The following is a 70689-nucleotide window of genomic DNA, read 5'->3' on the forward strand; positions in this document are numbered from 1 at the left end:
AGCCAGCACTGCTGCACTTGGAGGCCTCTCCTGCTAATTCTGTTGCGTGGGGGCCCTGAAGTCCTGCCCTGAGGGCACCACTAGTAGTAAGGCTGGAGCGCCCTCCTCCTCCTCCTCCTCCTCTGCTCTAGTTCGCGGTCTCCGTCCCTCCCTCCCCTTTCTTTGGCTTCCTTCCTCCCCGGTCTCATTCAGAGCCACCCAGGCAAGCGCACAGTCACATCATAGCCGCGCGGACCCTAGCCTTGCGCGCGTCTCGGACTGCACCATTTCGCCCGGGGGAGACGGTGGGGGGGAGGAATGCTGTGGAGCCGCCTGTGGAGACTCCTCGAAACGCGCGGGAGGAGCTGACTGCTTCAGAAGGGAAGGATCCCGCCAGCGCCCTTCTTCTCTGCGCCCTAGCCGGCTTTCAAGCTCCAAACGAGTGGCAGAGAATTCGGTCGTGTCCACGCCCCATTTCACTCCCCCCCCCCATGCCGCAGTAGCCGGGTCCTTCCTCCACCCGCTCAGTCAGTGTAACAGTGTCTCCTGGACTGAGGTAGAGTTTGCAGCGGGCTCGGCTTCCGAGGAGGCGAGGCGAAGGGGCCATGGCGGCCACCGAGATAGCGCGCCAGGTGGTGAGTGCGCGGCGACTGGTGTGGAGGGCGCACCGCGCTCTGGACTGGGGTGGGCCTCCCTGAGCATGGCTGACCGGCCGGCTAGCTGGCTAGCTTGCCTTCCCTGCGAAGCTGCCGCTAGAACTCCAGCTCTCGGGGACGGGCAAGGTTCGCGCGCGCTTCTTTGGCGAGGGAAGCCGCGGCTAGGTGGTGATGCCGACGATTGAGAGGGAAACGGGCCAGAGAGGAAAGAGGCAGCTTGGCTAATGAATGAATGCTGAGTGGATACCCGGATGGCCACTTCAGGAAAGCGGGCGCGAGCTGCATATACACTCCCCAGCCCGAGATATTCCCATGGTTCCGAATTAAGAACTGGGCGTTAACACAGTGGGATTCCGAAACCGTCTTTTCTTAAATGATCAGAGATGTGAATTCTTAAATCTCGGTCTTATTTTCACAAATCGCTGTTACTGTCGGCGCAGAGGGATGTGGAGCGGGCTGGTGATATAAGAGAAGCCGCTGGGGTGATGCTCTTGGCGGTGACTTTCCCGTTATAGGTTCGGGTGATGGCGAATGCGGGGAGGCTATGGACTGCTGCTGCTGCTTTTTGTCTTTTTTTGCAGGCTGGATTTTATACGCGTGTGTGCGGGGGCGGGTGGGAAGACAGGAGGACAAGAGGATGTTACTGGCTAAAGGTGATGGGTTTTGGGGGTGTTTTTTGAGGGAGAGCCTTTGTATTAAACAAAAGAGGGTTTGCTTGATTGTGTGTGATCTGACTGGCCGTGACGGGCCGGATTTATTGGGTAGCGTGTTGCATAGGACGAAGGAAGCAGTGCTTTGCAGATGACTGTCTTAAAGGCTTGGCCTGATGAAACTGGGGAGATGTGGGTTGAATGATGCGGTGGGTGTGACCTCTTCTTGCATTAGCGTGGGATAGTTGGGGGCAGATTTTAACTAGGTTTGGGTTGCTCAGTTGTGGAGCCTTCTTCATTTCTGGGCTACACTAAACTGGAGCTGTGGTGTGTGTGTGCATTTTGCAGACGAGGGGTTATTTATATTTATTTCTTTTGCAGGCTGTGGGGTTGTAACTGCCAGGGTTCACAGCAGGCACCTCCATAAATAAAGTGCTTTGGGTTTGATCGTAAATTGTTTCATCTTCAAGCAGCTTAATTTTAATTGTGATCATTTTCCATAAAGTGTTCATTTCTCTTTCTGGCTCCATTTAGATTCCTATATATTGGCTTTTTTCTTTTGGGTGCATCACTCACATCACAATGCCTGGCATCTCCCAATATGACAAAGAATTTATTATTATTTTTTAATTGGAAGGGTGGGAGATTTTTTCTCTGCACAAGCTCTATAATGTCCAGAGCTCACCTGCCCTTTTGTCTCTGCTGTGATGAAAGGGAGCACAGAGGCACTCCTGAGGCAGGAGATGGAGTCCTTTGCAAACCAAATTAATTGAACATCTTTTGGCTTGTAGATGGGTCTAATTTGTTTGCAATTCCCTGTTCATTTTAACTAGGGAAAGGACCATAGGAGCTCCTGGGATTTCTAACCTGCCAGGATGTTAGAAGAAGGAGCATGCAGTGTAGTACAGCAATTGGGGATGGGGATTCTCTGTCCCTCCAGATATTGGACTACATCTCCCATCATCCCTCACTATTGGCCATCTTGGCTGGGGATTATTGGAGTTGGAGTCCAACAATAGCTGGATGGCTAGAGGTTCCACACCCCATTTTAAATGGATCATCTTTGTGTGCTAAAAGAATGTGTTGTATGCATCATGTTCTAGGGCTGGAATGAATCCAGTTTCACCAGTTTCAAATATTTAAAGAGAAGGGACCATAACTCAGTTAGTGAACATTTGCCTTGTATGCAGAAGGTCCCAGATCTTAATCTCTGGCATCTCTAGTTAAAACAAATAATGGGGAGCAAGTGAATGGAAGACCCCTAGTTGAGGTTCTAGAGGACTGCTGCCAGTCAGAGCAAGCAGTTTAGGGCTAGATGGACAACTAGCTTGTATTAGATAGCTCCTTATAGCCCTACATTTCATAAATCTGACCTTCAGAGTGCAATATTTCAGTTTGTTCAGTTGGGTGGTATCCACAATTCGTTCCAAGTGTATATCACAGAGTGACATATATTTGGCTTGGCATGGTGAGAGTAGGGTCCAGATCCCTGCTCGGATCCATGAAGCTCACTGTGAGGCCTTTGCAGGTCACTTGTAATCTATTCCCCCTCAAAAGAGCTCTGAAGACAAAATGTGATGACCTCATTTATGCTGCCCTAATAAACATCTTGACTGAGGTTTGGAATGCCAGTGTGATAAAAGTTAAAAATAAATGTGCTACACTACGCTTTGCCAACCTGGTGGCTCCCAGTTGTTTTGGGCTACAGCTGGCAGTCAGCGCCAGCCAACCTAGTGAACATCACAGGAGGCTGCAGGATCAGGTCAATGGCCCATCTGTCTACTCCAGCATCCTGTCCTCATAGTGGATTCTTTAACAACAACCACAACCACAACCACAACAACAACAACAACCACAACCACAACAATGACATTTCTGCCCTACTATTCCTCCCAAAGAGCTCAAAGTAGTGGCATGTATGGTTCTCCTGTCCCTCTGTTTTACCTTCTCAATAACCCTGTGAGGTAGGTTAGGCTGAGAGATGGTGATTGGCCCAAGGTCACCAAGTGCGCTTTATGACTGAGTCGGGATTTGAACCCTGGTCTCCCAAGTTCTAGCCCAATACTCCAGCCACTATACCACATTGGCACAGGCGCAAGTGGGAAGCCCAAATATAGGACCTGGATGTACAAGATCACTCTCGTTCCTATGGTTTCCAGCAACTGAAAGGCAGCACTAGGCAACCAGTGAGCTGCATGTTGAGTCCTCTGAGGTAGACTAATAGGAATCATAGAATGGTAGAACTGGAAGGGACCGTGAGGATTATCTAGTCCTACCCCCTGCAATGCAAGAATCTCAACTAGAGCATCTGTGACAGATGGCCACCCAACCTCTGTTTAAAAACCTCCGAGGAACGAGAGCCCACCACCTTCTAAGGTGGGCCCTGGTTGTTCCGCTTGTACCTTATTTTATTTATTTGTTAAAATTTTGTCCTACCTTTCCACCAAATGCTCCCCAAGGCAATAATAAAAACGCAAAATAAAATAATAAGGAGCAATAAGATTCCAGGTGAAAACAGTATAAGAATAAGGCAGGTAAAACAGCAATAAAGTTAATAAAAACAACCATACAATATGTCAGTTTAGGTAGTTAGCAGCAGGCTAGCCAGACACCCCTTGGCAATGAGTTCTTGCACTCATGCCCTCTTACAAGGAAGTTGCCTTATATCAGGTCAGAACATTGTTCCAGAGATCTCCAGATTGTCTACTCTGACTGGTAGATGGTTTTCCAGGATTTCAGACCAGGGACATTCCCAGCTCTACCTGGAGATGTCAGGGATTGAACCTGAGACCTTCTGCAAGCGAAGCAGATGCTCTGCCACTGAGCTGTGGACCTTCCCTTCAAATGTGCGTCCGGTGTTGGCAGGACAGGAAGACGGGCTCTTCCCAAGGATCTGGAAAAGCTTGTATGAGAAAGTGCACTGTTTCAGACAACCTGTTCCATGCTGTGCAATGCTTTGTAGGTCAGAACCAGCAAAGAGAATGAAAACAGACTGATTGCCAGAGAAAATTGTTGTGACATTGTGTGTGTATGTGTGTGTGTGTGTGTGTGTGTGTGTGTGTGTAATGCTCCCTGTAAAGGCACTTAAGTGGAAGACCACAGTGAGAAGGCTTCTTGGGACTGCAGAATATGCTACTGCCAATCCACATGGCTAATGCCTGGCATCTGCCTGGCCTCAGTCAGAAGAGGTTGCTGGATTAGATGGGCCATTTGCCTGACCCAGCAGGAGTCTTCTTATGTTCTTAAGTTTAAGGCAGCTTCTTACCCAGGTTGCCTGATTTCCAAAGCACCACCAACTAATATTTGCTTTTAAGTTCATCTTTTTTAAAAAATAAAAATAAAAACAACAGCAATTCATCTGCTCAGCTGGTTTAATTTTAAAAGAAAGCTGCAGTTTCTTTTAAATTAACCTAGCTGCTAGCCTAGGGAAACGCAGCAATCCCCACGTACTCAAGCCGTTCTGTCCACAGCCATAACAAACGCAAGATCCCCAGTCACCCTTCTGCCACATGACATGCAAAGGGCTGGCTCAAGACATTTAGACACCCGTGGCAAACCACAAGATGGGTGAGTGAAGATCTACATCAGGAACAAGGGGAGGAAGCAAAGCAACCTTACCCAACAGCTGAAGTGGGGATCGGAGGCTGCCATGGAGGGAAAAGGGACCCACTCTGAATCAGGCCAGGTGGGTGCAGAGTCCAGGAAGCCCCCAGAGGGCAGTTTCTGCAATTACTTCCTTGGGGGTGGGAGGAAACCAGAATGCCTTCTGTTTGCCAAGAGACCATATACAGTATTCAGGAGTGGGGGTGGGAAATGCCAAGGTGGCGCCAGATCCAGCCTCCAAAGAGCACACCACAGCTATTGCTGTTACCATGGTGGTGGCAGCAGGCAATGCATCCTTTGGGTGCTGGATCTGCTGCCCAAGGCAGTTGCCTACCTGGCCTCATGTAGACTGAGAGGCAGTGCAAGAAGAGCCCTAAATCAGGGGTGGAGAATGTTTTGGCTCTTCCCAGCTTACATTATTCCTGATCACTGGCCATGTTGGCTAGGGATGATGGGTGTTGGAGCCCAACAACAACAACATCTGGAGGACCACATGTTCCCTGCCCCTATTCTAAATCCAACACTGATGCTCCAAAACATAACTGAAGGAAGATTATTGAGGTAGGAATAACCTGTTTTTCTTACAGCAAGACATGGGAATTATTTGTGGATGTTGCTCACTTGTACTCTAGAGTGTATGTGTGTGTCACTCTGCCTAAGGATAGAAGAGACTGGAGCCTAGTGTGGACACAGGATCATAGGAAACTACCTTATCCCAAGTCAGATCATTGGTCCATCTAGCTCAGTATTCCTGGCACTGACAGGTCTACCCCTCCCCTTCCATGTGTCCCAGTGGTGGGAGTGGTGCTCCTTGCCTCTAGAGTGGGTGTGGGAAGGGGTTTATTGGTTTGTTGATGATGATGATGATGATGATAATACTTTTATGATTTATACCCCGCCCATGATATAATTTTATAAACATCACGCGTTAAAAACCCCTCAATACAGGGCTGCCTTCAGATGTCTTCTAAAAGTTGTGTAGTTCTTTATCTCCTTGACGTTTAAGGGAGGGGTTTCACGGGGAGGGCACCACTACTGAGGAGGCCCTCTGCCTGTTTCCCTGAAACATCACTTCTCGCAGTGAGGCAACCACAGAAGACCCTCGGAGGAGGACCTCAGTCTCTGGGCTGAGCGATGGGGGTGGAGATGCTTCTTGAGGTATACTGAGCTAAGGGCATTTAGGGCTTTAAAGGTCAGCACCAACACTTTAAACTGTATTCAGAAACATACTGGGAGCCAGTGAAGATCCTTTAGGCAGCCACATGCAGTCACCAGTCTAGCTGTTTTTATTATGCATTTTGTATTTTATGTTGTGAACCACCCTGAGATCTACGGATGAAGAGTGATATACAAAATTTAATAATAACAATAACAATAATATTTAGGCATTCACTTCCATTGCCTTTCTGTGATGCATTCAGCCAGAATTCATCTTTTGTAGATCCCTCTATACAGGGGCTACTTCTTCCGCTGAGATCGGCCTGCACTTAGAGCACTGAGGAAGAAGCTGAACGTTTCAAGATTTGGGAAATGAATGCTGTGGCCTTGGTGCAGTGCAACTGAACATGAAGAAGGTTGGGGAGTGGGTTGCATCTGATGCAATCTACCATGTAGCGTGTATGTACACAGTTGTCTCATGGAGAAATAGCACCGGTTGTGCCTGAGCAAGAGTTTGGTGGTTTGATAGCCATTAAGAACCTAAGAAGAACCTGCTGAATCAGGCTAATGATCCATCTAGTCTTGCATCCTGTCCTCACATTGGCTGGGCAGATGACTAGAGGAAGCCTGAAAGCAGAACCTGAGTCCAACACCACTCTCCCCACCTGAAATTACCCAGCAGATGGCTTTCAGAGGCACATTACCTCTGACAGTGGAGATAGAACATAGCCATCCATCAGGGATAGTCGCCACTGACAGCCTTATCCTCCCTGAATTCATCTAATCCTTTTTCAAAGCCATCCAACTTGGTGGCAATCACTACTTCTGGGAATGAATTCAAGAGTTTAACTCTGCGCTGTGTGGCTAAGTACCTTCTTTTGTCTGGCTTGAATATTCTAGCATTCAGTTTAGTAGTCCCTAGTTCCCGTATTAAGAGAGAGGGAGATAAACTGTTCTCTTAATCTACTTTCATTCCATCACGCATAATTTTACACACCTGTCTCTTGTCTCCTCTTACTTGCATTTCCTCTAAACTAAACTGAATCTTAATTTATTGTCATTATTACACCCCTGAGGTCTCCTTTTTCCCTAACACAATGGAGAGTGCCTGGTAGAATACACTGGTGGGAGAGGTGAGGAAGGCTGTTCTGGTTTCCAGTCGAACAGCAAGCAAAATGAGCAGGGTTGTGACCCTCATGTTTCTTGGCAGTCTGTCTTCTGAGCAGATATATAAGGAAGGCCTTTCTAAAGAAACCTGAATGTTTAAAATCATAACTGCGTTTTCTGTGTTGAGCGTGCATAGGTCTATTTAACATGCATTGTCAACCTGCCATGGATGGTAACAAGGCTTGGCTGATGCTTCCAGGCAAATGAGAGTTAGTGGGTTGTCTTAATGTGTGTGGCTTTTTGACAAGCAAGAAATGAATTTACCACAAATGGCGAATGTCTTCATTTTAGTGCATGACTCACGCTGGCTGTCTTTTTTTTTAAAAAAAATAATATTTTTATTAAAGATTTTATTGGTTCACAAAAATGTGCATTGTCTTTTTTCATGTTGTAGAGTCCTTTTTTTACTTTTGATGCGAGACATTATACAGAATAAGGTGAGGGAAGAAGAAAGAGGAGAGGGAGAGAGGAGATTGGGGTGGTAATATTTAGTGTGTTTGTGTGGCTGTCCAGATTTGGATTGCTAGGGGTTCCAGGGCCAGGATGAATAGGAAGGGAGATAGTGGGCACTCTTGTTTAGAACCTCTTTGTATTGCTATGGTATTAGAGTCCATACCATTGATCCTACATTTTGCTTGGGAGTAAATTTGTTTAAGGATTTGTAGGAAGTTGGTTAATACTGCTAAGAGGTATTTCCATTGTAAACAATCAAAGGCTTTAAGGCAACCATAATGTGTGCCTCAACTCTTACCTTGACTAGTTTATGTTTCATGTGGTGGAAGCACCGCTAACCCAAACCCAAGACAGCCAGCGTCCATCAGGAAATTACTGAACCTGATCAAACACAGCAAAAAACCAAATTCCAACAGATTATTATGTCCCTAGACCACTGAAATGCCATACATCAGGTATGGCCAAACTTGGCCCTCCAGCTGTTTTGGGACTACAACTCCCATCATCCCTAGCTAACAGGACCAGTGGTCAGGGATGATGGGAATTGTAGTCCCAAAACAGCTGGAGGGCCAAGTTTGCTAGGCCTGGCCTAGGCCAATGGAGGGGAACTTAGCTGCTCTCTGCATGATGTTGGACTATGAATCACATCATTCCTGACCATCTGCCATTGTGGCTGGGGGTGATTGGAGTTGGAGTCCAACAATATCTGGAAGGCCTCAGGTACCCCCATTCCTTCCTCTTCTTTTCAGTTTTGGGGGAGATGACTTCTGCTTGACCTTAATGCATTATTTACTGAGCTGTGCAGAAATACTAGTTTCTATGCAGTGCAATAATTTCTTAACACCTTTCCTATTTGTGACATTATTTCTTGCAGTGCAAAGTAGGGGGGAAAGGTTGATATTGCTACCTTTTGCAGAATTATGGCCCTGATCCTGCAACAAACCTGATGGATCTTTCCCAAGAAACACACACACACCTGGGATGCGTGGGTGCACAAAGGAAATAGTTTCCTCTACAATCAAAAGTTTATATTTCAGATTATGGAAAATTGGGGATCTGGCCCTTTAATACACAATTTAAAAAGCAATAGGCTTTATTTATGTGGTCCGGACCATACAGAGTTTGCAATGTGGGGGAAACAATTTAGGAAGCTGTCTTAAGCCAAATCAGACCATTGGAGAAGAACTATCACTCAGTAGAAGCCATTTGCATTGTGTGCATTTGTTCAGACCCTGGCATCTTCAGGTGGGGCTGGAAGAGAACATTGTCTGAAACCCGGAGACCTGCTGCCAGTCAGTGTAGATAATTCTGAGCTATTTGGACCAGTGATCAACCTCTGCATAAGGCTGCTTCCTTTGTTCCTATTGGCCCATCTAGCTAAGTAAATACTAATTGGCAGCTGCTGTCCAGGTGTCCAGATGGGAGTTTTTACCCTGCCTTACTTAGGGTGGGGTGTATGGGGGGTGTTAGAGGAGGTACACTCCGTTGCTTCTCAAAACAGACAGATGCCAACACCAACAACTTAGAGATGCAAAGGATTGAACCTGGGACCTTATGCCTGCAAATTCCACTGAATTAAGGTTCTTTCATGGGATAGAGGTTGGCAAGAGAAATGGGTCAAGGTAGGGCTGCAGCTGTTGTTTATGAGAAGGGGTGATGTTATGCTAGTCCTGCCTGTTTAGAGATTGCAATTGCTGCTTGCTTCTGACATGATGGAATTGTGACATGCAAAGTCACCAGAGCAAGAGCGGCTGAAAAACAGTCTCCTGCCCATTCAGGAAGAACCCCACCCAGCTGTGCAATGGTTTACAGTCATGTCCTTCTGCTACGGGGGACTCTGGGGACTCTGTGCCATCCTAGCCTTTGCATGCTTCCCTGCCCTTCTCGTGAACTCCAGCTCCTCCTTGAAAGAGCTGGAAGGAAGTGCTTTCCTTTCCCCCATTTGTGTGAATTTCTGCCGAATTCTCCCTGTAATAACAAAGTAGTGGCTGGTATCTTTTTATCCTTCTCTTCCTGATTGACTCAGTGAAGAAAATTGAACTGCTAAAATATCCAGATAGTTTGTCGTTACTGTCGTTTCTAGTCAAAAAGCAGTCAGAAACTGTGAATTCAGGTTGGCCAAAGAGCTCAGTACATTTTGAAACTACACGTAATGTCTTCTGCCTTATACAGTCATACCTCAGGTTAAAGTTGCTTCAGGTTGAGTGTTTTCAGGTTGCGTTCCGTGGCGACCCAGAAGTAATGGAATGGATTACCTCTGGGTTTCGCCGCTTGCGCATGCACAGACGCTCAAAATGACACCACACGCATGCGCAGAAGTGGCGAATCGCAACCTGCGCACGCGCAGACGGGGGTTGCATTCTGCTCAGGATGCGAATGGGGCTCCAGAACGGATACTGTTCGCATCCAGAGGTACCACTGTACACAGTTTACTGGCTTTACTAACACCTGAGAGAGAGAGAGAGAGAGAGAGAGAGAGAGAGAAATTCAGAGCTCCTCCTCCTGCAAGTTTGCAATGTGTGTGCAATAGCAGCAAAGCAAAATGACACATGCATATTCCAACAAGGATCCCTGCCATTGCATAATTGGCATTTCCCCTTTCTGCAGATCAAGAGGCAGTCAAGAAATGTATTTGAAGACTGACCACATTCTGAACCAAGAGCAGAATCACATATACATGCCCATGGGAGGGGAGTTTTGCATTTGCTAATTTCCCAAGGCTCTTGCAGCTACCCATCTTGTAACATCTAGGCTGTTTCATTCCTGGAATTTGCAGCGCTCTGTTTTTGGAAGAGTCCCCATCAGTGCAAGCCTATTTCAAAAGAGAGAGAACAGCAGTTTAGTTCTACCAGGAAGTCTCACCCCTGAGAGCCTGTTTGAGGATGTTGGGGGCAGACAGCAGGGGTTGGGGGTTGCCTTCAGGCTTTTGTGGGCTTTCAGGAAGCAGCTGGCTGGCCACCTCTGGAAACAGGATGCTGTCCTAGAATGGGCTTTTGGTGTGATCCAGCAGGTCTCTTCCTATGTTCCTCCTCTAGTCCTAGAGGTAGAGCCAAGAGGAGGCTGGAGTGACGCACGGCATCCTGAACGTCTGGTTCTCAGCTGAAAGCTGCAGCTTGCATAGCAAGAGGAACACAGTGTTGATGGGGGAGCTGCCTTGTTCTGCCCTCAGAAATCTCTAGGGTAGAGTTTCGGAAACTTGAGTCTCTAGCTGTTTTGGACTGCAATTCACATCATCCTTGACCACTGGTCCTGCTAGCCATGGATGATGGGAGCTGTAGTTGAAAACAGTTGAAAGACCCAAGTTTGGGAAAACCTGCTTTAGGGAAGCTCTGCTGGCCAGATGTTGGTTACCATATACATGTTGGCATTTATTGGTCACCCTAAATCACCCCTGCTTTGTGCTTTAAACAAGTGACTCTTGAAGATGCTGCATTTCTGTATGGTGTGGCAAGGGCAAAGCCCAGGTTGCTGGTGCTGCTCTAAAGATCGAAAACACAATGAGGTTATTAGCTTCCTCAGCAGGAGCATCTATAATTGGACTGCTGTAATTGGATGTATTTTCCCGTAAGTGCATCTTGCAATGCACCTCCTGGAAAGGAACGGAAGCAACATGGACTCATTTTACCTATTTTTTCAGTTGTTTAAAATGCTAAGCATCCTGTTCTGCATTCAAGGAGCAAGAATGGCAAGGGATTAAGGGGTGGGTGTGCTTGCTTCCAAAGAAGATCCCCCACCTTAGTTACCTCTGCAGCACCCCCAAGGTGTGACAGTTTGCTGCTGCATCTTGCAGCAAGTATGCTGTGCAGTTCAGTACTTCTAAAGTCATCTGTTATTTTGAAAACTAACAGAAATTTCAATGTAGCAAGTTCAGTGTAGATGAAATGACAGCAAATGACTGTAGTGAAAAGAATGTCCTCTTGATAGATGGTTCAGTCAGACTTTTTTTTTTTAAGGGTTGCACCTGCATTGCTTTTATGTTTTGTGGATAAAGTACAGAGAGGAGCTGCAACAGGAGAATTAGACACCTGCTTACTCTTTTGCAACAAATGGCTTACAGCATAAACATTTCTGAAATGCTCATTTGACCCACTATTGAAAAATGTAATTGATGCGACTCCCTTCATGTTGCTATTTTTCTTGCTTTCTCTTTTCCTTACCCAATAAATGGGAAGATTGATCTGATTACCACACCTGACTGATTCTTCTCATTCCTTTTCTCAGTTCTGTTTGCTTAAGCCCCCCTCCCCCCAAAAAACTTTATATAGTTTGGTCTGCAGCTATTTGCTTTATATAAAGACATACTTTTTGAAGGATTGCAGCTTGGGGCAAGTAGCTTTGTAAGGCCTTGGGAGGAGAACCTTTGCATGAGCAGAAATGCATTTCTCTACGAAATATATGACTCTGTGGCAGGGCATTTTGGAATGTGTAATGATACCATACTTGGTGAGGATGTTGGCAAGAGAGAAGCTATCAAAATGCACGCAGTGGGGCAGATGGAGAAGCACATGTATTCAGCGCCTGAGACATAAAGGGCCCCTCCGGATTGGTGGTTTGTGTGTGGCTAGATTCTGCAACATGCCTTTGATGCAGTAATAGCTCGTTAGTGGTGGATTTATACTGGACTGTCTGCATGTCATTCCACTTTGTTGTTCTGTGATGCATCTCCAGCATTACTGCATTAATGCAGTCTAGAAGGGTGCTTTTGAACTGGACCGGAAAGTGGTTGGCAGCCAGAGCAGTTGGGCCAGGATTGGTTTTCAATGCTCAAGCCGTCTTGCCCCGGTGAGCTACCAAGCCACCAAATTCTGCACCAGAAGGATAGAAAATATTGGGCTGGATGGACTAATAGTATAATGAATAGCTTAAGAAATATACTACATACTATATTACTACTATAAGGAATCATCATGTATGTAGCTCAGGCAGAGCCAACATGGTGCCCTACATATGCAGCTAGGTTTCGATTCCCATCATCCCTGACCATTGGGCAGGCTAGCAATGGCAAATGGGAGTTGTTGTCTATAACTTCTGGAGGACACCAGTCTGGCTACCCAGTGTGGCTGAACACACAGCTTTTGTGTTGGTCTGTGCCTCTGGACTTGTCATCAGAATGTTGGGCTTTGCTCTTTGGCTTTGCCTAAGGGTCAGGATTTTTGTTTTTGTTTTTTGGGAGCTGGCAGCCCAACATTTAGGTACTGTTTCAAAGTGAGCATGCCTCTGGATAGAAGTTGCTAGTGTGTGGATTTGTGGATCTCATTGTAGACTTCCAAAGAGGTAGAATTCTGGACTAGATATTGTGTCTGATCAAGCAGAACTGTTTTAATGTTTCTTTTGTGCAGTAGGCAGTTCCCATTTAAAAGTGTTCCAAATGTTTGTTTTAAACTTCTGTCTGCACCTTTGCGCCTTTCCTGAATCTGAGGCAGTTTACCAGGATATGTGTACACAAACATACATACATACGTGCTTACATACATAGAGCCATCTTTGCGAATTCATCTCTGGGTCCTCAGCTGTAGTGATGTGGGGTGGAAGAAAGTATGTTTCATAAGTTAATTAGTAAGGATGAATGGATGCCAATTGTAGATACAATAGGAAGCAAGCTTGGCAGTTTCAAAGTTGCAGTTAATGTGGTTTTACCCACCCAAGATGATTGTCCCATGTGTGCTTTAATTTTTGGCTCAGATATTTCAGGTCAAATACTTGTGGTAAATTGCGACAGAAAATGTTGTTGCTGTTGTTGTTGTTGTTAATCATATATTTATATTTGTCAGTTACTTTATACAAAAGTCTCAAGGCAACGTACAGTGGTACCTTGGGTTACAGATGCTTCAGGTTACAGACTCCGCTAACCCAGAAATAGTACCTCGGGTTAAGAATTTTGCTTCAGGATGAGAACAGAAATCGCGCGGTGGTGGCGCAGCGGCAGTGGGAGGCCCCATTAGCTAAAGTGGTACCTCAGGTTAAGAGCTGTTGCAGGTTAAGAACGGACCTTGAGAACGAATTAAGTTCTTAACCCGAGGTACCACTGTAATAGACAACAAACAAAACCAGTTGAAAATGAACGTGGAGTACTTCCCCCTCCCCCACTTTCATTTACTAAATTCAAATAAGATAAACGTGCTGAGATGGATCACTTATGAGGGCAGAATCTCTGGCCCACAGTCCTAGTTTGGTCTAATTAGCCACTGGATTTAGCCAACGAGGCCATTTTGGACAAACTACAGCTGCCTGTGACTTTCAGTCACCTGACACCAGAGATCTCCAGCAAAGTGCTGAGGTCCCACAGCACTAAAGATCGTAGATATGCCCCTGCTTGCTCCTTGATAGTAAAAGGGAGCAGCAGAAGCTTATATCTGAACTTAGCCCTGTGGGATGTCACTGGAGTGCTAAGATCAGACATAAGTCTGTCTCTGTTATGTGGCTTGAGGTTTGATGTCAGATGATTTACAGGTGAGTGGCCCCAGCCACTTGTCAAAAATGGCCCACAGAAGATGGTCCAGTTCTGGATGTGGTTCCCACTTGATTCACTAGGGTATCAGAACGTTTTCAGATGAAAGCTGAATTGTTTCCAGTACTATTACCCTGTGAAGATTACCCTAAATTCCCATTCAAAATTTCCAGTTCAAAATTTTGCAGAAACCCCACATTACTGTACTACTTTGCTGTCCACTACAGCTTTGGCCAAGCCACTTAGGGAAATTCTGTCTTGCAGTGTTTTATGTCTTGGAGCCTTATTGTCCAAACTGATCAAATAGCCATATGAGCAGAGCTTCCAGATGTTGCTCCTTTTTGGCTAGGCTTTCAAATTGTGTCATAATGCAGTCACAGCTTCCATTTTTAACTATTTCTTCTGGACTCAGGATGACTTTTTAGTTTATTTTTTTCCTACTCCATCCTTCTTGCATTTTATAAGGAGAAAAAGTCCTTGGGTGTGCCTCTTCTTTTGAATTGCCTTGTGTTTTAAAATGCTAACAGTTATAAATGGTGTGTGCATTGCTTGTGCTGTTGGAAACCCAATTTTTATGAGGTTAGCAGTCAGGGATGCTAGCAGTCAAGAAAAAAAGATTTGGAAAAGTATGCAAAAAACCTGTTTTGAGATTTGGATGGCAAAACAAAGAAGTGGGGCTGTATCTAATGCTAGTCCTAGCAGACCCCCGAATTTAATGAACATGACTAACTTGGGTTTGTTAATTTCAGTGGGTGGCATTCAACCAAGTTTTCCTCAGAGCAGACTCATTGAAATGGATGGACCTTACTTAAGCCATAGCCATTCATTTCAATGGGCATTCTCCAAGTAATACTTCATTGAATGCCACCCAATGGCTCTACTCTTGGACTAGCATTGGATAGAACCCATGGTGTACTTTCTTTGGAAGGGAGAATTTTCAAAAGGCCACCAGGAATAGAATGTGGTGTTCTTTTAGATCTAATTTTAACATGTCTTTCTTTCAAACTTCCTTAGGGCGAAGGCTGCCGTACTGTCCCTCTTTCTGGCCATGTAGGATTTGACAGCCTTCCTGACCAGCTGGTTAATAAATCGGTTAGCCATGGTTTCTGTTTCAACATCTTGTGTGTGGGTGAGTACAACACTTCTTCCCCCCTTTCCATTTTTGGAAAATTCTGTTGCTGAAAGAAGGTAAACTTGCCTAACAAAGTAATCCTTTGACTTATCCAGAACACACATTATGTGTTGTCATCTGATCCAGTTTTTAACAACAGATAAACAAGGATCACTGCCTCTTTGGGTGGTCTGAAGATGATGAGGTGGGATGTGTTGTGTTTTGCTGGTACAAATGAGCAGAAGCACAGAGGTTTACACTGAAGGCATGTAGGATTTGTTGACTTGGGATGTGATGTTCTTCGATGGAAAATCAGATGGGTGGCTTGTTTTTAAGCCTGTTGTTGCTGGAAAGAGTAGACACACAGAAGTTCTTCCAAATGTAATGCTGTTGCTGTGAGTTTGCTAGCTCCAATGATGTATAGTGGTACCTCGCAAGACAAGTGACTCGCAAGACTAAAAACTCGCAAGACGAAAGAGTTTTTTGTTTTTTGAGTTGCTTCGCAAGACGAATTTCCCTATGGGCTTGCTTCGCAAGACGAAAAACGAAAACGTCTTGCAAGTTTGTTTCCTTTTTCTTAAAACCGTTAATACCCAGGGTGCATTGCTTGAAGAGGTGCAGTTGCGACTTGACTTCGAGGAGCAACTCATAGCACACGGTGTGGTAGCCTTTTTTGAGGTTTTTGAAGACTTTGGTGATTTTTGAAGCTTTTCCAAAACCGTGCTTCACAAGACGAAAAATTCGCAAGACGAAAAAACTCGCAGAACGAATTAATTTCGTCTTGCGAGGCACCACTGTACCTTCATTTAAGTTTGATTCGGGCATTCCCCCCCCTCACATGATTAGTTATCACATGGAAGAGTGAGAACAAGGCTGTGTTAGATGGTCTCCCTGTGTAACCAAATTTTGCATGACAGCTCCTGAGGAGCAGCTAGTCACCTGTGTTTTGGATACAATTGGGTGCTCTTTTATATCAAGGTGGCAGACTGAACCTTTCAGAGCCGTACCAATTTTAATCAAGTTTTGCAAGATGGTTCCGGAGATGAAGGAGAAGTTCTTTATCTATGTTGGGACACAATTGGACACCATTTTGAATCAAGCTGGCATTACGTTGTATTCAGACATGGATTAAAAAAAACACTCTGCTTTTTGATCTCTGGAACTGTGCATTGGATGAGTTCGTCTGCAGAGGGGAGCTTGCTCTGCATGTGTTACCTTCCTCTCTGATCAGGGTTCCACATCACAGCAGGAGCCTGAAGTTCACAGAGCAGGCTTTCTCTGCAGATATGCCACCTCTAGTTGAAACAGCAGATGAAGAGAGAGAGAACTGATTCTGGACTGCACAACATCAGTTATTGGATGGGAAGTTGCACACCTGAAAACCCTAGTTGAAATGGGTCTAAATGATCTGTTTCTGACTATGCACCTTCTTGAGCAGCTTGACAAAAAAAGGGGGATGTTGGCGACTGGGCTTTAGTCGTTTACCACTTCTGGGTTCAGGGAGGACCCCTTAAGCAGCTGGTAGATCGCAGCATCCTTGTGGCCATGGGGGAAACTCCCCTCTTTCTGCTCCTAATTAAATATCTCCCGCCTGCTTTTTTCCTGATCGAAACTGCCACCAACTGACAGCTGCTGTTAGCCCTGCTGAGGGAAATACTACAGATCCTTGTATTATGCCTATGTTCCTCCCTACAGAAGAGCTTTCAGCAGCTTTGAGGGATTCGGATTTACATTCGTAAAACAGCATTTTTTGGGGGAGGGTAGTTAAATACCTCCTTCTGCTCTGATGAAAACTGAAGCTGCTTTAAAGTAAAACAAGTTAGGAGAGCTGATAATGGATCTTCTGCACAGTGTTTGCTGTAACACATTTATTTTGTGTGTGTGTATTTCTGGGATGGGGTGTTGTGCATAAACCCTTCATGTTGAAAGGTTGAGCTCGACTTGCTGATTGCCTTTGTAGGAAGCTGCCGAGTTGCTATATGTAACTAGGTGACACGCTCTCTTGACGGTGCTCTAGTTTCAAGGTAATACTAATAGACAATGGCAGGTGTGCTAGAAGGAAAATTCCATAGTTCAGGAAGCAGTGCTGTTGTGGTACATTTTGAAGTTGGGGAGCAGCTCAAGACAGTCCCCCTCCACCAACCATGCCGCTACCCCAAGGAGAGTCCAAAAACACAGGCAGCTGTATTGATCCATACAAGACCAGTCCAATACATTTTGGCACTTGAGGCAAACCACAAAATGATGCCTCTCGCCAGGGAATAAGGGGTGAGTGAAGTTCTACAAGGGGGTGGGGACAGGAATAATGATCTAACATTGGGAACAAGGGTGGGAGGAGACCAGCAGTGCCTCCTATTCGCCAAGAGACATGGTGGAAGTCGCATGGGGGGCGGGCAGATCCAGCCTCCAAGGAGTATGTTGCAGCCACCAGTGGCATCACAGCAGCAGCAGCAGCAGCAGCAGCAGCAGCAGCAGCAGCAGCAGCAGGTGATGCATTCCTTGGAAGCCAAATCTACTGTCCCTGTGGATCCTGTTTAAAGCATTGCCCCCCCCGAACACCCTCTTTTCTGTTTTAAGGCTCCTCTCTCTTTTTTTTTTTAAAAAAGATTGCCCTTCTTTAAAATCAACAATAAGCTCAGTTAGAAAGAAAAATAATAATTGTAAGTACCCACTGTTAGGGAGTCAAACAATAAGTGGGTTTTTTTAATAGAAAGGAAGACATTCTAGAGAATAGATTCGAGCTGATTCCAGTACTCATTGGGTAACATGCCCTGCAGTGTTGGGGCCACAGCTAGAAAGGCCCCACTTCAGCCATTCAATTTGTCATGGCCTCTTCTGATAATATTAGTGGACATGAGGGCTGACATTGAGAGAAGCCTTCCCTTCCCTAAGGTATTAATGGACTCAGATGACGCAAGGCTTTCAAACTAGAAGCAGGACTTTGAGCTAGAAATCTGCCTGTGAACATGGCTTTTGTGGCTTCTCCTCTGCCAGGAAGTGAGCTGCTATTTCCGCACCAACTGTAGCTTCTGAACCACACAGAACACATTGCAGTAGATGGCCTTTGAGGATGCATGCTTGCAGGCACGGAGCCCTTTGATCTAGGAGAGGCTGCAGTTTCCAAACCAAATTGTTCAAATGCTTCTTGCTGCAGCTGCTGCCAGACCTTCTAGATCGGGGATGGTGAACCTTGGGGTGGGGAAGATGATAGATGCTGCTGGACACTAACTCCCATCAGCTCTAGCCAGCATGGCCAGTGGTCAGACACCTGATGCCATATGACATTAGGAGCAGAGATCTCCAATCAAAGCACTGAGGTCCCACAGCACTAAGATCAAAAAGATCTCCTTGATTGCTCCTTGAGAGTGAAAGGGAGCTTCAGATTTATACTCCCAACAATATCTGAAGGGCCACAGGTGCCCCTATCCCTGTTCTAAACTCAGCAGCTGGACGCCAGTAGCATGCCTAGATTTCAATCCCGATTAGCTAAGGGGCATGAATTGACACCATTAATGTTTTCAGGGAAGTCCTAGAACACCTACTTTACATGCAAGTCCCAGGTTCAGCCCCTTGCATGTTGAGATAGGACTGGGAAGGTCTCCTGCCTGAAACGTTGGAGAGACACCGCCTGTCAGTCAGGATGTATTGAGCTTGATAGACCAATTGCCTGACTTAGTATAGAGCACTTTCCTGGGCTCATTCCAGTTCTCTCTCTTGACTGCTGGAGAACAGTGCAGCACAGTCTCTGTCAGCTTTGGGAGTTGAGAGTTGCCTTGTGCTGAGTCAAACCACCCAGCTTGCTGTTGTCTGCACTGCCTGACAACCGGCTTTCTAAGGTTTCAGACAAGGTTTTCCCCAGCCCTACCTGAAGGTGTTGGGGATTAAGCTTGGGACCTTCTGCATTCAAAGCAGGTGCTCTACTACTGAGCTACTGCCCTTCACTGATACTTTTCAGATCCTTCTTCAGAACCTGTTATGGTCAAGCAGTTGTTGAAATTTAGTTGATTATTGATAGCTTCCACTATGAAAGCAAGCAATGTATAGTGAAGCTATTGAAAGCGGTACGAAAAAAGCATTTAAGCAAGCTTTATTTTTGGAAGCCGCAAGTCACCTTTGATGGAAATTGGAGAAACATAAATTCTTTCTCTTCTGCATTTCCCCCCTCCCTTCTGAACCCCATTGGATGCAAGCCTGCTCTTTTGATTACATTTTGTTCCAACTACATTACAAACAAAAGTCTTTGAAATCATATCAGAGAGCTTAAAGTAGCTGCTTTCTAGATTTCGTAGCAGAAAAATATTTCTGTACTTGATAGGAAATGCAGAAAATGTAGAGCTCGGCAGAAAGCAGAGTGTTCTCTGAGGCTCAGTGCATTAATAAAAAAAGGTTAGGCATTGCCTCTGAACACTTTACTTCTGTTTAGATATTGGTTGCCAACCTGGCTGTGATACTATGACTTGTAGAAGGTTTGCAAACTAAGATTGGGGGTTAAGTATTTCATCTGCACTGAACATACCCTGGTTAAATTGTTTGTTTGTTTATTAAACGTATTACTTGCTCTTTTTGCCATGGCAGCTCAAAGCAACTTATAGTATTTTAAGCAAAAAACAAACACATTCATACATTAAAACCATCATTTTAGAAAATCTAAAGTACAATTTTAAATAAATTTAAAAACAACTACATCCCACCCATGCAAAAAGTCTATAGGTAGTTAAAAGTCAAAGGCCTGATGGAAGAGGAATATTTTTGCCTGGTGCCTAAAGATATGTAATGATGGTGCCAGGTGAGCATACCTGGGGAGAGCATTCCACAAGAAGGATGCCAGTATTGATAGGGCTGGTTCTCTTGTTACCCTGCCTCTCCATCCTTTCTGTTTATAAGGTGACTGATCTTCCTGGTGTTTTTCTGTACACATCCTCCAGGGCAGGGCTTTGTTCAGTGAACTAAACCTCGGTTTCATTGTCCATTTGTGATCCTTACCAGGGTTAAAGCAACAAACTACGGTTAGCACTAACCAAGGTTCAGCATTCCAGGTCATATGGCACTGGTAATACAGTTTTGGTAAACGAGACTCGCTGCCTTCCTGTTGAGTGAATTATGCACATAAAAATTTGACTGCCTTGTGCAGTTTTTAACGTGCTGTCTGCCCTGTTTAGTTGGAAAGAAATCTGAAGGGAGTTGACAGCTGCGCTTCAGCTATTACCTTCGGTGGACAGGAGAGCAACCCACTTTCCCATTAGCCTGGAATTCTGTTACAGGCTAACAGTGGTGTCCCCCCAGGGGATTTAGTAAATACAAGGTTGTCCATTCTGATACTTCGTTTTAAAAACCAGTGAGGACCTGTCATGGCACTCAAAGCACTAACCTGATCTTACGAGTCGTTTATAAGCAGGAGGAAACCACATACCTCAGCATATTACTAATATGAATACCTTAGCATTTATTTGGCGCTAAAGTGTTGAAAAGCACTTTGCATAGTTAAGCCTTACTGCTGCAGCCCTGAAATGTTGGGCAATGTTTATTATACCTATATTGCAAAAGGGAGACTGGGTCAGGGAGAGCGATGGAGGGTGGCCTAAGGCCGTGTAATGACTCTTTTTGAAAGCTCTTGTGGTGTCGTAGTTAGAGTGCAAGGTTAAGACTGATCAGAGTTCAAATTCCAACTCTGCCATGAATATAACATTGGGACAGACCATCTCTCTCAGCCTAACCAATCTCTACAGACTTGTTGTACACCAAAGGGGGCAGCAATGAATGCCACTTTGAACTCTTACCATGGCTGCATTAGACTTTGTGTTCTTTAAAAACTGAATTTTTGTACAGGCCACTTTACCAAATTGCTTTTGTTTCAATGATATATATGATGATGTGTGACCTCAGTTAATGGATGTATTCAGTCTTTACCCAACTTGGCTACTCCAGATCATGCCAATGGGGTAGTTAGATGCTTTTTTTCTGTATAAAAATGTTTTAAGAATGCAGGAATTAGATGCTTTCTGCTTGATCATCAGGAACTCATGGTCTGATACACACATACAGAGCTTTGTCCCTCTTCTTTTAAAAGTTGGGTCTGGCAAAGACTTCCTAGCCTTGGCAAGCTGTGAAAGATTGCATGTTCAAAACTCGATGACCTCTCTGTCAGGAAGCGCTGCCTGGGCACAGCTCCAGGATGGAATCTCATTGAGAGTTGAGATTGGGCTGTAATGTCCCATTCCAGGAAACTCTTGAATTCAAAAGCAATAAATCCATACACTTTCCTCCCAGATATGTGATGCAGTTTGCACCTCCTTCTGATGAGGGCCCATTCTTTTGGGTTCTGTTCCAGGAAATCCGTAGCTCATTAAATATCCGTTACTGTTTCTTGGCAATAACCCTGGTAGGGCAGTAGCACCCAATATCTTTATTAGAGCTGGCTGAAAAAAAAGCAAAATATAGAGAATTGGTTTGTGAATTCCAGAAACTCTTCCTCATGCTCAGTTGTTAAAAAGAAAGAAAAGGAAGTGACAGGGTGGAGTTCTGGGTGGGAAGGCTGGTAGCAGATGAGATGGAAGCCCAGACCGCAGTCTATTTCAGTCTTAAAATGGCATTTAGTGAAGCTCTTTTCAGACAAATTAGCTCAGATTGTGCCCTACTGCTTTAGTTGCACCAAGGACAAAGAAGCATTGGTTCCTAGTAGTGTAGCAGTCTGGGGTTGCAGGGGGCCGAAGACTCGTTACTATTTCTGAAGCGGGGTCCCTGTGTACAGTGTCCTAGAGTCACCCAAACAGTGGAAAAGGGGAGCTTTTTAGCCACTGTATGGTCCAGGGCTAAGCATTTAAGAATACTGAAAATGCGAGGTGCTTTAGTTTCATGAGAATAGTGTGCAGGAAGACACAAGGTATTGGCGGCTTTCTCCTGCCTTCTGTACCATTTTCCTGCTGCTCTTTGCCCTGCAGGTATAATTCGCTGCAGTTGGCGCCATTTAAGTGTGGTTAGTTTTGGGGAGAGGAATTTCAGCATGAAAACGGCACAGGGGTGTAGTCAAATCCCACCCCACATACTACGGTTCCAGTCTGGGGCCAAGAAAAACAAACCATCAACTTTCTCCAACCTGGTGCCCTTTAGGATATTTTGGACCACATCTCCTTTCAGCCTAGCCAGCCCAGCCATATGGTCCTGAAGCTGATGGGAACTGTGGTCCAAACCATCCCAAAGAGCAGCAGGTTGAGAAGACTGATCTAGTCCAAGTGTCACACTGGATGGTGGGATATTGTCTCTTTCCATGTTTGCACAGATGTAGTGCTTCAATTCTTAGTGCTGTGATCATAACTTCAGGCACTTTATGGAATGTCCATTTATCTGTTTCGCTGAAATGTTTTATTTATTTATTTGAGGCTTTTCTATAGGGCACAATCATTAGCAATTCCAAGCAGTGCATAGGAATCATGTTTTGCTTCATTTCTTGTAGTTTAAATGTTTGCTGTTTATGCGTGTGTGTCCCCAACTCACACGATGCCAGTTTTAATTAAAACTGTTTTTAATGGCCTTTAGTGTTGACAGGGGTGGTTTTTTTAGCACAGCGTGGGGTGTTCTCTTAAACAATAAAAATACTTATTTATAGCTAGATAGATCCATGAATTAAATCTGGCCCAAAGAGACAAGGTTCAATATAGCTGGTGGGAAAGTATGTCTGAGCCAGCTGATACTTTTCTTTAAAAGGCAGAAAGAGATTCTAATTTAGGCTTGGCATAGTCAGGCACATGGTATCTCTCCTGAGACTGATGGCAGGCATCCATGCCATCTATGCCGCTGTTGTGTTCCCAGCACTGTAAAGAGGCCTGATATGGGGTTAACCCGGGGCTTTAGCCCCAAAGCATATGCAGTCACGAGAAGGATAGTGCCTTTGACCACATACAGAGTGCTCATTGGTGAGGGGGTGGAAACTACAGCTAGCATTTTCACAGACATTAGGAAGAACAGCTTCCTGGGGATGGTTTACACATCCATGTGCAATGCTTGATTACCGTTCATTGGATGGCTTTCAACTGAATATATGAACTGAAGGGGTGACGTTTGAACTGGGTCCAGTCTCTTAGCCACTTACACAGTACCAATGCTGGGTCAGTGGTCAGGTAAGCTGGTTATTTGCAAGCCTGGATTTATATCTGGAGGCCCTGCATGTGTTTTAGAAATTAAGTCTAGTCTTCCATTCCAGAAAGTACCTCCCATGTTGCTCCTCATTAAATGGTGGTACTTTGGTCTGGACTGATCATGTGCTGTGCGCCATGAAATATTTACCTCTGAAAGTAAACATATTTTGATATGGGGGGGGTAGGGGGCAGGCCTGTAAAGGTTTCCTTGACCCAGTGCATTTTAAATGCCCTGGCAGCACCCTTCTCCTTTTCTGCCATGACTACTTGGAGACTGCTTCAGCCTTGGTTGTAGTTAGATAATTATGCCTCCAAATGGACAATAATTGGCAGTCTCTGGTTCTTTAATGCAAGGTGCTTTTACAGGGGGGGGGGGAAATGCTTAGCTCAGAAAGGGAGCAGGAAAGCCACTTAAATTGCTGGGTCAATGTCCTGTCTCGCCCACAATTGTTATCGCTGACTGGGAAATACAGTGTCCTAGCATTTGGGCAGAAAGCTTTCCTATCCATGTTCACAGAGAAAGATGGTAGACATCTTCCATTGCATTTCATACAGCTACTACTCGCAAATGCTGTCTTTACAGCCACGTTGCCTCAACACTGGGAGCATGCAGTATATCTCAGAATACTGGATGCTGGACAGAATACTGAATACTGGACAAAGATGAGCTAGGGGTGGGACAGCCAAGTCTTTTATGGCAGACCTAAATTGAGAGGGCCCATAGGTAGTGCCCATTGGCTCCGCACTCTTGCTTTAGGTGGTAAGAGAGGAAAATTTCGGTTAGATGCTCACTTGCTTTGCCCTAGGAACTGCCAACGAGCTAGACTGTAGGGATCTTTTAACAGAGAATTATCAGTGCCCCTTATTGAAGGTATAATTCTCAGAATGTGTTGTGTGAAGCCATGGCCATCAAAAGTAGTACAAAAACAATGTAAGTTTTATAGTTTTGATATTGTCCTGAGAATCGTCCTCAACTACCAGAGGTAGTGGTGAGCCAGGTTCACCATGGTGAACTGAATGTGCCATCATGTGGTGAGCGCTGGTAATTATGTCAGGATGAGCTCCACTTTTCAGTGGGGTGGCTCTTGTGTGGTAAAGAACTTGGTCCCAGTTCGTACATGTGATCATGCTGCCATGGCAATCTATGGAAGCGCCATATTGTATGGGCCTTGCACAGGACACATTGCTGCTTTCCTCACCAGGACCATACCTCCTTTGGAGTAGCTCAGTGGACTAACTTGTGACTTGCATCAGTGGTGGAAACCTATGGCCTCAGGTCTACATGAGTCCCGCAGCCTAGTTTCAGGAGGGTGGGGGAAACGGGTGGAAGGAAGTGTCAAGAGAGAAAGTGGGGTGGCAGAAAGTGAGAAAAGTGGATGTCCTGTTTACTTTTAGTTCTGGCTCCAAGGCCTTCAGCCACACCACCCCCATCATCCAATTATCAGTGCCCCTTATTGAAGGTATAATTCTCAGAATGTGTTGCATGAAGCCATGGCCGTCAAAAGTGGTACCAACAATGCAGGTTTTATAGTTTCGATAATGTCCTGAGAATCGTCCTCAACTACCTGAAGTAATAGTGAGCCAGGTTCACCATTCTTCAGTCACACCACCCCCAGCATACAGCCCTCAACAGATTTCCCCCCTTTGAGGGAATGTGGCCTTTGACTGAAAAACAGTTCCTCATCCTGCCCTACCTGATACTATCTAGGTTACCACGGCAACATGACATTTGGCTCCAAGGTAGTGATTTCGAGGCAGTACTCACACTGCAGCGGTAACCCAGAACTAAAGGGGTTCACAACCATGGGCATCTGCAATAATTTTACCAAGGGGCAAGCAAAATAAATCACTGAAAGAAGGGGAGTGGGCTGGTTTATCACACACAAGCAAATGAGAAGAACAGGGTCTGAACGCTTTGCCTGTTATCTCAGGTTATACAAATGCTAAAAACGTATTGGTTTTTTTTTAAATGAAAGCTGGGAATCTGGGAATTCGCTCTCCTTTAAAAAAAAATATCTGCCTGCTAAAAGTGGATGGATTTTTTTTTAATGGACTAAAAGGCATTTTCTCTTGTAATGGCTTAGGTTTCCCTGCCTTCCCCCATCCCCTGAGGGCAAATGCTTTCCTGGTCTGTGATGCAGGAAATGTGTGTCAGTGCATTAATGTACTACTAAAAAGAAAGAAAGGCTGGAGACAGATCAGCAGTGAGTTGTAACATTGCTCTTGGTTGATGTTGCTAGATTTTGATGGAGAGCCTTATCCACACATTTAGATTGCTGCTACAAATGATGCTTAGATACACCTTTGCAAAATCCAAATGCTTTTTTTAAAAAAGCACCTGAAATGGAACTGCAGCTAGATAAAATAAAGGATGAGAAAATATACAGCAAGACTTTTTTTTTAAAAAAAAAACCCATACACTTGAAGTATCACCTTTAAATTATCAGCTTTTCAATTGGATTGTTGTACTGCTCTAACTCTGATCAGTTGGCCCTCTCTCCCTTTTATTACTAATGTTTTAATTAAATTTTGAATATCAAGAGAAATACTAAACAAGTTATAGCCATGTGAGATGAAATCGCTGTAAAGGAAGGCATAATGTTAAAAAAAAGAAGATATTTCACATGTGTAGGCAGTGTTAAACAATTACATGTTGAGGATAACTTACCTCAGTACAGAGAATGATGACTGTCTAAAAAGACAGATGAGCCGTTAGTGGGCGAATATCACACATTATATAAATGGGTGTCATATTACTTCAATTGAATCTTTCTTAGAGACAGTTGGCCCTTTCTCTTATGGGTTTTAACTGGGCTGTGAAAATATTCTTGTCCTTCCAGGCAGAGTTACCGTATTTTTTGCTCTATAAGACGCACCAGACCACAAGACGCACCTAGTTTTTGGAGGAGGAAAACAAGAAAAAAAATATTCTGAATCTCAGAAGCCAGAACAACAAGAGGGATCGCTGCGCAGTGAAAGCAGCAATCCCTCTTGCTGTTCTGGCTTCTGGGATAGCTGTGCAGCCTGCATTCGCTCCATAAGATGCACACACATTTCCCCTTATTTTTTAGGAGCGAAAAAGTGAGTCTTATAGAGCACAAAATACGGTATTCTGCCTGTAGGATGGATGGTCTTTGAGCCATAGATAAAACAACCAGTGATTTACGACTCTGAAGAAGGCTCACCTGAGCTGAAACGTGCTGGACTAACATAATCAAAAAAATCATTTTTTCCAGAATCTTTTAAAATTAATGTATACTGTCTTTTTATGGTACTTTATTTTTATCTTTGTATTTTTAGAAACAACCCTGAGCAAACTATTCTATTATCTCCTACCCCTAGTCTGAATTCTTTTGAAAAGTTTTGTGTTCTTCACTGTTTGAGATGTTGGGGATTTATGCTTTCTGCCGCTTTCCAGTGGATTTTATGGGTCTTTGATTTGTTTGATGATGATTTTTAATTGTTGTTTGTTATTTGCTTTGAATACAGACAATGGGAAAGTAGGGTTCTAAATACATAAGACAAAAATAAACAATTTTCATCGGCACTGTTCTGACTCTGTTGTGTAATGTTCAACTTGCTTAACTAACTACAGGCCCAAAATGAGGCATTGTGTATTTTTAATGTCTTGTAAAACATTTTGCTTCCCTCCCCCCTTCCCCAAAGGAGAAACAGGGCTTGGGAAATCAACGTTGATGGATACCCTTTTCAATACCAAGTTTGAAGGTGAGCCAGCCTCTCATTCGCAGCCAGGAGTTCAGCTGAAATCCAGTACTTACGATCTCCAGGAAAGCAATGTCCATCTGAAACTGACCATTGTTAGCACAGTTGGCTTTGGAGATCAGATTAACAAAGAGGACAGGTAAGCAAAAGTTTGTTCTTGATTAAATGGAAATCAGGTCGTCCTCCCCCCCCCCAATTTATTGCTTGTCTAACAGTCAATGATTGTCAGCTCTGAATATATGTTAGTAGCCAATTGGGGGAAAGATCTAGGAATCTGTGTTATATCAGACAAGTTGGCTAGATCAGGCTTCACCAACCTGGTTCTCTCCAGATGTTTTGGGACTACAGCTCCCATCAGCCCCAACCAGAATGGGCGCCAGGTTAGTGAACACTGGGCTAAATGAACCAGTCTGTGTGTTTGCATGATACAGCTTCATGTCTATGAACTGCCCCAAAGTCACCAACTTTTTCCAGCTTGCAAAATACACAGTTGCGATCTTCTTCCATTAGGTTTTTTTGTGGTTCTACATTGCTCAGATGGAGCAGACCTTTAAAAGAGCCCCCTGGATACAGAGTACACATGTTCCACGGGGTCTCCTTTAAAAGACTCACCCTGTAGTGGTAATAGTAGTATTATGAGCATGATAGTTTTTTTTTGTTTTGTTTCGCTTCACTTTGCAAGTTGACCACCATTGTATTGTCTGAATTGACTCTGTGGAGATGTGTTTGCTCATTGGAATGGCCCTGGTAGACTCAAGGATGGCTTTGAGGGGGAGACATTGCTTTTCATGAAAGGCTTTGTGGGAAGAAATTAGGAAGAAATTTTTGCTTCTTTAATGATTGAAGCATTGGACGATTTCACTTATCATAACATGTTCCATGTTTTCTCCCTCTTTCTTTCTTATAAAGCTATAAATCTATTGTGGAATTCATTGATGCCCAGTTCGAATCTTACCTGCAAGAGGAACTGAAGATCAAGCGGGTGCTACATAACTACCATGACTCCCGCATCCATGCCTGCTTGTATTTCATTGCCCCCACGGGCCACTCTTTGAAATCCCTGGATTTGGTAACAATGAAGAAGCTCGATAGCAAGGTAGGAGTCAGGTTGACACCCAGAGGGGAAATGTCATTGGTCGTTATTCTCGTCTCAGCTCAACTACAAATTGCTTCCTTCTCTTTCAAATCTACCACGTTGTTTCCTATACTTTGGGGATGGGCCAAAGCTCAGTGGCAGACCAGGTGCTCTGCATGCTGAAGGTGTCAGGTTCAATCCCTGCCATCACCAGTTAAGAAAGATCAGGCAGCAGGTAAAGCAAATATCGGCTCCCTACCTGAGACCATAGCTACTTATTTTCAGAGTGGACATTAATGGGCTAAGTGTAAGGTTGTTCAGTGCAAGGTTGTTTCATATGTTCAATGAGAAACTTAGGGCAACTTTAAACATTCAAAGCCCCCCTCCCTCTTTTTGTTTCTTGGTTTCTCCACAGGTAAATATCATTCCTATTATCGCCAAATCCGATGCCATTTCCAAAAGCGAGCTGACGAAATTCAAGATTAAGATCACAAGTGAGCTTGTCAGCAATGGGGTGCAGATCTATCAGTTCCCTACAGATGACGAGTCCGTGGCAGAGATAAACGGGACTATGAATGTAAGGCAATAATGCCAGCTGCTATAGTTTATTCTGGGCAAATTTCCTTCTGTCTCTTACGTTTGCAAAACAGGGGTAAAAATACCAGCCTGCCATTTTATAGGGCTGTTGTTATGATTTCCTTGATGATGTACTCTAAGCACTTTGAATGTTCAAAAGGCACAATATAAATTCTGCCGTTGTTATTTTTACATATAGAGTGTGGGGTGTATTTTATGAAAGTGCACCCATATTGTCTCAGCCAAGAGTGATGTGATAGTGAAAAACAAATCTTTCAACAGCTAAAATAACCTGGTGGGCAGAACATTTTTCTTGACTGCAGTGTGAGAGATTTGTTGGCTTTACTTTCATAGGCACCAGCTGTATTCTCATGCAACATTAAGCCCAAAATTTAAGTACATACCCTGGCATATTAAACCAGGATTTGGGGCATGTGTGAACATGGCCATTGCCTCACTCAGATGAACCTTGGTGGAATGAAGTGCAGGGAGTCCAGCGAAGTCCACAAGATACATTAGCTAAAAAGAACTTGCCCTGAAGCTGAGAGCATATCAGGGTTTTTTGCTAAGGTACTGCATGGAAGAAGTGCTCCTTGTTCATGGTTAAGCTTATCCAAAACCACTTTGGCACCCTTTAAGCCATAGGGACTAGCAGCTTGCTACCTTCTTACACAAAAAACCAAAACCACCCTGACAACACTAGAGGTCTGTATATCCTATTCCATAGATAGTATGTAGTCCACACATAAGTATAACCCTAGTGCAGCCTTACCTCAAACTTGGGTCTCCAGCTGTTTTTGGACTACAACTCCCACCATCTCTAGCTAGTAGGACGGATGATGGGAATTGTAGTCCAAAAAAAAGCTGGAAACCCAAGTTTCGGAAACCCTGATCTGGCGAGAGTAGTGTTTGAACTGTGGCCTGACACATCAACCACGAAACACGCTGAGTAGCACATTGATGACTTGGATATGCATGTCTGAAATAAGAATTACAAGTCAGGAACCTGTGAAAATTCACATTCTTTTGGAATTAGTGTGTCAGTTGGAAGCTGACACATTCTCTCCTGCATTTAGTTCTTCAAATTAGCCCATTTCACACTCCCCTCACAATGCTTTTGGTTGGCAAAGGGCAGGCCCCCCCCCCCCAATTTACTGCTGGAGTGGGTGAGAGCTGGTGCCTGCATGTCTCTCTCTGCTACCACTGATTTTAGGAGACTTGAGATTGCAGTTCTCATCTGCATACCAGTTGGAAGGGAGGGGCCTGAACCCAACTCTTGTGGGGGGGGGGGCGGAGTTGCTCTTACCCCACCTGAGCTGCCCAATTTAGCACCCTCCTATTCTGTGCACAAGGGACACGTGTGGCGCTGTGGGTTAAACCACAGAGCCTAGGACTTGCCGATCAGAAGGTCGGTGGTTTGAATCCCCGCGACAGGGTGAGCTCCCGTTGCTCGGTCCCTGCTCCTGCCAACCTAGCAGTTCGAAAGCACCTCAAAGTGCAAGTAGATAAATAGGTACCGCTCTGGTGGGAAGGTAAACGGCGTTTCCGTGCGCTGCTCTGGTTCGCCAGAAGCGGCTTAATCATGCTGGCCACATGACCCGGAAGCTGTACGCCGGCTCCCTCCGCCAATATAGCAAGATGAGCGCCACAACCCCAGAGTCGGCCACAACTGGACCTAATGGTCAGGGGGCCCTTTACCTTTATTCTGTGCACAGACTTCCCGCTTTATAAATTGATATACAGGGAGTAGGTTGAGGGGATGAATGAGAAAAGTATTAAGCGTTCTGCAGCCCTGCCCACATGCATTATGCTGAGTCTCACCAAAATAGCATAGAAACAATTTTTTATTATAATAGCTATGTGTAGCTGTAGTATTATTGTCACAGTTGCATTCAGCAAGTGTGTAGCTATGCACAAAACCCAGCCTTGTAGATATTTTCTCAAGGGATCACTTTTTCAGTCACTAACACAACCTTATATCCCCTACCACCCCTGCTGCTTTTCGAAATGTGTTTCTTTTTCTGGCAGCCATCCCTGGCTCTTGCTGTGCAGTGCTGCAAGTAATAGCATTTCCCATTCATTTCCTGTAGGGTGGAGGTGTGTGTTTCTCGTGGCTGGGGAGCCATGCTGTTCCTGTGCTTGGCGCCTTTTCCTTTTCCAAACCTAGAATTGTGATCTGCTTCTGTATAAATATCTATTGCGTGATCCGCTTGTGTGTAAGGATGATTTTGAAATGAAAGAACGCAAAGGTCGTCTATAACACATTCAGGGTTGTTTTTGTTTAATGCAAATCTTGCCATACATGGAAAGGTCCGTTGTTCCTGAGTGTGTCTGGGCTGACGTTGCCAGATTTCCTGTATCAAAACCTGCAGCTGGAGAAGACGCATGGCAGGATTTCTGCTATTTAACTGGTCAGGAATTTGAGTGCATAAGGTGCAATGCTGCTTTTCACCTGTCAGGTTCTTCTGGGAGAGAGGCACCTGCCCTAGTAAGAAGCAGCACTAAAAACGTAAAGGAACCCCTGACCATTAGGTCCAGTCGTGGCCGACTCTGGGGTTGCGGCGCTCATCTCGCTTTACTGACCAAGGGAGCTGGCATACAGCTTCCGGGTCACGTGGCCAACATGACTAAGCCGCTTCTGGCAAACCAGAGCAGCGCACGGAAACGCCATTTACCTTCCCACCAGAGCGATACCTATTTATCTACTTGCACTTTGAGGTGCTTTTGAACTGCTAGGTTGGCAGGAGCAGGGACCAAGCAACGGGGGCTCACCCCGTTGCGGGGATTCGAACCGCTGACCTTTTGATCAGCAAGTCCTAGGCTCTGTGGTTTAACCCACAGCGCCACCCACATCCCTAATAACAGCACTAACCAGAGCTATAAATCCAGTCCTACTGGATGAAGGGCTGGAGCTCAGGTCTAGAGCATCTGGAGAGATGCTGCCAGTCAGTGCAGGCAGTGCTGAACTAGATGGACGCAACTAGTAACTGACTCAGTATAAAGCAGCTTCCTATGAATGTTTCTTGCCTTTCTGTCCCATTGATAGCTTCAGAGTGTAAAATGATCATGTGTCTGTACTTTAAATGAAAGAACAAGGGGTAATCTAAAAACTCCTGTTTTCCGCTATGCTTTAGGCAGAACCCCTCCTCTCATAATCTGTGGTAACTGTGCCTAAGCACTTGTAACAGAATCAATCACATATTCTTCCCCTGCTGTCCACTTCCTTCCTTCTGTTGGTGCTGCCGTGGAGAATTTTAGATTGTAAGCTCCTTAGGGGAAGGGACCTAACACTCCTGTGCATTGTAAAAAGTACCTGCTGGCTAATAGCACCATATAAATAATAAACCATAAAACATTTTGGGTTGTGTGCGGTTTAGTAATTATCCAAATCCTTCATGAGAAAGACTGGGAAGGATCACAACAGGATCCTAGTGTGCTATCTCTGTCTTTTCAGGTTTATTGTCAAACACTTTGAGCATTCTGGAAAACGGCTGTAGATATGGGGGTGGTATTCAGCCAAGTCCTACTCAGAGCAAGCTCACTGAAATTAACAAACCTAAGCTAGTCATGCCCACTACATTCAGTGGGTCTACTCTGAGTAGGGCTAGCCTTGAATACCACCCATGTTATTTAACACATTTACCTGCAAGGAGAACAAGATTTAAAACAACCACCACCCAGAAGTTCAGGGGTGGGGTGGGGAAACCACAACAAAATCGTTTCAACAAACTCTAAAAGCAATGAAACCACCTTTACAAGTTCTAAAAGAAAAGGAAAAAGGAAAAAAGAAATAAAAAGGTATGCCATGTCCCTTATGATTATTGTTTGAATTGCTTCTGTTTTAGGCCCATTTACCTTTTGCCGTGATTGGCAGCACAGAAGAAATCAAGATAGGGAACAAAATGATGAAGGCCCGGCAGTATCCCTGGGGGACGGTGCAGGGTAAGTGATGGCTCTGGCTGTGGTGATGTTTTTACCCAGACCAGAGTTGCTATTGATGTGTGAAGAACAATGAACCTACGTAAAAGTAGCAGGAATTAGAGACATCTGGAAAAAAACAGGTCCAGCCAGAATTGTAGTTGGTGGGATGATATTCATGAGGCAGACAGGTAGCCCCTCCTGCCAGTAAAATTCTGTTTATTTTAAAATGAATATAGAAAACCCCAGAGCCCTTTGTTTGTAGTTCAGCCATTTTCTTGCTAGGTTCCCAGATTGCTTGCTCGCTGCACCTCAATACTCAAGTATGGAATAAATGGGAAAATCCTGATCAAGTGGATGTTTTAATTTTTTTTTCTGGGCCTCACTTCTGGATTCCGGCCTCACAAAAGTGATGCAATGTTTCTTGAACCTCTGGTGGGTAATTCCCCACAATACTACATACAGGCCTTATCCCCTGCTATGTTATCTAAGCCTATGTTATCTCCACAGAGATAGGAAAAGGTTCGAAATACGCAAATGGAAAAGATCGAAGTGTTTTTATGTGTACTGCGTAAATGCCTATATGAATAGATGACTGGCAGCCAACTGTACTTCCCCATAAAAAAATGAAAGCACCCACTGGCCCGCAATTCTGTGTGGGAACAAAATAGCATTGCTTTATCCCCATGACAACCCTGTGGGTGAAAATGGTTTATTCTTTGCATTGGAAGATGGTGTGGAAAACCAGTTCAGTATCAGATGGGAATAAAGTGTTGTAGCATGTCACTTCAACCTTTATTTCTGTGGCTAACCCTGGAAATACGGGGCCGGGCCTAGCATGTTAGAGTATGCCATTCCCTAACTAACAATGGTTTCCCTAAGCATGGCTACCACAGCCAGGCCCTACACATCTGGCAACGATGAGAAATTACTCCAGGCCAGAGCTTCAACATCTAGTAAACTACAAGGACTTATATATAGCATTTCCACACCATTAACTCCTGTGATTGGGTGGCAGCATGCTGGCCAAGCACAGTACAAAACTGGGAAACCAGAATTCTCTTTTTACATTTGGCTGAATAACAGAGCAGAGCGACTGCTGCACCAGTCTTAGCCAAGATGAAATCCTCTCCTGACGTGGTTCTGGTTCATCCTTGGTTTCCCAAATATTTGGGAGCCGTTGCTAGGTAGCAGTGGGAGCTGCTTTGCAGCCCTCAGTTTAAAGATAAATAGCTATAAGAAAGATGAGCAGGAGAGACCTTGAAGTTGCTCACCAGTAGTTAGCAGACACAGGTCACTAGGTTGCTGTGAGATGTATTTCTATTTGAATTATAGCAATTCTTTCTAAATTTGCACATAGAAATTATCGATACATACGTGCTCCCTCTTCTCATTTTCTGATGACGTGCTAGCAGCCACCTAGTCATTGCCAGTTGTACTTACCTTAAGCTAAATCCATCTAGCTGTCTTACAGGGTACTGATAATGTAGGTGATGTTATGGAGAACACCCATAGTGAATGCTGCTGAAAATAAGTGCCAGTAAGGGCTGAACTGAGAGAGAAAACTTTTCTGGGGTTTACTGTGGGTGGGTAGACTTTTCTGGAGTAATAATCTGTTTATGTCTAAGAATGTTTTGAAATATTACGGCTATTATATACCATTTCCTCCCTGTTCCTCTATCATCCAACTTTTGCCACCTTTCCATGTTTTCTCCAAGTTCCTGGTTTGGGGTTGTTGTTTTTTGGGGGGTTTTTTGGAGCACTGTATAGGCTTCACTGTACCAGTTCTTTTTCCCCTCAAGGGGAGGTTCAAACTTCTTATTTCCTTAACTATGGAGGACCCTGTGTAACACATGCTTAGAGCCGCCTGCATTCAAGTGGCCCTTCCTTTTTTTACCATGAACAGTGGAAAACGAAGCGCACTGTGACTTTGTGAAGCTAAGAGAGATGTTGATCCGTGTCAACATGGAGGATCTCCGTGAACAGACACACACGCGCCATTACGAGTTGTACCGGCGATGTAAACTGGAGGAAATGGGATTTAAGGACACTGATCCAGACAGCAAGCCATTCAGGTATACAGGCATCCCCCCACTTACGGCCATTCCACTCGTGGTGCGACCGCATTTACGCATGGCTGCGAAATAAATAAATAACTTGAACCAGAAAGTGGATCCAAAACAGTGTGAAAAGAGCAGGACAGAGCTGGAGAGTGTGGGGAGGGGGGACAGCTTGCATTGCTGCTCAGAGCGTCTCATTGCCCCCACTCATTCATCCTCCTTAACTTTCTTCTTCCTTGGCCTGCAGAGCCATCACTCTCTACTCGACCTGCCCATCCCTTTGCTTGTTCTCTTTTTCAGTTTTGTTCCTTGGGCAGGAGCTGAGAGACCCTCTGCCCTCTGGCCGCTGCTGCCCCCAAAGCAAGCAGCAACATTATTTCTTGGGTGGGGGATGGCGGAGAAATAAATGAAAACAAACTGTCTCCAGCAGCTTCCAAGACTTAACAGGGAGAGTGCTGAGAGGCCCTGCAGTGGCACTGGGCACTGGGAGCCACCCAGTCAATGGCCCATTGGACCCACTGACCTCTAGCTCAATCTTCCGGTCACTGGAGGCAGGCGGGTCACACACATGCATGTGCAAGGGCGCATCGCCACCCAGGGAAGGTGGGTGTGATGGATGGGATTTGCTGAGAGAGAGAGAGAGAGACTTCCCAGCCTCTCTCAACAGTGTCCTCCCCACTTTACACTATTTCACATATACGCACAGCATCTGGGAACGTAACCCCCGCGTAAGTGGGGGGACGCCTGTATTTCACCAGAATATTATTACTAGGCATTGGTGAGACATGTCTTGAAAGGAACACTTGTCCACTTAGAAAATATTAAATGAACAGTGCCAACGCTTTGTTAATTGGCCATGGAACACAGGGAGGAACACTAAATTTTGGGTTTAGTAGTGTGTGTCTGGAACACATGTCCTGTAACAAATTTTGACATTCAAAGAATCTCGTGTCATGTTTTTGAAAATTTAGTTTGTAGTCCTCATGGCTTTAGTGAAGTGTTTGGAAACATATATGGACAGTGTGTAGAAAAAAGCTTCAGTGTCATGTGCCATTCCTTGCATTCCATGGTTTCTGATCTCTCCACGTCCTTAAGATCTCTTCCATCTATGCTGTCTCGATCTTAAAAACACCTTAAAATAATTTGAAGCTGCAAACAATTGAAGAATAATAAATTGTGCACAGCAAATAGGCAAGAGAGTTACTTAACCTTCCTTTCTGAACACAGAATTTTAGATTCCCTCAGAGGGAATTTGATTATTGAAAGATTATTTCATTCTTGTCACAAGGAGGTTTGTTGCAGTGAGAAGAAACTTACCAGCCTCAGTTTACCAAAGGTTTTTAAAGTTCCCCCTTTTCAACCTTGAAGTCTAGAAACGTGCAGCATTTAATTTTAACAAAAACCTAAGACACGGCGTTTTGAGATTTGAGGTCCTGTTTCACACAGTTCAGCATTATCACAGCAATGCATATTTGTAGACTCTTGCGGCATTAGTAGGTTTCTGGTTGCGTGAGTGGGAAACAAAATTTGATCCTTTTGCTTTCCCTGTTCTGTATCTCTCTGAAATGTTTCTTTTATCTCCTCATCCTCCATCCTGTCACCTTAGTTTACAAGAAACCTACGAGGCCAAAAGGAATGAGTTCCTGGGAGAGCTGCAGAAAAAGGAGGAGGAAATGCGGCAAATGTTTGTGCAGAGAGTTAAGGAGAAAGAAGCGGAATTGAAAGAGGCTGAAAAAGAGGTTAACGTGATAACTTTTATTGATTGTGTTCTCTGATTTTTGGCTTAAACTGTGTGTGTTGTTAAGGTTAACTGTAACCAGGGAGGTTTATTTCTGCAGATTAATCAAGGCTAACTAGTGCTAAATTTTTCTTTTTATTCTAAAATATACAAATCAAACAAAATTAATATAAAATGTATTCTATATCAATCACATAATTTTTGTTATTGGTGTAATAAAACTAACACTATTTTATCATCTCACATTTGTTGGTTCACTTCCACACCATGGCACGCTTGTGTATTTTAAAGTTAACAACTGAAAACTTATCCATGTAACCAGTGTTTTAGGAGTCTCCCAGGCAAGGACCTAGCAGCAGACTCCTGGAAGACTATCCCTCACTATAAATATGTTGTGTCTTCAGTTATGTCTAATTTAGTTTGTGTGGGGGAGGGGGGCAGAGAGTAAGCAAAGGAAAAAATCAACACTATATCAGTGGCAGCAATAGGAAGAAATAGGTATTCAATAGGTTGAATAATTTCTGATTTTGAAAGCAGGGCTATTTGCTCACCCTCTCACATTCCTATAATACTACATGCATCTTCTCCTGATTTTCATCTCGATCTTGCTACAAAACCCTTTTCTCATTGTCTACCTGCTTTGCTTTTCCTGGCTTCTACTGGAAAGAAACATACCATGGTCTCTGGCATAGCATTTTGTTTGAACTTGTGATCATGTGGTACATGCTTTTGCTCCCAAGAAATCATAGTCTGTAATCTAAGAACAATCCTCAGCTACAGATTGTGCTTGGTTGGGGATGAAACAAACCATGATTCCTAGTTCAGATGTAACTGAGTTAGGGTTTGTGATTTGTTTCTTCTTGGTATGAGCTGAGAGCAGCAAAGCAGGCATGACTTCACTTGTGCACAGAAAGCAAGCCATGGCTGTGACAGAAGTGGGGAATCTCTGCCTTGTGGGCCAAATTTGGCCCACTATGGGTCACAGCTTGGTCCACGAAACCGTTTCTCCCAAACAACCCACCTAATACCGTATGTGACATCAGTTATGGAGCAGGTTGGAACATGTATGGATTGGCTGCCCAACAGAGTCTCAGTTGCGCAGCCTATCACAGTAAAGGTGTTCACACTGCTGAATTGGCTGCATGACAGAGTTCTCCTTGGAGAACTCAGCCATGAAGCCAATCCCTGCAGAAAACAGCTGTGCCAGCCCTCTGCTTGGTGCTTTGTTGAGCATAGGGTTGGCAAAGTCTCTTCTGCTGTGGTTTCCAAGCACCCAACAGTCATTTAGCATAGCAAAAGGGACTGACCGGTGGGCAGGACAATGCACCTGTCATGTGATTGGTGGGTTTGTCCTCTCGCCCACCTGCCTAAGTTGGCCTGCAGGGGTGGGACCAGATAATGATATGATCCACCAGGCCAAAAGATCCCACACCCCAGCTTATGGCTTACTGCAATGTGTGAACATAGGCATTGACTTGCTTCTCCAAACTCCTGCAAGCAGTGCATTGGCTTTGGGAGCATATTCTTGGGTGTACAGTCTCTTCATGAATAGCACTGGTTGCAGAATTACTAGGTCTTGTGGTTGCCTTGTGCAGAGTATACCCTCAGCACTCCATTGTAGCTTTGCATTCTGTAGGGAAAGCAGTAGCAGTGGGCAAGCTGTCTTTCAGGAACATCATCACTGATTTCCTTTTTGAGGATCCCCGTGGTAGGTTTATGAGGAACCTGAAGGCTCCCTGCAGCATAGCTTTGAAATCTCTTACGCATCTATCCCCCAGCTCCCTGTTTTTGCACTCATGCATATTTTTACCCTGGGCTTCCATTCCAGTTGCATGAGAAATTTGACCGCCTGAAGAAGCTGCACCAGGACGAAAAGAAGAAAGTGGAGGACAAGAAGAAATCCCTGGATGACGAAGTCAACGCATTTAAGCAGAGGAAGACGGCAGCCGAATTACTCCAGTCTCAGGCTCAGCAGGCGGGAGGCTCGCAAACTCTGAAAAGGGACAAGGAGAGGAAGAAGTAAGTTGGTTTTCAGTTGGGTGACATTTTGCCTCATCATTTTCTCCCACCACTGCCCTTGCCTTGGCTTTTGTAAGCCCTTTGCTCAGACCCTGGCCTGAGTACAGGCAAGGGTTTGGGACAGTATGGTGGGAGACTACAATGTTCTACCTCAAACAGTTGTCGCTAAAAGTGTTTCCCCTGCCCCACAAGTCTTTGGCCCACCTTGATTTCATGCTGGCAAAAGCTAGACAAGTGAAAGGCCTATCAGGAAAACCTATTCCTATAGCACAAGTCTAGGCCTGTGCTAGCATGCAGGAATCGCCTGACAACAAGTTGTTTTTTTATATGCTGACCGCTGTACAGAGGCCACATTTTAATTATTCCATGGGGCAGCAGTGTCTACATCTTAATCAGCTCACCCCATTGGCAGGGATCCTAACCTTTTTGGCATATCCTTTATTTTCACTTTTGTATCAAATTGAACTGGTTGCCGCTCGTCATCACCAATGGCAGGCATATAGGGCTTTCATCACAGACGTGGAGGGATACAGCAACACTTCATCATCTAGCCTTCAACTTCAGTACTTTAGGCTTAGGTATGTTGCTCCATTCCAGTGCTTGAATCACAGGGACAAAGGTAGGGAGCCTTTAAAAAAGAGGAGGGGAACCTGTGGCCCTCCAGATGTTGATGGATTACAGTACACATCATTCCTTTACCACTGGCCATGCTGACCAGGACTGCTGGAAGTTAAGAGTCCAGCAACATCTGGAGGGCCACAGAGTTTCCAACCTTGCCTGGTAAAATCTATCCCCTTAAGTCTTCTAAATGGTGCCAGAAGTTAAGAGGGATCATTCCTCCCCCTAATTTGAACATTGCTCGAGTTGTCATATCTTAAATTTGGAGCAGTTTACGCATGTAGATCATGAACAAGCCCTGCAAGTTGCTTTTATGTCAGGTTTTTTTCTTTTTAAAAAATACAGGGTGTAAAATCAAGATCTGATCACTACCACCCCACTTTCATTTTTGTTTTTGGTGCACTCAGTTGCCTTCATCTTCCTTAGTTGCCATTTGTATGCTATTTTTACAGTTAACCCTGCCGTTTGCTGCATGGTGCATGAGGGCACGTTGTGCTGGTAAGCTTGACTAAATGAAATAGCCATTGCAGTGGGATCCGAATGGGCACTTTGTGCAAACAGACACAATGTATTCTGAACCAGCAGTTTGGCCTCTAGTTGATCCAGCAATCCCAGCATATACACACTCTCCAGTTATGTGAACTGCCCTCAGATCTTCTGATGAAGGGCAATATACAAATAATAATAATAATAATAATAATAATAATAATAATAATGTGTCTGCCATTTTTTTCCAAGAAGCAAAGGGCTTTTTAATCCCCTCCTTTCCAGCATGAACTGGCCACAAAACCTGTCTTTTAAGTTCTTATGTACTCCTGTTACTTACACATTTTTTTTGTCTTTGCTTGACTTCTTCATAGCCTAAGGTGCAGTGGTGTGGTGACAGTGGGGATTTCAACATGTCTCTTTTTCACATAGGAAATGATTAATAAGCCTATTGCCCATATAACAATCCGTGGAACCAGCATTTCCTGCCTTTTCGCTCTTGCTCTACTTCAGAGTTGTGACCCCGTTAAAAAAACACAACTAGTTGCTGGGTAGAGGTCAACATTAGGGTCCCACAATAATTTACCCTCCTGCCAGCCAAGCTGCTAGCAAGGAAGCATGCACTCTTAACAGTGCTCGTGTTCAGTATGGCATCTTGTTGAATCTAAGCTGCCTTCTTGCTGCTATTTGTTTTGTTTCCCCTGTCTGGCCTGGTATGTAATTTGAATGGGAATTATTCTGGGTTAAATGTGCTTTCTCCTGAACAATAAGCATACAGAACAAAAGGGAGGGACGCAAGTGGTGAGATGGGAAAACAATGGTTTGGTCTTCAAGACTTGAAAAAATAAGCTCAAACAATAGGAGTGTTTTATATGGGGCCTGAGAACATATCTAGGGGCTGGAGAGTAGCAGGAGTAAACATTGTGTGTTCTTGTTAGCTCTGGATTGTTTTTGGCAGGCTGCCATATGCAAGACTGTGGCGTGCTGGTCAGTGGCTCAAATAGGCCTTCTTCTTTCTTTCTTTTGTTCCTAAGACAATTTGCAAACATGCCCTTTCTGAATGGGAGCATTTGTCCTTGCCAAGTGCAATAGCCAAAAATCCTGTTCAACGATTCACAAAACACTTTCCAGTATTGATTTGGCCTGAAAAGCCTTGCGTGGCTTCCTCATTTTTGCCAGAGCATAAACAATTTGCATCTAAGTGAACAACCCCGCTGCAATCGGCTGAAAACTCAAAGGCTGCATTCATGCTACTGTGTCTTCAAGCATGTTTAAGTAAAATTAAAAACCATATTAATGTGTGTGTTTTCCCCCTCCCTTCTGTAAATGAGGGACCGGGGTGGGCAGTGCACAGCCACAGGCTACATAAATGTGGGCACCCAGATTCTTTGGTATTGCATATATTTTGCTTGCATATTTGGAACCCCAGATTTAAACATCAGTTTTAAATATCTAGTCCACGTGACAATGTGATGTCAATATTTATGAGCTCAATGGCTCAGGAACCAGGCAGTTAAACACTGGCTCAAATTCATTCTTTTCTGTTGATCTCTGCCTGTTATTGAAGCTGTTTCTTTATTTCCAAAGACAATTATTTAACATACAAACAACCTTGTTTAGATTATTCATGTTCAGTTTCAGAACAGAAGTATCACAATTTATATAGCAATCATTGAAATTCACCATGTTGATGTAATAATGAGCAAATTGCATGTAATATCCATGCAAACGACCTCTATGTCTCATTTGTTTCCATTGTGGCCAAAGTACGGTATGTTGCCCACCCCTGTTACAACCATATATATTTTATTAACTTCCTTTTAATCCAGATAAACATTAATCCTTTTTCTTTTTTTTCATTTTCAGTTCAGGTTTCCTGTAGATCCTATTCTTTTGCTCCAGAAACGACCACCCCGCATTTTGAATTAACATGCAGTGCATTTCTGTACCCACCTGTCCATCTCCTCCCCACTGCACACACCCCCCTTTTTGCTTTTGTTTTGCTTTTTTCCTAAACACAAAAAAGAGGCTGTTTTGGTGAAGAACTCTTTGGCAGTCACTTCTGTGGAGCTGATAAGAAAGGCTCTGAGTACTTTTCTGTCTTAGTCAGGAGCTTGCAGGACCGATGTCCTAAGAATTTCTTTGTCGGCATCTCATTAATGCATTGATGCGTGCTTCTGCATGATAGGGCAGCATGTTGGCTTACTACTTGTTCTGCAATGCCTGAGCCCTGTTGCAGACTCTCTAAGAAAGGCAAAAAAAAAATTTGTGTGCAAAAGATTCCTTTTCCCACACCTCACCTTTTTAGCTGCAGAACTTGTCACAAAGGCCTGATGAAAAAAAGCCTCAGGGATGTGAGTCCCCATCTGCACTATACATTTTAATCAGTATCATATGACTTTAAACGGGTTGTCTGATGGGACCCAAAGAGTTCATCATCATCCTGGAAAAATGTGACCCGCGGGGTGCTTCAAGGTTCTGTCCTTGGGCCTGTTGTTCACATCGAGAACTAGGCCAGGTAAATAGACTGATCCTATAACATGTTTACTAAGAAGTCCTGCTGAATTCAGTGGAACTCAGCTTCTTAGTAAGCATGGTTTGGATAGAATTATTTTATCTGAACAGAATTCCCACAGCTTTCTTTCTAGGGACGTGGGAGGCCCTTTATACGAAGTCAGACCATATCCTAAACCTGTTCACTGGCAACCCTTTCATTTCAATAAAGCTTGCTTCAAATCTGGTATTGCAGGACTATCCCCTTAAATCTGATTAAATTTAAGTATTTCGCCTTAAACATCAACTATATTTTAGAAATGTGACTTCTTCTCATGCTTTATAATTAGTTTGGAAAATAGTAAGTATTTTTCCATCCCAAAAGTTGAAAAGAACCATATATTCAATTTAAAAAAAAATATCCTTCATTTTTACTAAAATTTATTGAAAGCTTTATTTTTATACTGGAAGGTTTTGTTTAGAAGTTTCACCCTTTGGAAAAAGGAAATCTGATTTGTTTTTTCAGAGCCTGCAGTTTTTTACATGTATTTCACTTTAATTTGGTGGGGAGAGTTACATTTTTAAAGTGAGAGTTCAAAGGGTTCAGATAATGGTGAAATACTAAAATCTGTCTAGTTTAAAGAAATATAATATGAGCTAATGAAGCAGAAAAACATAGCATAAGAATGCTGAGAAAAAATTATGGTCTGGCTTAATATTCATTCTCCCCCCCCCCCCCCAAAAAAAAAAATCCTGGAAACCATAGTTCTATATGGAATAGAGGTATTTGGAGGGGAAAGCCATTTTGGATTAGATGGTATGCAACTGATGTAAGTTGATAGTGTAGATGTGACCTCATATGTGTCACCTTCAACACCAAAAAGAGCAGGTTGTCTTCCTTAAATACACAAGTGAGGAAGCTTTCATGACAGCATTTCATCTCTGTTTTGGATTTGCAGCAACCCCAGCTGCCTGAGCACCTGTTTCTATTTGATGGCATCAGTTTCAGTTTCAGCAATGGAATCAGACTACTTGTGAGGGAGGGTGAGGTCCTTTAGCAGTAAAATACACTTGTGTCCCTTAGCTTTCTCCCTTAGGAATACCCCCCCACCTCAGGATGCAAAAGTTGGCTATCCCTGAGACAAACAGCTAAAAGAAGCTATAATCTGATTACAGTGTTTCTGTGTAGACTCCCCTTCTCCTGGAAACTTGCATGCACGACCCCATTATCCTTAATTGGATTTCTAGACAAACATGTACACTTAGAATCAGAGTATTAGTCTTGGATTACAAAGTACTTATTTAGAAGTGAAATCTTTGCACTGAAATCTTCAGGTCCCCTTAAATGTAACAAAATGTCTATCTTTGTGTTGCTTTGTTACAGTCTATATTTTTTATGGAAAACTTTTTTTAAAAGAATAAACTTCTTTCGTACAATAATTCTGGTTAATACTTTTTTTGTTTTTTTTGTTCTTTTGCCCTTCTTTTACAGTAACCCATGGCTGTGTACTGAGTAATTTCCCTTGAGTACATGGGGCTGGAATTGGACCTTCACTTATTTAATACGCTTCCGTTCAGCCATGGTCTTCTCATGATGCTTCCACCAATGTGTTAATCTAGATGCATATTCTACATTAATCAGTATCTGATTTATTTTAATTTTATTTTTGACTGTATAATGGTGTGTGTTTGTATACCATGTAAAGTAACACTATAGAGTTTGAAGACGCTGTGGAATTTTTAGGATACCAACCTTGCTGATAAGCCCCCACCCCAAAGGTACTAGCTTATTAAAAAACACATTTTTACTAGCATGTTGGAGGCTAGCTTCCATCCTCTGGCAGCTGGCTTGGCCTCTGTGCTGAGGGGAAAGTATTCTACCCTTCTTTGCCAGGCCATCCACTCATCTGATTGCAGTTTCTTATCACTTGTGGCTAGCAGGCTAGTGCTTAAATGCAAGGCTGTTCCAGGCTCAGTAATACAGCAGTGATGGATTCCCTATGCACAATTGTCCCCTAACTTGCTTGTGCTCATAGTCATGTAGGGCAGGATGGAGAACCTGGGCAGCCTCCAGATGTTGCTGGACTCCCATTCCCATCAGCCCAGCCATAATGGCCAATGGTTAGGAATGATGGGAGTTGCAGTTCAACAACTTCTGGCAGACCGCAGTTTTCACATCCCTAATGAAAAGAGAACTTGTAGGTAGGGACCACAAGGACTACCTACTCCCACTTGAACCCACCTGACTATTAAGATTATCTTCTGAAGCCCTTCTTTGGGCCCCACCATCAAAGGTTAGCCAAAGGATAGGGCCTTTCTGATTGTGGCTCCTTTCTCAACCCCAGTATTTGGAATCCTGTCTACAGGGAGGGTACACATGGTTCTGAATCTCAGTGCCTTTTCAGTACCAGGTTGTACCCTTCCTTTTTTGCTCAGGCTAGTAAGTCTGAGTCAGAGAAAGGCTGTGCTAATAACCTTCCAAGCTAGATATACTAGGAGCCGAACCTGGGACCTTTTTCATTAAAAGCCTGTGCTCTACCATGGAGCCTGTATGGTTTTTCCCTAACGTTACCCTGTTGTGCCCTTATGTGCCATTAGTGCAAGGCAGGAAAATTCATAGCAGTGTGATGTCAATACACAGGGCAACTTTTTTTGCTGCAAGAGATGAAAAACTCCAGCTACTGTCCCTTTTGGTAGTTTTTTCTCCTCATTACAAATAGATCCATTCTAGCGTATGCTGGGATTGAAGGAATGCCTCTGGCATTGCTGGGTCCAAGAAGTAGCACCAGTACTGTAGAATTACTGCAACCCCACAATTCTGTGAAGGGATTCCAGCATCTTCCCTGCAAAAGTATACTGTCCTTGATTCCACTGAAATTAGAAATTAGCTTAAGATCTCTGAAGTGAGGCTTTCCCCAAGCTTCCTCAAACATGAGCCCTGAAACTCCACATTCTGCACAAGTGTTTGTAAACAGACCTGCTGGAATGTGTCTTACTGTTTTTCCTGGCTGACCATGTCAGAAAACTGCCTTGAACACTCAGAAGACTCTTGAGTGTGCTTCTTTCCAAAGGTGAGGAAACCAAGTAATAGAAGCCATGCCCAAGGCAGCTTGGGGAATTGTGGAAATTGGAGTCTGAAGAAGATGGAAGGGACAATATCCTGCATCAGTCAGAAAATGGATTCTGTTTAAAGGCAGCATTGTCCATCAAACCAGGGGCCTTTGCATCCTGTGATCATCCAAGCTTTGACCTGCTAGTCTTGGCTCACCCCCAAAGTCTGCCAATGTGAACCTTGGTCGTCCTTGCCTTTGTATGCCTCGATCAAGGCCCTTGTTATGCCACACTATGCTTATTTAACTCATTACACCTCAGCTGGACCTTGTCCTGTTGTCAAGATGTTGCAAAGGCCCTGTTTGTAAATGTCTGAATCCAGCAGGTGACCCCCTATGTTCTTAACAAAAGTCCTTAGGATGTAGTACCTTCCAAATGTTTTTGACTCCAGCTTCCATCATCCCTGATCACTGGCTGTGCCAGCTGGAGCTGATGGGGGGTTGCGGTCCAAAGCATCTGGAAGGCACAAGGTTGGCTACCCCCATATTAGTCAAGTGTGTTGCCAGACCCCGTGCCCAGCCTTACTGTGGGACTTGAGCCCCAATTCATGCATTTGCCAGGGGCCAGCTCTGAACTAATGTGGTTATTGGGTGGCACCAGAGCTCCTCCATTGCACCAATGGAGGAGAGTGTTCCATGCAAATTGGAGCCAGTTGTGCAGACAGCCCTTAGGCCAATACCCTTTTTCTGGGGGTTAAGAAAAGCCCCATAAAGAGCACCTGTGATCAGCTGTACATGTGAATGTCGTGATTCACATGAGATGTCTTCTGAATGGTGGAGGAGCCTGTGCCATTTATTCAGCATGCTATTTCAGGGTCTGCTGTTGGTGAATGTGTAAAGAGGAAGGGGGAAAGAGAAGGGCCTGCTATATATATATATATATATATATATATATATATTTCCTTGGGCCTAAAGGGCCTGCTAAATAAATATATATATTTCCTTGAACCTTTCCATCTGGCAAACAAAATAGGAGTTCTTTGGTCTGTTGTTTTAATGACTTTTAATTTCTCCTAGCAAAAATACAGTGCTGGTTTTTGACTGGTGGGTTGTTTGTTTCAGGACAACATCACTAACTTTAGTTAAAGTTTGGAGTGGGGAGAACAGTTAAACATTGTTTATACAGTGGTACCTCGGGTTAAGTACTTAATTCGTTCCGGAGGTCCATTCTTAACCTGAAACTGTTCTCAAACTGAAGCACCACTTTAGCTAAGTGCCGCCACGCTGCCACTGTGTGATTTCTGTTCTCATCCTGAAGCAAAGTTCTTAACCCGAGGTAATATTTCTGGGTTAGCGGAGTCTGTAACCTGAAGTGTATGTAACCTGAGGTACCACTGTATACAGTAATGGTATCGTCGTTATATGTGTCAATATTTTTGGGGACATTTAGCTGGTCCCACCACTTGGAAAAACAGGTAAGGTAGAACCTGATGTGGTTAGCTTATTGAGATGTGATCCTCAACTGCTGTGTATTCAGAGACACAAGTGTGTTGATCACACACAGCTATATATTATGGAGCAGGCACCTAGCAAGATCAGAAGTTCCACAAGATTTTGAACAATAAGCATTTTAGAGAAGTTCTGTATGGATGTGCAGATGACCTCTTAGAATATCAATTAATATTTGAAAGAAGGTTCCTTTCTTCACTGGTCAATCACAGGAGTTGCAAAGTTACCATTACTACCCTTAAGCCAGTTGTCGAAATACGTTTGATATTCTTCAAATTTGTTAGGAGATTTAAATGCAACAGAAGGGTGCAACTCTTAACAAAAGACCCAGATTGTGACATGGTGAGGCCTCTTTCTGGTGGTTCAGATGGATGGAAGGGTTGAAATCAAGAGAGCACTCTTAACGGCGTCAGTTGTTCCCCTGGTTAGGTTAAACAAAACAAAAAATGAACCAGCTGCAAGTGGCTGTCTTGAGAAGTGATACAACCCCCACAGTCAGGGTCGAAGGTAGGCCGATCCTGATCCATGGGTCACAACCAAGGTTAGGGAAGATTCCAGATATTTATTGCTGAACTTCAACTTCTATTTCTATTTTTACTATTTGCCATGCCTGTACAGGCTGATAGTTGTAGTCCCACATAATCTTGAAAGCTACAGGTCCCTCTTCCCTGCTGTAGGAGGGTACTCTTTTGCTGCTCCACAAAAACAAGCAAGGGCTGTGTCCATTAATTTCTAATTACATATTGATCTCTTCTTCCAAAAAAGCTCAAAGCAACCTACTCATTTTACCCTTTTGGCAGCCTTGTGAGGTAGGTCAGGCAACCGCAGAAGCCAGGTATCCTTTCAGAATGGAGATGTCATGGTGTGGGAGCGGTTTACGATTTCTTCCTCCATGAATCCATGTTCAAGTGCGGGGTGCCAATGACAAAGAAACAGTGACAAAGAAACAGTGGAGCACTCTTGGCTTTATGCCGCTGCTTGTAGGCTTCACCTCAGAAGAATCTGGTTGGTGCATCTAGGGAAGAGAAAGTTGCATTAGATGCCTGAGCCAAGGGGACCACTGTTGTGCTGTTTCTTAACCATCCTATAAATGTTTGCACTGCACTGAAAAGCAAACCCTCTCTTTCCATATATACTTTATTCTGCTCCCATGCATTTTGTTAAAAGTGTGTTTACAGTCTAACTCTACTATAAGGTGTATCGTGCACTGTGTCCAAATATTTAACATGCTTGAACTCTTCTGATGCATCAATGCTGCTTTGTCTGGGGCCCCAATGGTAGCACGAGCATTGATCCATTCATCTGTCGTCTTGCTCTATCTCTCAATTTAATTGTGTGTGGGATCTGTTTTTTCTCTGCTTGTTCTTTGAATGCTTCTTCCACCCCTCCTTGCATTTAATTGATGATTTGTGTTTTTTTCTCTCCCCCCCCCCCCCCCCGCCTCTCTCTCTTGCTTTCTTTCTCTAGCTTTTTCTGATCTGTCTCCACCCGCTGCTCTATATCTGATGGAGAAGATTTCCACTTGAGGAAGAGTTTAGGAATTCCCATCCTGTTTGGGAGGGGGAGGAATGAATAAGTCTTTGGATATCTGGAAAGACTTGGTTTTGTTTTCCCGTTTTTTTCTGATGTGCATGGGGTGTGTTTAAAGCTGAGGTGTTTTGTGGTTTTCGCTGCAAGACAGGGAGAATATTGGAAAGGCAAACATCTGTGTATCAGTTAAAAGCTTTGAGGAGCAACCTAAGGGTGGCAGGCAAATTATTGATGTAGCCAAGTGACACTGAGACAGATTTTTTTTTTTTAAGCAAAGTATTTCCTTTCTATTTTGCCTCAATATAAATATGATGGGTGGTTTATAAGTATCTGTGAAAAAAAATGTGCTAATTCGTTGGTTTGCTTGGATTAAAAACTAAACAAATACTTTAAAAATACAAGTTTTATGCAATGAACAGCAAACAGAGAAACACGCGACTTTGCTACCTCTTGAGGAATATTTAATTTTAACACTGAAGCAAAGGACAGTGCGGGAGGGGTTGGGGGGGAAGTATATTTTTCATTGGGGTCATAGATAACCTCTGCCATTTCGGAAAAAATAATAATCAGGTTGATTGAGTAATATTTCTCATTTAACTTTTTTTTTTAATTAAAAAAAGGTCCACTAAAGTTTCCACAGACCCTAGCGGCTGAGGAAGGACTGTGAGCCAGAAAGCACACCATTTATACATTTTCACTACAAGGATAGCCTTAAGCAAACTACATATTCTTCCAGCCTCAGCTGTCCACCCTCCTCCAGTCTGAGAATAATCAAGCTTGCCCACCTTGCAGTCATGTTGTAAGGATTACCACGGTAAAATATGTGAAGTGTTTTCTGAACACTGGGGGAGGGGGAAGCATTTTAGTAAAGACTTAAGTATTATTAACCATGATTAATTTAATCCCCGTAGTTCAGCCCTTCCCAGACGTCTTCTGGGTTACAAACTGACTTTTCTATTGTCGATATCAAGGTTGTGGAGAAATTTGTCTGTAATTGGTCATCTGTTTCTTTAAAAGTTATCATGCAAGTCAAGTGTTAACTGCCCTTAATAATGCATTTTCCGAGCACTCTTGGAACTTTTCTGGAACGTTCACTGCATGGGGGTCTGTTTCCCAATACCTTGTTCTCTTGTCTTTTCTCTCTATTTTTTGTTTTTGGTCTCTCTACAAACAAGAATTGTGATTTGACAGCTGCACTCAGTATCTATTTACATGACCCACACGAAAGAACCAGCACTGTTGAGCTTGATACCTTTCTAATGTTGTCAATTTTCAATAAAAAGTAACCCTCCCAAAAAAACAAGAAACACTTTTTTCCCTGGTAATTATTTCTGGAATCCATTGAATGAATTGTGTTCACTGAGCTTAATTTTATATCATTATGCTGTAGTTTTTGATGCACACGTAGATTACATCACATGTGGGATCAGTCTACATTGTATTTGTATGTCAAATGTTATTGGGACTAAAACAGCAAAGACTTTGTTGTTTTAAAATACTTGCAAATGCATTATGGCTTGTTGTCAGAGATGGAGAAGCTGTGGCCCTTCAGATGTTGCTGGATGAAGACTGTTCACATCCCTCACCATTGGCTATGCCAAGCAGGGACTCATCTCAGTTGCAGTCCAACAGCATCTGAAGGGTGCTCCAGGTACCCCTGCTATAATGTTTTGTAAATTCTAGTTCATTTCAGCAGATTTAGTCCATGAAATCGTGTTCCATAATACAGTGGGACTTTGGTTTTCAAACGTAATCCATTCCAGAAGACCATTCGAGTTCTGAAACTTTCGAAAACCGAAATCTCAAAACAGAAGCCTCAAAACGGAAAACTCAGTACAGAAAACTCAATAGAGAAGCTGCGTGGCATGTTTGACTTGTTTGAAAGGCTTGTTTGAAAACTGAAGCTCTTACTTCCGGGTTTACGGTGTTTGAAATCCGAACTGTTCATCAACAGAGACGTTCAGAAACCGAGGTACTACTGTAAATTGGTTAGTTTTTTTAAGTGCTAAAAAACTCAATGGGTTGTTTGCTTCCCTGCTCCTCCACATGCAGCTGCTGGGTGACCTTGGGCTAGTCACACCTCTTTGAAGTCTCTCAGCCTTACTCACCTAACAGAGTGTTTGTTGTGGGGGAGCAAGGGAGCTTGTTAGCCGCTTTGAGACTCCTTAAGGGGAGTGAAAGGCAGGATATCAAGTCCAAACTCTTCTTCTTCTTTTCAGTGTCAGTCATATTTAGAGTAGACCTATTGAAATTAATGGGCATGAGTAACTTGAGGCCATTGATTTCAGCTGGTATACTCTATGTAAAACTTGATACAGCTGTTGTTTTGGCTGCCACAAGCATGATTACTGCTCTGGAAACTATTAGAGCTGCAATTTTTTATTTGTTTCATCAGTTAGATTACTTAATTTTTTAAAATTAAAACAACCCTTTTTAATTGACTAAAAATGCGTTCCACATTTTAAAAAACATATTTTAAAATGTTAGTTTTAATAGGCATGGTTATAGTAACAGCAGGTGATAGGCACCAACTTAGAGAGGCATTCCCTTCTCCTTCACTCATGCAGAAGGGAATGCCTCTTCTAAGATAATTGCGACATATACATACAGCATCTTAAAAAGAAGCATGCTTGTCATCTTCAGAACTCCTGTTTTCAAAACTGCAAATACTTTTTATTGAGTGATCAGCTTCAAAGTCTAATTGTCTTGCAGTACAATCCCTAAACATGCTAACTTAAGAGGGTATGATCTATTAAGTTCTATAAGACTTATCACTTAGTAAACATGCCTAAGGTTGTAGTGCAAGATATATTTAAGTTGAATGACATCATTATTCATCATAACAAACCATTTGACTTGCCTACAATTTATTCTGTAATTTTATACAGAAACTATACAACTGTTCCCCACCAACTCATTCACCTACCCACGCACTCAGAAGTATGGTTGACAGAAGTAATTAGGAATAACGTAAGCCCAAGGTGTCTTGGAGATAGTCTTCTTTGATCATGTGCCTTGTTATAATCTGAAATTCACCAAGAGCCACCTGCGATTAACACTATCTGTGATCATGTTCCAATATCAAAGGTGTGAAGAGAGCTGTTCTCAGTGGTTGCCTCCCAGTTTTGGTACTCCCTCTACAAACCCACCACCACACTTCAAGACAGACCATATTTCAGAAGTGTAGCAAGTTCTGCCAATCTAGGATGGGGGCAGATCAGGGTTTAGTTGGGAAGGGAGGTTGATACTTCGGTGGAATTTGACAAAAGCAGGGGGCAGTATGATTTTGTTACCTATCTCAAGCTTTCAGCATTTCCTATAAATCTAAGTCAGTTTGATGGATTGCAGATTTGAAATAAACACACTGAATAGCATCATGGGACTTGAAACTGATGTAGAAATACCTTTATTAAAGCTGTTGCAAGGTAGCATTTATCCATAACAAACAACACACTCCAACCCAGAGATTAAATAAACATACTGTACAAGCAAAGAGGGACGCGGGTGGCGCTGTGGGTTAAACCACAGAGCCTAGGACTTGCCGATCAGAAGGTCGGCGGTTTGAATTCCCACAACGGGCTGAGCTCCTGTTGCTCAGTCCCAGCTCCTGCCCACCTAGCAGTTTGAAAGCAGGTCAAAGTGCAAGTAGATAAATAGGTACCGCTCTGGCGGGAAGGTGAACGGTGTTTCCGTGCGCTGCTCTGGTTCGCCAGAAGCGGCTTAGTCATGCTGGCCACATGACCCGGAAGCTGTACGCTGGCTCCCTCGGCCAGTAAAGCGAGATGAGTGCCGCAACCCCAGAGTCGGTCACGACTGGACCTAATGGTCAGGGGTCCCTTTACCTTTACCTTTACAAGCAAAGAACTTGCTGTATCTGTGCTTACTGTGCTCATCTGTGTTTATGCTCCTCCCTCCTGCTAAAGAACTGCTGAAGCTAAGATTACTGAAAGCTTGTTTTGTGCTACTCCAGGGGTAAGAAACCTTGAAGCAGAGGATTCAAATTACCATAAAGGAGATTCTAACTCAACATTAGGAGGAACTTTCTGGTGTTAAGAGCTGTTCAACAGTGGAAGGAACTACATTGAATGGTAGTGGACTCCCCTTCAGGGGAGGTTTTTAAATGGGTTGGAAAGCCATCCACCAATGATTCTTTAACTCTGATTCTTGCATTGCAGGGGGTGGACTAGATGATCCTTGGAATCCCTCCCAACACTACAGTTGTGTGATTCTAGCTCAGAATAAAATCTGTGTCAACCATTGTCCTCATATGACTTGGGGGTAAACATATTCTTGATTCCAAATATGCGAAGGTTTTAGAGAAGGACCATAACATTAAACGCATTCACAGAACTTCCTCAGCAGCAAACATCTGTTGCCTTAATAGAATTGTAGAGTTGGAAGGGGTCACGAGGGTCACCCAGTCCAACCCCTTATAATTCAGGAAACTCTCACCCAACGTGGGACTCGAACCCCAGAGTCAAATAATGATTCCATCCTCCTCCCCTTGCCGGCCGAAGCGCTCTCGCTCGCTTGCCTGGACTCTTTTCCTCCCCACCTCCAGATGGCGCTGTGGGAGAAGCGGAGCGCGCTCCTTGCGGCCCTTACATGCCGCCCCCCCCTCACTCGCTCTCCCCTAGGCTCCCCCGCCTCCTCCGGAGATCTCGCGCGGCTCGAACGTTCCATCCCGCCCACGCGAGCAGCGTCTGACAAGCGGAAAAAGAAGAGATGGAAAGCAGCGGGCGGGACTGGGGGGAGGAGCTAGGAAGAAGCGCTCGCGCATGCTCACGAGAAGGAAAGAAGACAGAGGAGGGGTAAAGGGGAGCGCACTTGAAGGGAGAGAAGGAGCGGGGTCTCACGCACGTGTGAACGGACACGCTTGCTCTTCGCTCTCCTTTCCGCATCCGGATCGGGGTTAGACGGGATCGGTCCGTCGGGGAGCCCCGTCCTGAGTGCTGCCCCCCTTCCCGCTCGCCTCACGCCGGCGCCGGTTGGCCTTGGTGCCCGGACAAGGCCAGCCCATGGCCGGCGGAGGGTGGACGTTGCCCGGCGGGGATTTCTTGTCGCCGCGGCCGCCTTCCTCTGCCCAGCCGGTGCCTCCTCAGCCGCCGCAGCCTCCTGCCGAGGGGTCAGCCGCTACTCCCCCCGAGGAGCCCGACCTGGAGCCTTGGCGCGAGAAGCCGGAGAGCGACCGGCACTGGGCGCTGCGCAGGCAGTTCCTTCTCCGCAACTTGCCGGACTACCCTGGAGACGTCTCCTTCCAGAAGCTCCTGGCGCTCTCCCACGCCTGGGCCAACCATGTCTTCATGGGGTGCAGGTAAGGCGCGGGGCGCTTCTCTGCTTCTTTTCCTCACTTCAGCGATCGATCGCGCGCGCAATGACACGTGTTGGGGGGTGGTAAACTGGTGGTGTGTACAGCCCTGGTGACACGTTGGGTGCGTATCGCAGTTAACGGAGGAGGAGGGGGCTTGAGTTGTTAATAGAGGTCTGTTGAGCTGCTGGGATAAGTCAGCCGGTAGAGCATGAGACTGTTCATCTCAGGGTCGTGGGTTCGAGCCCTTGTGCTGGACAAAAGATTCCTTATTTGCAAGGGGTTGGGCTAGACAACCCTCAGGATCCTTTCCAACTCTACAACTCTGTGATCCCACCCACCCACGCACGCCTGGCCTTGAGCATACTTTCACTGATTCAGCCGTTAAGCTGTTTCCGGTTGTTTTGCTTAGGGACTCAGCGCAACTATTATATCGGTCCATGCAGCTCCATGCTGTCTTCTGTACTAACCGGCTGCGGCTGTCCAGGGTTTCAAGGAAAATAAACCAGGGAGATCTCCTGCCAACAAAGTAGCTGCTCTGCCACTGATTTGCAGCCCTTCCCTACAGTGGTTTTAGGTACAAAACGCTGCCTTGTCCAGCGCCAGCCACTGGTGTGCCTAGTTCAGAAGTTCACAAGAGGAAGATTTTCTTCTAATTCACAAGAGCAGTGGGGAATTTGTGCCTGCAACTTCCACCAGCTCCACTAAGCTTGGCCAGTGCTGTTATTATTAACCAGGGATGATGGGAGCTGGACTCCAACAAGGTCTAAAGGGCCACTGGCTCTCCATCCCTAGGTATTATTAATTAATTAATTAATTAATTAATTGTTAATAAATAGCTACGCCGCTGCCCACTCCCCATCCTGTACAATGACTGGCAGTGGCTCTCAAGAATATCTGGCAGGGATCTCTCCCAGCCCTGTCTGGAGATGTCAAGAAATAAACCTGTGACCTCCATGCCAAGCAGATGCATGTTCTACCACTCACCTTTGACCCTTCCCCTTTCTCTTCCCATTACTCTCTGTTCACAACTCATTTTCCTTTCCATGCAGTGATTATTAGTGTTTGGTATGTAATATTTTAGTCATGCTCTTCTAGCAATTAAATACAACGGACAGTTTGCAAACAGAAAACCAGTAGCAGTGCAATCAACAAGGGCATGCTGCACTAAAACCACCCATTTAAAAACATCAACTGCACAGTAAATAAAATATTTTGGGAAAACAGCAGTAGAACTAACCATGAAAAGACTTACTGAATAAAAACTCTTTCACATTTGGTTCAAAAGGCAACAGAGAGGAAACTGGACAAATCTCTGCAGGAAGAATATTCCAAAGTTTCTTTTTGCAAGGGCAATTTGCAAAGCCCCCCATTCGCCCTGTTCTCCGTATAAGGGTTCATCAGGAATAAGGAAGGGGTAGTACAACAATAGGTGGTGGTGCTAGCCTCCATCTCCCCAGCCCTCATGGGAGCACCTCATTGACATCTGTCTGATTGCCATTATAGAGCAGCAACAGAGGCTGAGAGCAATGCCAGTGGAAGGCAGAATATTAAAATTTCTGTTTATCTTCTTTATTGACTCACAAAACAATTGCAAGTTCCCAACACCCTTGAGACTGTACATGTCTTCTTCAAAAGAACATTGCTTATTGGCTTGGCATCACTGTCGTGGGTCAAAACCAGTCCTTGACAAATCTTCTATTTCATAAGCAATATTTCTCCAAATATTTTAAGGCCTTGTATATTTGTGGGGATCTTTAACAGTCTGCCATGTTCACTGTTGTACCCTGTTTGGGTTTGCTCTGGTAGGCAGCCCTCATTTCCTTAACTTTACTTCATTTTGAGCCAAATACCTTTATTTCTCCCCAGAATAACTATCACCCATTCTTCTCTCTTTCCCCCCCCAAAACAAGAAAGTTACAGGCAGATCAGAGGGCATGGAAGCCCTGTCTTTTTTACCACTGGGGCCACACTTGCACCATACATTGTGTCACTTTAAACAGCCATGGGTTCCCTCAAAGAATCCTGGGAACTGTAGTTTATTCAGGGTTCTGAGAGTTGATAGGAGGCCCCTATTTCCCTCTGAGAGCCAAAGTTTACATAGTTCTATGGGAAGAGGGATTGTTTGTAGCCCTCAAAGGGAAAAAGGATTCTCCTAACATCTCTCAGCCCCCTTAACAAATGACAATTCCCAGGATGCTTTGGGGAAGCCATGACTGTCTAAAGTGGTACAGTAGTGCTTTAAATGTATGGTGTGGGCTTTGCCATTATGACATAGCAGCCACTGAAAACAGACCTTCAAGTATTCAGTGCAGTATTCCCTGTTTTGGCTACCAGCCTTAAAAAAAGTGCTGGTGGGGAAGAGGTTGCATATGCTAAGAATCAAGCTGTCCTTGACCAGTGGCTGCCTTCTCCATTCACTTAACTGGGTCAGAAATCAACAAGGTTTAGGAACATAGGAAAGAGTCTTGTACCAGGCCAGACTATTAGTCCTTCTAACTCAGCGTTGTCTGTTCTGTTACAACAGTTGCCCTCACAATGTCTGGGTTCTTTTCTCATACCCTGCTGCTGGAAATGCCACGTGTCTCTCCATAGCACCCCTTGTGCCAAAGATCAACGCCAGCATATTCCTTTATCTTGTCCATTGTTTACATTTGAACTGGAGATAGTTGCCAGTTAGATATCATGATGGAAGGTTTTGCATCCACAGTTTTCTTTAGTATAGCTGTGAGTTTCCAGATAGTTTTCCTTTTGCCAAAAGCAGCTTACCCCAATCTGTGACCTCCAGATGTTACTGGACTCCCAGCTCTCATGAGCCCCAGCCGGGATACAACTTGGCAGGGATGATGGAGCTAGTGTCCAACAATATATGGAGGGAGCCACATGGACTACTCCAAGCATAAACAATACTGAGTTACCTGGATCTGTGGCCTGACTCTGAATAAAACAGCTTCCTGTGTTCCTGTATCTTGTATTATGTTTCGCTGGGCAAAAGTGTGAAAAGGTGTTGTAACCACACATCTCTTGGTCCAACAGGACACCCACTTAGGTAGTCCTCTGGTGGGCAGAGGTAGGAGTAGAGCTGCAAGGGGGGGGGGGTGTTGTAATGGCAATCTATAACTTAAAGCTTCCTTTGCTTAAATGCAGGTATAGCCCTGAAGTTATGGAGAAAGTCCTCCATATGGCCGAAGGGATTGACATTGGCGAGATGCCGTCATTTGAATTGGTGCCTGATGCCAAGGCAACTAAAAGGCCACGCTCCCTGCCGGACAATTCTCCATCTCGTAGTGAGTGTCTCCATTTCCCTCCATTCCATTCACAGCAGAATTGGCTCTTTAATGACGATAAATGAATCAGCAATGTCAGGCATGAAAAGACCAAGGGCTGTATCTAATATTCTTTGTCCACTAGCCCAAGGCCTCATGCACTAGTGGACGAGTGAGTTTTAAATGTTGTGCAGCTGAGAAATCCAGCGCTGCAACAGTTGCACCAGCACGGTGGTCTTCAGCCAATCTAGACCTGAGACCCACCTCTAAATCCCAACCAGCAACATGGGACCCACATTCAGATTTTCACTTTTGATTTATACTTAATTGTGCTGACATCTCAGCACACGTCACACACTATAAAAAAGCATGTGAGCCAATATTTAATATATCGTCGGTCAAATTTTGTACGCTTTTAGTAGATGTGTCCTCTTTTATATTTTATCTTTACTCCATGGTTAACACTGAGCAAGAGGGCAAGTCATATTTGTGTTATATTCCCCTCCGAAAGGCTTTCTGTCACTTTTTTAGCTTTCCATAACTTTTCTCTGTCAACTGCTGGTGCCTTTTTCTCTGCCTACCTTGCACTTTTGGACTCACACCACCCGTCTTGCCTCTGTTGTTCTCCTCTACACCTCCCTCCCACTCTTTGCCTCCTCCTTGCACCCTCTCAGTCCTTTATCTCTTGTCATTTACTTTTGTCTTACCTTCTTTCTCAATGTTTTCTATCACTAGGTCTCTGCCTGTTTCCTCTTTCTCTCAGCTCATGTCTTCTTCCACATTTTCTTTACCTTCTCAAAAATTTATTTCCTTTCTCTCTCACCTTCTTTTGCTTCCTTTTTATCTGCTGGTATTACCTTTCTATGTCTCCTTCACTTTCCTTTTTTTAACTCTGCTCACTTCATTTCACCTCCTCTGCCCCTTTAATTCACCTCTCTGTAACTCTTCCCCCTCCTACTGTCAACAGCAAAACAGGATTTCTGTGGAAGATTCATCACTGCCAGAACCTAATATAGGCAACAGCAGTTCTTTTTTGCCCCATTGTTGGATTATTAAATTGATCCTCAGATACACCTCCACACTGCAACATATAGTTGTAGTTCCCAAACCAAAAGTGCTTCCTCTTTCAAATTGCAAAGTCTTGCCACTTTACAATTCTCCCCGCCCCCAAAGAAACTAAATAAAACTGACTGACACTGGAATATTGAAGTTGCAGTCCTATGTATGCTTAATTGAGAATAAGTTCCATTAAATAAGTGGATCTTCCGCGGACTGTATGCGTTTTCAGCCATAGCTTTAATCACACAGCTATGGAATATAATATTTTGAAAATCTGCCTTCCACTTCTGCCCCCCGGCCCAAAGTTACAATTTCTCATGCCTGCAGAGAAAAGTTATATTTCACCCATGTTTCATTTTTCATTTTAAAAATCCTCTTTTAACTTCTTACATTGCATAGGTCTCGAACCTCCAAGGAAGCAGACTGCCAAATACCATGTCAGGCCTCGTTTTGAACCTATACACTTTGTAGCCAGCAATACTCCAGATGAAGGAAAAAAGCCTGCTTCAGAAAATGAAGCAGAGGAGGCCAGTGAGAACATAACCCAGCAAATCCAAAACTACGCTGATCGGGTTTTCAGCAGCTTCAGTACCCAGGATGAGGACACACAGTTTTCCAGAACAGTAGGTTTAGGTTATGGAAGTACCCAGGGAAACCAGATGGAAGCTGAAGTGGTTTCCAAAAACGAAGACTCTTCTACCAGTGGTGTTGCAGCAGATTTGTGGGGGCCTTCTCTTCTCCAGGCTGCCTCTGAAACATTTCCCAAATCGGTTATAGTAGCCAAGCAGTATTTCATTAACAGACTTGCAGTTGCAGTCCGCAATAATCTTGCTAGCCCTGAAGCTAGTTGCGAGCCAGACAAAATTAACTACACTTTTCTGTTGACACGATCCATACAGGCTTGCAGGACAAACCCTGAGTATATTTATTCCCACTTGAAATATTTTTCCCCTGAGGACCTTCCCGATAACAAGAAGCTCCTAAAAGATGGTTTTGCTTGTGAGGTGAGGTGTCAGGATATATATTTGGCCACAGGTTATGCCGGCAGCAAAAATGGATCGAGGGACCGAGCGACGGAACTGGCAATGATTCTGCTGCAAAAGCCTGTGGAGGTTAAGGTTGCCCAGCGAAAGTACAAGAACACCACCCTGGAGGATTTAGTGCTATGTCAGAAGGGCAAATCTCCTCCTGAATTCCCTCCAGTGCTCAAGCATTTGTATGACACTGTCACTTCCATGAAAGAATGGTCACCTGGGCAGCTGACCTTTAACCCCCAGCAGGGCTCCAGTTCAGCTAAACATTGGACTAACTTTGTCCTCACAGAAAACGCCAGTGATGCCATTGGAATTTTGAACAATTCAGCCTCCTTCAACAAAATGGCAATTGAATACAAATATGCCATGATGCCAAATAGATTGTGGCGCTGCTGTGTCTATTTGCAGGACCACTTTTTAGCCGAAGGGTATGGCACGAAAAAAACAAGCAAGCATGCTGCAGCAGACGAAGCGCTGAAAGTTCTCCAGAAGACCCAGTCCAGTACTGGGCCCACCAAAGCAGTCCAGGTTCGCAAATTTAGCGGGGCCACTCATATTCCCCCCAAGAAGAAGAGTCTGAAGGAACTTGTTGTGTATGAGAATTCCATGAACCCTGTGTGCACCCTGAACGACACTGCTCAGTTCAACAAGATGACAGTGGAGTACATCTTTGAAAGGGTGATGGGGATCCGGTGGAGGTGCAAGGTGATGCTGGAAAAGGAATTAATCGCTGAAGCAATTGGGGTCAAGAAGAGTGTCAAGCACATGGCGGCAGAAGAGGCTGTCAGAGTCCTGAAAAGAACCCAACCAACAGTCATCAACAACCTGAAAAAAGGCACCGTCGAAGACGTCATCTCAAGGAACGAGATCTGCGGGCGTTCAGCAGAAGAAGCATCGAAGCAGCAGATCAAGGAAGACAACATTGGGAATCAGATTCTAAGGAAAATGGGCTGGACAGGCGGTGGCTTGGGGAAAAGTGGGGAAGGGATCCGAGAACCGATTGCCGTGAAGGAACAGTTCAAAAGGGAAGGGCTTGGGATGGACAATGAAAGGGGGTCAAAAATTGCAAAGAAAGATGTTGAACAGATCATCCAGAATTATGCCTTCTCGGACAGCAAAGTTGATCTGACGTTCTCAACAGAACTGACCAACGATGAGCGCAAACAGATTCATCAGATAGCCCAACAATACGGGCTTAAGAGTAAATCCCATGGACAGGGCCGTGATAGATACTTAGTGGTTAGCCGAAAGAGGCGTAAAGAAGACTTGTTACACCAGCTAAAGCAAGATGGTCAGGTTGGCCATTATGAACTCATTATGCCACAGGATAAATAAGACTTGAGGGCCATCCATTTCTTCTGGGGATGTTCAGACTGAGGCTGAATTCTCCATTAAACCGAGCGAAAGTTGCACATGGATGTGGGAATGATTGAAACCTGTTTTACTTGTTCATTAATTTTCTAAAACTTTCTTAGGGAAAAAAATAAGAGCTTTATATAAGCAGTTTAACTGTTTTATGAAATCTCTTGGAAAAGGCTTGTTTCCTTCACATTTTCCTAGTTTTGTAATAGCAGGAACACTTTGTGTGACAGGGAAAGTTTGCACACCGCTTTAAAGCAAAAGGGTAGGATGATTTCCTTCTCTATTTTTTGACTTAAAAATAAAATAAAAAATGCAAAAATAAAGAAGGTGGCAATATGTAGAAAACTATGTAAAGTTGGTATTAATAATAAATAGATTTTTATTTCTGGACATGCAAAGAATTGCATGTTTTGTATTTAAAATGTTGGATTTTATTGTGGGAAGGATGGGGAACTTGCTTTTCAGTTTATTCAAAATGCAGCATCATTAGAGTAATTCGTGATTTGGTTTACCCAAGACTGCCTTCTTCATTTGTACCCTAAAAGCCAAGGATGAGGAAGCTGTGGCTCTCCAGATGCTGCAGAATTACAACTACCGCAATCCCTGGCCATTGGTAATGCTGGCTGGGGCTGAGGGGAATTAGGAGCCGGTCACCATCTGGAGGTCCACAGGTTCTCCATCCCTGATATAAACCCAGAATGGGAGATAGTCAGAAAAGCCTGAGTCTCAGATTTTTATTTAAAATCTATATTTATAAGCCAAAGTTCATAAGTGGGTGGGAGTTGTTTTAATTTTGTGTTGTTTTAATTTTAGTAGGAGCACTATGGCATAAAACTCCCACTGAAATCAGTGGGCCTTAAGTGTGTTCAACTGTGGCAAGTTGCATATGGTTTCTATGATAGCTTTCAGAGTTTGAGGCAATGCCTTCTGCTTCCTCTTGGGGAAGACGCCTGAGGAGCATGTCACAGCTCTGTATGTGTGGGATTATATAAACACACGCAAGCTTGTTCTAATTTTTGTTATTTCATAGAGCAGGGGATAGGGAACCCAGATGTTGTTAGACTTCAATTCCCAAGAGTCCTTGGGCGATGAGAATTGTTGCCTTGCAAAATCTGGTTCAAGGCCACAGGTTCCCCACCTCCGTCATAAGAGCCAGAATCTGTAATTCTTTGACATAAAATTGATTTATTCTGCATGCTGCAGAACATACAAGGCTCTGGGTTTTGCCTCAAGTGGCCATGCTTTTGTTTTCCAAATCTGATGATGTTAGTGAATAAATTAAAGCGTTTTCTATCACCTTAACAGAAAGATGAACTCTGGTGGAGTGGATTTCTCCTACAACTATTGTTCAGTGAAGTATTTTTAAAAAAATAAACACTCTTGGGTCAGGTCCACTTGTTTCTATGTGTGCTGCTTCCACTTTTCATTTCCTTCCACTGCATTTTTCGTGTACATGTGCTTGTATAAAATATGGAGAGAAACAAGTAAAAGGTTCTCTCTGTAGGGCATTTGATTAGTGTGTGCGTGATTCTCTTCCCCTTTTTTCTTACTCGAAAACTAAGCTTTTTTGAAGGCATACCTCCTTTCCAGTTCCAGGAGCCTTTAAAGAAAATGCAGCCTTGTTAAGGATGCAAAAATCAACCACCTTTTCAATCTACTTGTCTTTCTGGGAACCGTCATCCATAGCTAGAAACAATAAGTAGAGGATGCCATGAGTAAATCTGGTTGATTTACTAAGCCTGTGTAACTTTGTTTTATGCATAAAAACAAGTTTAGCTTATGCACACAGATCATTGCAGGTGCCATCCAAGAAGAGGCACCCACTCCTCTTTATGGATGAGGGAAGGTGGAATACCTCTTCTGAGACTTGTACCGAGAGCTTTAACCCATTGCCCAATTTAATCAGAAGCACCATTTCCATCAACAGGAAGGCTTTCAAAATTAATAAATTAGATATTACTGGGCTACCTGGGACCACCTTGAAGAATTAACTAATTATTTAATGGTCACTCTCTTGGACCTTTGCCACCTAGGAAAGGTACTGAAGCATGTAACAACCCATAGCTTCTCTTGCCAATCATGAGAACTAAAAAAAGAGAGGTAATACTGGAGATAGCTAGCTACTGTGTGCCAGCAAAATCTCTTTCCTAACTCAGAAGGGAACAGAAATACTACTGCTACTACTATAACTACTACTGCTACTACTACAAATAGTAGTTGATTTGATTGACATCCCATGTCCTTTTAAAAATTTGGGGGTTTTTTTGGGGTGGCTATTGGCTTGTTTTGATTTTATTCTGTGAACTGCCCTAAGACCTCCAGGTATAGGGCGGTATATACAATCAATCAATTAATCAATCAATCAATCAGTCAGTCATAAGAGCGGGGTGGGTGGGTAGCCCCCAACCCAGAGACCTGATCCAAACCCCCATATTTTTCAGGCTGTTCCAAGCCTCCCAATAATTTTGGTAGTAGTGGCAAAAAGGAAGTAGGCAGCAATAAGGGAGGCAGAAAAGTTAAAATGTCACTGTCCAGCCCGGCAACTGGATGGCTGTACAAATTACCAGCTTCCCCATACTGATGGTTGGTTTGATAAGCACAGATCAGCTGAGAGGGGAAGCTCAGTGCCTATATGTGTAAGATGTACACCCACCACTGGCAATGCTCCACCCCCATCTCCAAGGGTAAATGCACCCCTTCGACCAAAAATGGTAACTACTCCTGAAACACAGCATGAGCATCCAAGAAAGAAAACGTAAGATTTACTTGGTGGGGATAAACCCCTCCAGACAAGGCTAGCTTATATGAAAAGAATGTACCCATGACCTAAGTGAGGAAACCAAATTAAAGCAGTGATAGCAAAGCTAATTGAAAACAAAGGGCGGCTCTATAGAGTTGGTTTGGTGTGCTAGCTTACCAGCCTCCATTTAAGAGTAGTTTATTCCTACGCTGCAAGCTGTTTCCCAGCATGCAGGCATACCTGCTCTTGGTTTTCTGTTTTGCTTATCAGTCGCCAATACAAAAAGTAACTGTGGTGTTTACAAACAGGATGCTGGGAAATGCACAGCCCCCAAGCAGCTGCTGAAAATGGCACAGAATGCTCTCAGAAACCAATGTGAGTGTAAATGGAATGTGACAGCTGACAACTGGCCCCTCCAAGTTTCAGGGAAGGGTAGCAAGTTAAGTAGTGAGAAACACTTTGCCAGAAACCTTATACAGTCCATTGGGTTTTAAACTGCTTAACTTTATAAAATAGCATGTGGGGTACCACTTGTGGGAGAAGTGCTATGAGCTCTCCCTTCATGTAGACATTAACAAAGAGGGATGCCTTACGACAACTGTATATAATACTAATTTACCATCAAGATACCATGTAAGGCAAAAATCCCGCTGAACTCTTCCTTCCACCCCAGCCAGCAAGGTCAGAGAAAATGGGAGCTGTCGTATCTCAACACCCAGGAATATAGGCTCCCCACTGCTGATAGGAAGATGAGGTCAGTGTTCCAAGACTGTTTCTACAAGATGTAACCATCCACAGTCGATTAAGACAGCTTGATTGAGGAGGATCAACTACCACCAGAATAATTTGTCTTAATAAAAATAGTGATAAGTATCTTCCCTTCAAGAATTTATTTACAAGTAATTGAAAAATGTACAGTTTCTTACATGGGTTACTTGTGCAAAGTTGAACAGATCAATGTACACAGAAGACACTGGTAGAGCAGACAAGCACACTGACAGTCTCCTCCCACACTGCTGCCTAAGGTATCCAAAATGTTTGATTTGAGCTTTGCTTTACAAAAATGCTTTTGCAAAGGCAGAACTTGTAAAACTGCACAGGGGTGGGGAAAGAAAAAACGAAGCATACAGTAGTAGCACTTTTGACCTTGCTACTTTTTTCAACAACATAACAGTAGCTTCTTGATATCTTCTCAAGAGCATGTTTGGATGAAAATTATTTAAGGGAAATAAAAGTTTTTTTGAAGCACTTTGGTTTTTCCTCATTCTCTGCCCTCTTTTACCATTAGTAAAGTTATTGTCCGCCCCTGTCCCATAACCATGTTCAAAAGCTTCGAAAAACAACTAAGCAGAGCCCTACAGAAAGGATACCTAGCACTTAACCTTGAATATGTTACCACACACAATGATAGATCACTTTGCACATGACCCATAGAGCAGACTGCAACCCCCTTCTCTCCTCCCGCCCCGAGCTTGACATAATAGTCCATTTCTCAATTTCATCTCAATTCCAAATACTTTCATCACATTGCTAAATGGAAAAAAAAAAACCAGGGGGAAGATAAAGCAGCAGGGAAATCTAGTTCTTCACACAGTACTTACAGATGCACTGAAGCTGATAGCAGCAGTTAAAATGCTAGCACTTGAATCATACTTAAAAATGTATACTGTATATAAATATCCCTTTTTTTAAAATCAAGCTACACGTAAGCATCACTGTGTATAACACAATTACACTTAAAAGCTTAGTGTCCACTACAGAAATGCACAATGCTGCCCTAAGACTGGAGATGGTAGATCACAGACAGTGGAATTCAGCCTTAAGTAATTCTTTCACAAGTAACCCAAGTACGGTACATTTGACCTCAAGAGGGAGGGGAGGGGGTGCTTTCTGATGTCCAAGGAGAAAGAAGCTTCAGCAAGGGTGGGTGGCAACAGCACAACAGCTATTTTGCTTTTCAAAGTAAATGCAGTGATGCTAGGAGGAGGAGGAGGATGACTCAGACACTTCATACATATATTTTCCTCATCAGAGTGTTCATTTGCATCATCCAGGGTCAACAGTCACGCCAACTTTGTTCTACTATTGCAGAAACCCGTTTTTCATATTCCCGCTTATTCTCTTGGTATAGTTGAGCTGCCTGGCTGTTTGCTGGACTGTTTGGATTAGGCTCATCCAGTAAAGACTGTTTGGGGGGGGGGAGGGAGAGAAAAGAAAAGATGATTCAGGCTTCATAATGAGGTTTCACACAATGCAAGCAAAGTGATTAATTCAATGTAGCAAAAGATGCCATGAATATTAGGAAGATCTCTTGACTATTTCAAGCCCGCTGCTTAGCTTGACCCTTCCCATTGCTTTTAACACAACGACATGGACTCTGCACAGGTACTAGTTATACGATGAACAATTATCTTTGTTTTGACAGCAAAGCTTAATGTGTGCAGCAAGCCACTTCTTTAAGCCTATAGGACTAGACTCAGAATCAACTCCGATGGACTGTTCTTCCATCATTCTAATGGAGAATGGGGGGACAGGGCTTTTGGTCTGCCAGCAGTCATCTTGCATTGGCTTCAGGCAAGACTTTGATGGTGAATGACAGAAGTGTAAAAAGCAAGGGGAGAAGAAAGTACGCTCTGAACTGTAAGAATACAGCTCTGCTACACCAAATACACCTAAAAACACAATGGTACAAAAATAGACTAAATATAATCACCACCACTAGAAAAAGATGCAATACTTTTTAAATGTATAGCTGTTTCAGTTTGTGAAAACATTTTCTTGATCTTTTTAAGTACACTTGTGAATACAGTGGATAATAATCACTGAGAAATAAATACGCATTTCCATACTTTCACAAACCAATTTACAGAAATAAAAAGATGGGTCATAAATAATGATGATGGAATCCCATGGCAGATAGAGGTTTCCACCTTAGTTATTACACTGCTTCAAACTGTATTAGCAAGGTCATCAACAGCCCTGATGTTACCTGTATGGATGTTAAGATGGATGACACATCATAGGTAGGACTCCAACGGTTCTGAAGAATATCCAGACATATACTACCATCTGCATAGACTACAAAAGGAAATTAATGAGTTTCATAACAAGAATCAGTGCCTTCAAGTTTCTCTTGCTATGTTGTCACTCCCAGCTAATTATCAACATTTGCTGCATAACTATCTTAAGCTGCCCATAGAAAAAGCATCTGACAACTTGTGCCTCAAATACCTGATTTCAACAAGTTATGGAGCAGGCCCCTGGTGAAATGAATTTTTAAAGTTCACCTTGTTCCACCAACACATCCTCCTTTATAACCTCACAACTCTGATTATTAAAAAGTTCACAGCATGGCATATCAAGAAAAGATTTAAAGAGCAGTAATGTGTCTCCTTTCAAAGATCTATGCCAGTCACCCTAGTGACAGCATGTACCCCATTGCCTAATGTGAACTTTCCAATGTAGGATTTAAAATTCTTCATAAAGTGGGGAAGATATAAATGCAAGATGACAAAATCATGTTAAAAAAAGCCATTAAAAACTCATTTACAAAAGCATCAGCAGCTGTAGGAGTGCTAAAAATTTAAATTGGGTGCACTTGGTTAGTGACCACAAGAAAAGTTTCTTCATGCTTCCATCAGAAATCATATAGCTAAAACAGAATCAGCAGACGAGAACTAGGATTATAAGAAATCCTAAAACTGAGCAGGTATTGCTATGAAGTAGATATGGTTTTATTTAAATATGTTCCCCTTGCCTTTAAAAATTAAAGAACCCTACACCTTTGTGATCAAGGAAGTCACTGAGGGAAATAATCTGATTGCACTAGAAACTTGAGAGGCCAGGTAGGATTGAACTCAGCAACAATTAGCATATGGACACACACACACACAGAGAGAGAGAGAGAGAGAGAGAGAGAGAGAGAGAGAGAGAGAGAAGAGAGAGAGAGTCCAAAATTCCCTGCAACTATCAGTATCAGGTCCACCTCTGTGACCACTACTGCAGTTAAGGAACAAATCGCTTCATTTTAGGTGGTACATACCATTTGGATGAAACATTTTAGACACAAATCTAACAGTAGGTGGCTTGTTTGGATATTCTTCTGTGAATTCTATGGTAAGCTTGAAAGTTCCTGCAATGGGGAGAGGCAAGTTATAAGTATCTTGTTTACAAATGGAAACTCCCTGTTCCCATTGGTCTCAAGTGCAGAAGCACCAACCATTTCACAAAATTCTCTTGGTACATGAGATTCAAAGATTAGTCCACCTTTCCTCAGCCAAATGGCTTTAGGAAGCTCACAGCCAAAGCATTACTGTTTATGTAGTACTGCAAATGTGAACAGCACATTACAGAGTCCAATTAGAAAGGCTCCTGCCCCACGGCTTATATAATCTGACACGGAGAAAGCAGCAGCGCTAAAAAGAGGAAGATTTTGTTTATTTCAGTTACGTGTACACAGGCCTAGTTACAGTAAGACATGGGACCTAAGGAGTTGTGCCAAAGCCATCAAGGAAAAGGTGGGTTCTGAGGGATTTGAAGGAAGACAGGAGTTCTAGATGGCAGTTCTAAGCATAAGAGGCACCAAGGATAGAGTGGGTCAAAGGAAGCTACAGATCTTGAGATGGCTGAGAGCAGGGAGGTGGAGTAGTAAAGAGCAGGAATATGTTGGGGTGTTAAGAGAAGGCAAGGCCATGAAGGGTTCTGATGTGGAAGGTATGTTGGATCAAGGGAAGGGCAAGAAAACAATGTGCAAATTTAAGAAAGACCACCATGTGATCAGGATAACTAGGGATGTGAATGCTGCTGGTAGAAAAGTGCTAGAAAGAGGACTGAGAAGGCCACAATAGTCAAGGTGAGAGGGCATGATACAGTTTTCATCCAAGGGATATATTTGTAACATTCCCTATTTATGGAGACAGCCATCCTTCATGTACCCCAATACACGGGTTATGAAAGATATGATGGTTCTGAACATGTACCCCAAACAGACTTTGTTTATAGGAGTAGCTTCAAGAAAGTTCTTAAGTAAAGGGTACTATTTACACAGTAAGCCTAGTCACCACTTCAAAGCAAAGTGCTTAACTGCAGCTGTCTTATCTTCCAGCCAAAGTTTTTCTTCTCCCACACACCTATCCCCTTTCTAGAAAGGGTGGCTGATGGGGGGGGGGGAGGAGGACATGGCATCATTCTCTCTCTGAAACATTTAAATTATACTGAGAGGCCAGGGAAAGTTGACTCTCTGCTTCTGAGCTACACTGACCCATGAAATTCTGATGTGGAATCCTAAGACTGATTAACAATTTGATCACATCACCCTTCTGCCCATTGAAAATGTTTTGTTTTGTTTTAATACTTACCATCTTCAAATGGGGTTCCCTCAGGCCTGAAAGAGGAGAGAGCATGTCAGCATCTTACATTTGGCTTAGTGAAGTTAGTTCATTATTAAACTGGCACTCAGCCTTTACAAAATGACATGTAGTTTAATCCATGCCCAGAACAGAAACAGGAGTTAGAATGAGCAAGGCTTAAGGGCTTTAGAACAAGAAACAAAGTTTTAGCAGTTTCACAATTTCTACACCTGGGTAGTTTTACTTGTGTAAAGTAAAACTGACACCCATTCCCATGCTGCTGCCACCTCTAATTCTATTCTCAACCTAGAAACTATCCAGGACAAATTGTGGGGGTGCCATACCCAAAGTCTCCATAGCACTGTTTCATTTTAAAATGGCAGAGCTAAGGATGCTGCACGCTTGCCGCTGCTCACTGTCCCCAACTCCAGTTTTGCTGGTATTTTTAAATTCAATATAGCAGCAGTGCAAGGTTGGGCATGGCTCGGAGCTGATGGCAACCTATTTGCCACAGGTAACTAGACATATACTCAGAAAATATTTCCTCCCCTGAATAAAAGAACACAACGCTCAGTGGATTTTGGGTTTTTGCTCAATTTGCTGACCAACCTGAAGATTTCTAGCTAATGTTAATACGTATAACACATTACAGAGCAACATAAAAGAGAAAGATTCCTGCCCTGAGGAATGCAGCCTAAATTCTGTTGGGGAAGGCAGAGACAAATGAAACGGGAAGAATATGAACAAAACAGTCCCACACAGAATCACAGATTGTAGAGCTGGAAGGGACTATGGGGATCATCTAGTCCTACCCCCTGCTATACAGGAATATGCAGCTGTCCCTTGCGGGGATTGAACCTGCAACCCTCACAGTATCAGCACCATCCTCTAACCAACTGAGCTAAGCACTACTGAAGCACAGTTTCTGCAGGGAATAAAATGAAAGAACAATACTTCCAAAGGCATGAAAGATACTTCCTACCCCAATATAGTGTTTCCCTAGCCTTTAAGGCAAGGCAAGCTTAGTATCCCATGCAGAAAATAAGGATGTGTATTGGAGGGGGGAGGAAATCATTCAGCCAGCTCTTGACTACCCTCGATGGAGGTCACTCGAGGAGCTTTGGCACAGGCTCTACCTAAGTGGCTTTGTTACTTCAGAAGGCAGAAACAGCACCTACTCCTTGGACAATCTTACAGCATGTGGTGGTTGCTAAATAGTGAGCAAGGAAGTTCCCTGCATATGAGAAGAAAAGAATTCTTGCTGAAAATTTGGGGCAGGAATCAGCTCCACCACCACAAAAACAGGCTGAAGGGGGAGAGTTTCACTGCAGCTTTGCAAACTTGCATAATACGGTTGGATACAGAGGTGGCAGTGTTTTTCTATCTAGCAGAGGGAACAATTCCTCAGAAGCTTGTTGTGGAGTTTCTCAATTAAAAGATCAGTAATGACATAGAAACTGCGCTCAGAAGGTTTGCCCAGCACCACTGACTTTTCCCTGCAAAGTGCAGCCAAGGAAGCACATTCATTACACTCCTCAGTTTACTCTCAGTATATGGCAGGGGTCTGCAACCTTTAAGACAAAAAGAGCCACTTGGACCCGTTTCCGAAGAGAAAAAAAACTGGGAGCTGCAAAACTCATCATTATGAAAACAACTTTTTTGTCACTTTTTTAATTATTTCTTTGTTTGACCCCTCAGTATTACTCCTCCTCATAGAAATAAACGTTAAATTAACAAGTTACCTTTTTGTGTGTGTGTGTGTTCTTCACTCCCCTTCAAAACAGTGACCAGCGTACATGCCCCCTTTCAATGCAGTGACCAGCGTACATGCCCCTTACAATGTAGCGGGCGGGCGGGAAGGTGACGTCGGGACGGTGCGTGACTAACGCACGCACTGCCACCATGCGACGTCACAGCCAGTACAGCGCCCACCACAGTGGGGAGTGTTGGGACGCACAATGCGCCTCCTCCCCTCTCTAGTATCCACCCCGGAGCTGTGGCAAAGGTGTAAAAGAGCCACATGCGGCTCCGGAGCCGCAGGTTGCAGACCCCTGGTATATGGGAACAGTAAAGTTCAGTCAGTGCTTTATTGATTTGAGTCTCCAACCTAAAGCAAACTCTAGAATCCTCTACAGTGAACAGCAGTTCCTTAGCAGAAAAGTATCCCTCTGAATGCTGCTGGGGGCAAGGGCCTGAACTAGATGGTCAAATTGTTCCTCAGCCACAAAACTCACAGAGGATGTTTACTAATTTTATTTATTAAATTTCTATACCACCCTTCATCCGAGGATCACTGGGCGGTTTACAATATAAAATGCATACAAAGAAACAAACAAAAATAACAACCACCACCCCATATTTCTTAGGCCAGTTACAGCTACTCTCTCATCCTAACTTACAAAAGTTCACTACAAGCTAGC

The 70689-nt window shown here is 43.8% G+C and overlaps 3 protein-coding genes and 1 long non-coding RNA gene across 10 annotated transcripts in view; 3 read left to right on the top strand and 1 right to left on the bottom strand.

Annotated features, from left to right (window-relative positions):
• Positions 1–223: 223 nt before the first annotated feature.
• SEPTIN6 (septin 6) lies at positions 224–49459 on the top strand. Of its 6 annotated transcripts, none has more exons than XM_080991139.1 (11): positions 224–614; positions 15129–15243; positions 27024–27219; positions 27990–28176; positions 28571–28732; positions 32577–32673; positions 34556–34724; positions 36316–36448; positions 38276–38466; positions 38962–39044; positions 41437–42798. In XM_080991139.1, exons 1-11 carry the CDS (start codon positions 585–587, stop codon positions 41583–41585), a joined length of 1512 nt encoding a protein of 503 aa, XP_080847265.1. In that variant the 5' UTR covers positions 224–584; the 3' UTR covers positions 41586–42798. The 6 variants fall into 6 exon arrangements, with proteins under 6 accessions (XP_080847265.1, XP_080847261.1, XP_080847264.1 ...); XM_080991138.1 differs by lacking the exons at positions 224–614; positions 38962–39044 and adding exons at positions 4920–4970; positions 39537–39582 and having other exon boundaries at positions 41437–41530; XM_080991135.1 differs by lacking the exons at positions 38962–39044; positions 41437–42798 and adding an exon at positions 43556–43719 and having other exon boundaries at positions 229–614.
• LOC308468770 lies at positions 46152–47571 on the top strand. Its single transcript, XR_013981866.1, has 2 exons — positions 46152–46301; positions 46518–47571. It is a non-coding gene; the product is annotated as an uncharacterized lncRNA (long non-coding RNA).
• Positions 49460–52884: 3425 nt separating the features above from the next.
• Positions 52885–61573, top strand: NKRF (NFKB repressing factor). 2 transcript variants are annotated; one of them, XM_080991111.1, is made up of 3 exons: positions 52885–53466; positions 56608–56747; positions 58185–61573. In XM_080991111.1, the coding sequence occupies exons 1-3, from the start codon at positions 53171–53173 to the stop codon at positions 60152–60154; spliced, it is 2406 nt and encodes an 801-aa protein (XP_080847237.1). In that variant the 5' UTR covers positions 52885–53170; the 3' UTR covers positions 60155–61573. The 2 variants fall into 2 exon arrangements, with proteins under 2 accessions (XP_080847237.1, XP_080847238.1); XM_080991112.1 differs by lacking the exon at positions 52885–53466 and adding an exon at positions 55758–55889.
• A 2223-nt stretch (positions 61574–63796) lies between these two features.
• UBE2A (ubiquitin conjugating enzyme E2 A) overlaps positions 63797–70689 on the bottom strand; it is a 10124-nt gene continuing 3231 nt past the window's right edge. Inside the window, exons 3-6 of the mRNA XM_080991181.1 lie at positions 68279–68304; positions 66964–67053; positions 65911–65999; positions 63797–65106 (exon numbers count right to left, since the gene is read on the bottom strand). Coding sequence (XP_080847307.1) covers positions 64978–65106; positions 65911–65999; positions 66964–67053; positions 68279–68304 — 334 coding nt within the window. The 3' untranslated portion in view covers positions 63797–64977. The remainder of the gene's footprint in view (positions 65107–65910; positions 66000–66963; positions 67054–68278; positions 68305–70689) is intronic.

Source organism: Podarcis pityusensis, assembly GCF_964106645.2.
Source record: "Podarcis pityusensis genome assembly, chromosome: Z".
NCBI classification, from domain to species: domain Eukaryota; kingdom Metazoa; phylum Chordata; class Lepidosauria; order Squamata; family Lacertidae; genus Podarcis; species Podarcis pityusensis.

Bases quoted from the DNA above. Each gene is read 5' to 3' on its own strand.
- SEPTIN6 (XM_080991139.1), top strand. From the start codon at position 585: ATGGCGGCCACCGAGATAGCGCGCCAGGTG. The intron at 34,725-36,315 runs GTATACAGGCAT...CTGTCACCTTAG, and splicing joins CCAGACAGCAAGCCATTCAG to TTTACAAGAAACCTACGAGG. The intron at 38,467-38,961 runs GTAAGTTGGTTT...CACCAATGGCAG, and splicing joins AGGGACAAGGAGAGGAAGAA to GCATATAGGGCTTTCATCAC.
- NKRF (XM_080991111.1), top strand. From the start codon at position 53,171: ATGGCCGGCGGAGGGTGGACGTTGCCCGGCGGGGATTTCTTGTCGCCG. The intron at 53,467-56,607 runs GTAAGGCGCGGG...GCTTAAATGCAG, and splicing joins CATGTCTTCATGGGGTGCAG to GTATAGCCCTGAAGTTATGG. The intron at 56,748-58,184 runs GTGAGTGTCTCC...TACATTGCATAG, and splicing joins GGACAATTCTCCATCTCGTA to GTCTCGAACCTCCAAGGAAG.